Source organism: Microtus oregoni, unplaced genomic scaffold (genome assembly GCF_018167655.1).
Source record: "Microtus oregoni isolate MIOR12 unplaced genomic scaffold, Mior012 000033F_ref0000390, whole genome shotgun sequence".
Taxonomy (NCBI): domain Eukaryota; kingdom Metazoa; phylum Chordata; class Mammalia; order Rodentia; family Cricetidae; genus Microtus; species Microtus oregoni.
This window is the reverse complement of record NW_024543092.1, coordinates 25,321,514-25,393,602: the sequence shown is the minus strand read 5'-3', so window position 1 is coordinate 25,393,602 and position 72,089 is coordinate 25,321,514. Positions and strand designations below refer to the sequence as shown.

Below are 72,089 nucleotides of genomic sequence, written 5' to 3'. Positions count from 1 at the left end.
ATGTTAATGTCAAAGATAAATCTCAGATCATTGCATCTCACAAGTGATAGGATGATGGGCCCTAAAAGGGAGCCCAGAGTAGCACCATACGTTCCAGTAATGAAGACAAGAGCATGAGCATCATCTTTCTACTTGATGCTGCCATTGGTCATGACTGTATGCAAAACAGTTTTCCCCAAGAATTCAATCAAAACCATGGGATGTAAGTCATAAATTTCTGTTTATTGATTACGTCTGTGTGTTATATTCAGTCACTTCTATAAATGTTAGTACCTTCTACTGAATTCTAATAAGATAATCTGTGTTGTACAAATGGTCACACACGTGTACTTTAGAAATAATAGACACTAAATGGATCATTGTTTGTTCTGGCATTTTTAGTGCGACAAAGTAAATCCAGGGTCTTGTGCATGCTAAGCACATCCTTACAGTAATAGCCCCAGCCCTGCACAGGTAGTCTAAGGTCTTTCATATATGGGTTGAGACTATATAAAGAGGAGCCAGCAACCTCCTCCAGATCCGGCCTGAATCAGTGACCTCCCCCTGGAGCAGGTCTGAGGGAGCAGGCCCAAGCCAAAGACCTCTGCAGAACCAGGCCCAAGCCAGGGACCCCCATGAGAGCAGGCCAGAGCCAGCGACCTTCACAGGACCAAGCCCAAGCCAGCTATCTTCACGGGACCAGACCAGAGCCAGAAAGCTCCACAGGACCAGTCCCAAATCAGCCACCTCTACTGCACAAAACCCGAGCCAGCAATCTCAGCAGGAGAGGATCAGGCAAGCCACATCTGAGGAAGAAGGCCCAAATGGCCTCCAGGATTGCAGAGAGAACACCTCCAAGAACACCAAAAGACCTCCAAGGTGACATGAACCACAGACCTGACTGCACCATGAGGGGCAACCATCTGAGCCTTAGATACACAGGCACCTGGAAGATTGATCAACTACACCAATCAGAGGAAAAGATGGGTAGACAAAGAAAGAACACACTCAACAGCACGAAGGGCAACAAGACACCAATAAAAACTAGTGGTTCTACAACAGCAAGACTTGAAAACACCAATATAGATGAAAAAGAAGAAAATGACCTAAAAAATAACTTTAGGACAATGCTTGAGGCCCTTAAAGAGAAAATAAAAAATGCCCTAAAAGAAACAGAGGAAAAGACAAACAAAAAAATAGGAAGACATCAACAAATCCCTTAAAGAAAACCAAGAAAATGCCATCAGACAGATGAAAGAAACAATTCAAGACTTGAGAACCGAAATAGAGACAATAAAGAAAACACAAACCAAGGGAATTCTGGAAATGGAAAATATGGGAAAACAATCAGGAACCACAAATGCAATCACCAAGAGCAGAATACAAGAGCTGGAAGAGAGAATCTCAAGCCCTGAAGATACAATAGAAGAAATAGATTTATCAGTAAAAGAAAACATTAAGTCTAGCAAAAGCTTGACACAAAATATCCAGGAAATATGGGACGCCATGGAAAGACCAAACCTGAAAATAATAGAGATTAAAAAAACGGAGAAGTCCAACTCAAAAGCACAGAAAATATATTCAACAAAATCATAGAAGAAATTTTTCCCAACCTAAAGAAAGATATCTATGTGATGATGATACATGAAGCTTACAGAACACCAAGTAGACTGAATCAAAAAAAAAAATGTCCCCTTGTCACATAATAATAAAAACAAAAAACACTAAACATACTGAACAAAGAAAGAATATTAGGAGCTCCAAAGGAAAAAGGACAAAGAACATATAAAGGCAGTCCTATCCTAATTACACGTGACTTCTCAATGGAAACAATGAAAGCCAGAAGGTCCTGGTCAAGTGCTATGCAGACATTAAGACACCACAGATGCCAGCTCAGATTACTATACCCAGCAAAACTTTCAGTCACCTTAGACGGACAAAACAAGATACTCTATGACAAAACCAGACTTAACAAATATTTAGCTACAAACCAGACCTAAACAAAGTAATAGAAGAAAAACTCCAACCCAAGGAAGTTGGCAATATACACAAAAACACAGACAATAGATGTTCTCACAGCAGCAAATCCCAAAGAAGGAGAAAATCATACACAATAACATCATCAACAATGAAAACTAAAATAACAGAAACTAGCAATCACTGGTCATTAATATCTTTTAATATAAATGGACTCAACTCACCTATAAAAAGGCACAGGTTAACAGATAAGAAAACAGAATCCATCTTTCTGCTGCATAAAAAAAACACACCTCAAACTCAAAGACACACATTGCCTCAGAGCAAAGGGTTGGAAAAAACATTTCCAATCACTAAGAAACAAGCTGGTGTAGCTATCCTAATATCTAACAAAGTAGATGGTTTCAGCACAGAACTCTACAATATTTTCAAAGAAGGACTAATACCAATACTCCTCAAATTTTTCCACACAATAGAAACACAAGGAACATTGCCATATTCTTTTTACAAGGATTCTGATACCCAAATCACCAAGCATATTACTAAGAAAGAGAATTACAGACCAATCTCACTCATGAACATTGATGCAAAAATGCTCAATAAAATACTGGCAAACTGAATCCAAAAACACATCAGAAAAATCATCAGCCATGACCAAGGAGGCTTCATCCCAGAGATGCAGGGATGGTTCAGCATATGAAAATCTGTCAATATAATCCACCATATAAACAAACTGAAAAAACCCACATGATCATCTCATTAGATGCTGAAAAAGCCTTCAACAAAATACAATATCCCTTCATGATAAAGGTTTTGGAGAGATCAGGAATGCAAGGAACATGCCTAAAAATAATAATGGCAATATACAGCAAGTCAACAGCCAACATCAAACTAAATGGAGAGAAACTCAAAGCTATCCCAATGAAATCAGGAACAAGACAAGGCTGTCCACTCTCTCTCCATATCTATTCAGTATAGAACTAGCTAGAGCAATAAGACAACAAAAGCAGATCAAAGGGATACAAACCATAAAAAAAGAAGTCAAACTCTCACTATTTGCTGATGATATGATAGTTTATATAAGTGGCCCTAAAAATACTACCAAGGAACTTCTACAACTCATACACACCTTCAGTTATATAGCAGAATGCAAGATTAACTCGAAACAATCAGTAGCCCTCCTGTACACAGATGATAAATGGGCTGAGAAAGAAATCAGAGAAACGTTACCCTTCACAGTAACCACAGATAACATAAAATATCGTGGAGTAACTCTAATCAAACAAGTGGAAGACTTGTATGACAAAAACTTTAAGTCGTTGAAAAAAGAAATTAAAGAAGATACCAGAAAATGGAAAGATCTCCCATGATCTTGGGTAGGTAGAATTAACATAGTAAAAATGGCAATCTTATCAAAAGCAATCTACAGATTCAATGCAATGAACATCAAAATCCCTGCAAAATTCTTCACAGACTGATATGGGATTCTCTTCTGTATGTTGTGAATATCAATGATTAATTTAAAAAAACTGCTTTGGGCCTATAGCAGAGCTATAGGGGAACAGAGCTATGAGGGAAAAACTAAACTGAATGCTGGGAGAAAGAAGGGTGGAGTCGGGAGAAGCCAGGTAGCCCCACCAGAGACAGATGCTGGAACTTTATCCAGTAAGCCGCAGCCCCGTGACGATACACAGGTTACTAGAAATAAGTTAAATTAAGATATAAGAGTTAGCCAATAAGAAGCTAGAGCTAATGGGCCAAGCAGTAGTTTAAATAATACAGTCTCTGTGTGATTATTTTTGGGCTGGGCAACAGGGAACCAACAAGTGGCCTTCCTCCAACAGCAGACCTCAAAAGAACAACACTCAACTTCATATGGAAAGGCAAAAATCTCAGGATAGCCAAAACAATCCTGTACAATAAAAGAACTTCTGGAGGCATCATAATTTCTGACTTCAAACTCTACTACAGAGCTACAGTGCTGAAAACAGTCTGGGACTGGTATAAAAACAGACAGAAGGACCGATGGAATTGAACTGAAGACCCTGATATCAATCCACACATCTTCGAACAACTGATTTTTGACAAAGAAGCAAAAAATATCAAATGCGAAAAAAAAAAGAAAGCATATTCAATAAATGGTGCTGACGTAACTGGATATCAACACATAAAAGAATGAAAATAGAACCATATCTATCACCATATTCAAAACTCAAGTCCAAATGGATCAAAGACCTCAACATAAAAACCAACCACACTGGACCTCACAGAAGAGAAAGTGGGAACTTGAACATATCGGCCCAAGAGACCACTTCCTAAATATAACCCCAGCAGCAGCACAGACACTGAGAGAAACAGTCAATAAATGGGACCTCCTGAAACTGAAAAGCTTCTGTAAAGCAAAGCACATGGTTAACAAGACAAAATGGCAGCCTACAGAATGGGAAAAGATCTTCACTAACCCCACATAGAACAGAGGACTGATCTCCAAAATATACAAAGAACTCAAGAAATTGGTAATCAAAAGAACAAATAATCCAATTTAAAAAAAAAATTGGGGTACAGACCTAAACAAAGAACTCTCAACAAATGGATCTAAAATGGTCAAAAGACACTTAAAGAAATGTTCAACATCCTTAGCCATCAGAGAAATGCAAATCAAAACAACTCTGAGATTCCATCTTATGAGTGTGTGTGTATGTGTGTGTGCATGTGTGTGTGTGTTTGTGTATCCTGAAGAATGCCTGGCAGTTTCTTCTGTGAAGCAGGAACCCTGAAGGACCATCCCATCTTTTGGAAAGTTGAGCAGTTACTTCTTTGTGGTTCTTTTGCCTTCTAATTCCTCACTTCCACATGCTTCTTTTCAATAAAACTGAGTTCAGCATTTTCAATCTGTACCGTTTTTGAAGCCCACTCTCCAGGCCAAAGTAAACACAAAATAATAATTTTTTTTTTTTTTTGGTTTTTCGAGACAGGGTTTCTCTGTGGTTTTGGAGCCTGTTCTGGAACTAACTCTTGTAGACCAGGCTGGTCTCGAACTCACAGAGATCCGCCTGCCTCTGCCTCCCAAGTGCTGGGATTAAAGGCGTGCGCCACTACCGCCCGGCCATAATAATTTTTTTAAGATGGGGTCTCATGCAGCCTAGGCTGTCCTCGGACAGGCTGCTTCTGTCCCTCCTGCCTCTGCTGCCTGAGTTCTGAGGTCACAGGTGGTGTGTAGCAGTGTGTTCTTGTTCATTCGTGTATGTGTTAAATGTAGGACTTGGAGCATAATAGGAAGCATTTTACCTACTGAGCTACATCCTCATAATCGCACTCTTGATTGTTAGAATATATGCATAAATAGTAGTGTATATATGGAATATAGATGGATAAAAGGGTACATATTTGGGTAAACTTGGTAAATTCATTACTGTAAGTATAGTAGCCATTTGATATCTGTGTAAGTGATTAGATGTTATAGTTAGAATGTAAATTGAACAATAATTACTGCATCCTTGACAATTTTTTAAAGATACAGTTTCATTAAATCAACAGTAAAGTAGTATACGAATGATGAGAACGGAGGTAATTCACAAAACATAAAGATCTCATTTGTTGGTAGAGTGGTAAGATACAGCGTATTACTGTTTGAGGTAACATATTATCTAACAAAACCATAAAATTATCACAATTTAAGTGAGAGGGTCATAGAAAAGCATGAAGAAATAGGGGCATCAGAAGAATTCATTTTGGAAAAAAGCCATTTAAGGGATTCTTTTGTAACTAATCTTCAAGTTTTTTTACAGAATAATATAAACAATGCAGAGTTCACAGTTGCCTCCCACTGACCTCTCTTACCCTCCTCCCACTCCTATCAACCTCCTTCTTCCCAGACAGTGCTCCTCCCACCCTCAAGCCCCTCCATTTCCCCTCCCTCTCCCTCTCTTCCTCTCCCCCCTCCTCTGACCCCATGCCAGCAGTCACAGTTGCTTTGTGTTCATGATTGCAATGTCATATCCAAATGAGAGTGTCCCACCATGCCCCTCTGCATGTCCTCATGGACCTCCCCAAGTCCTTCCATCCTGCCTCTTACAGCATTCCCTGGGCCTCTAAAAGTAACATAGAAGTTCAGTTTGGAGCAGTTTATGCTTGTCAAACATCAGTAGTCGATTCCCCACTGTGAGTTCTCTAGCCATACAGAGCTAAACATGTATTCCTTCCTATCAATACAGCACAGATCCAGTCAAGAAATTTGGTTGGTTACTCCTAGAACTCTCATGCCGCTATTACACTGATGGATATATCCTGCCAGGCGGTTCAGGGTGATAACATGTAGGGTCTACAGCTGGGTGTGATCATTCATGACTTCTTCCACAATGGCCTGAATATCACCTTCTAGCACTGTGAATGCTAGTCAGCAGGGAGAAAACACCTCTTTTGTGGGGGTGTAGGGTAGGTCTCTGCTACCCTGGTTGAACTGGTTTAGAATCAGTTTGGTGATACTTGAAGTTCATTTGTGGGGCTCTCAGTACTGAGTTGGAGGTGATGGATCTTAGTTTATCCCAGCTTGGTTAAGGGAAAATGTGGCCTCTGACCTCATTATTATGTATTCTGTTTGAGTTGACAGAGACAGACATGGGTAGCCAGGGGTTGTACCTTCTAACCTGAGAAGCAGGCAGATGCTCCAAGAGGACTACCATGCTGGGAATCGGGGAGCAGGGTTGCAACAGCCTGACTTGAAGATGAGACAGGTATACTACACAGATCCAGACACTTTCGTGATTAGGATGCCAAAGGATGGTGGAAACGTGTCGTGATTTGAAGAGCGAGCCAGGATGCTAGGAGTCTGGGTACCAGAAAGCAGGAGATGTGCCTGGAAACAAATCTCTTCTCTGGCCCTAAGATGGCAGCATTAGTGTTCAAAGAGATACCGTGGTCTCTGACTGGGGAGAAAATTCCAGTCCTGAAGCACTGGAAAATGGGATTCATGTGAGGTATGATATTCATATCAGGGTTGGAGTGCTTTGACCCCTGACATGCTAGAGACCATGTTCGGTGCAGGTCCTGAGGTACTGGGGTTAGAGTACCAGCATGCAGAAGACACGATCTAGCTGGAAAGTAAGCTGCACTTGGGCTTTAAGACACTGGTAACTGGGGTGTAGAGACAGATGTGACTTCTGACCTGGGGAGTCAGCTCTACGTGGGTCCTGCCATGATGGGGATTTGGGTGTCAGAAAGTGGCTGATATGGACTCTGACCTGAGAAGTGAGCTCCGTGAGAGTCCTGGCGCTCTAGGGAGTAAGCTTCACAGGAACCCCGAGACTCTAGAGAATAGATATAAGGCCTCTGACCTGAGAAGTGCGCTCCGCTCAGGTCTCAGTATTTTTAAGCTGCAGGTTTCTTTTTTCAAAAAGCAGTAAATTTTGATATAATGAACAATTAGTAATTCCATGGTATTTGTTTTGTTAGCATTTGATTTTGCCTTCTAAATACCTGTAATTTTTAACCTATGAGATGTTGAAATGGGAGTATTACCGATGTCATTTGGGGGGAAAGTTCTAAAACATGAGGTGGATTTTGGAAGTTAATTCTCATGCATTAGTAATATACAGATGGTCCTGGTAATAGAGTCATTTTTCTTGCTGTTAGTGAAGACCATTTTGGACTTCTTACATGATATCATGAGAAACAAGCTTCATTATTGATTTGCCTGACATTAGAGTTAAGAACTAAACATCTTTAAAGAATTTTGATGAGCACAAGGTCAGAGTATTTGAAAATATTTAGGTCATGAAAAGTTATGTCAGCCTTAAATCTCTTAAGTTTCTGAGATATCAACTTTTTATTTAAGGGTCTCGTAGCTATTTTATTCTCTGTTGTAGTTTGCAGTGTTAGGATCAAACCCTGGCTTTACACATGCAAGGTAGGTTTTTTTCTGCTGAGCCACATCCATAGCCCTTAGTTTTTCAAGACTGGGGCTCCTTTTGTATCCCAGGATGGTTTCAAACTCATAGTTTTTCTGCCGCAGTCTCACGAGGGTTCACCACCACGCCTAGCTGTACTTACAAATTTTTGAAACTCCATATTGTCTTAGTCACTTAGAAGACAAATAAATGCAATTTAATTTAATCTATTGTAGGAATGCAGTTGCTATTTTTTTGTTTTTTTATGTTCCAAGCCATCAGAGTTAAGCTTAATTTCACAACAGCAGCTTTGTTGATTTGAGTTTTTCTCAGCAAAGGTCACATTTTCAAACTTCTAATCACTAGAATTTATCTAGGTAAAGCCAATAGAAAACCATAAGCATGCTTAAACCTGGACTATTTCAGTTACATTTTAGTAGAGTGATTTTGAAAAAAAACAAACTTTTAAATTAGGATAATTATCAGGCAGTAGTTCTACAAACATGAGGAATTAAATATTCAGATGTTCCTAAGGTGGGAAAATAAAAAATTATTCCATGTAACTCATTAAGAATAAACCAGCTGACTCTTTCAAAGACAACAGAAAATATTATGCAACAAGTTGTATATGACAAGCAGAACACTTATAGGTAGAACTTTATTATTCGGGGCATAGCATAATTTTTACTTCTGTCAAATATAGTCTGCAAATTTAAATTTATTTTTTGTATTATAAAGAAGGGACACCTTGTTAACATTTACAGCTTCCAGCCTCTCTTGGTCCTACTCCAGGTCCTGCTTTCTTCCTTTCCCTTATATGTGCATAGCTCAACTTTACCTAAGTTGTCATGAAGTCCATGAGAGCTCTGCATACTCAAGCAGTCGGCCAGGTCTTTGTCATCAGCCTTTATTCAAGACAGGGGAAAACCAAAAGGACAGAAGCGTAACACAGCAGTGAAGAAAGAAGTTATAACTTCAAAGTTACGTGCAAGCTGTGATAGAAGATCAGCCTAGCTCCATTTTAGGCGCAGTGACCCTAAATCATTACAGAAAAGATCTTGAACTCAAGGCATTTTAATAAATTCCTACTGCTAACTTATGTTAAACCACCCTGAAGTAAATACTCAGAAAGATCTCCTTTCCCACTTGCCCAGGAAATATCTGGGTTGAAGAAAAATCAGCTTCATCAATAAACATGTCTGTAGGTGACAACATCAAGGAGACAAACTTCTAGACTTCTCCAATCTGCATAAAAACAACCAAGTTAATATCAAATTGGGGTTCTTAGAGTCTGAATTTCCCACACTGAAGTTTTTTTACTGACAAGAAGCTATGATTTGTGCTACCACAAAAAAAAAATGGAGGTATGTAGAGAACTAACTATTAATGTATTCTTATAAATTGTTTAAAGTTACTTTAGGAAAAACATAAAAAAGAGAGCAAATATTCCTGTTAGCCTAAAATAACTATCATTTCACTTAGTACTAAATCAAAATACAGGAGCTTTTCCCTCAGCTTTTCTGACTCTCCGAGTCTTTGTTGCTAGCTGTTCATCACTGGTATGTTTTCTAAATAATAGCTTTAGTAATTTTCTGTTCAACTCTCAGAAAATATTTTTGCACCATTCCCTACCTGTTCCAGGAAACTGGAAGTTCCAGTTTAGGAGAACAGAGTGCTTCCCTTTCCAGGGACATCCATGGCAAAGAGCAGAGCTCATTCCATGATCTCCACAAGAATGCTTCAGCTACCGTCAATACTAAATGTTGATAAACTTCTCAATATATAAAGCATTGAATTTTCACAGTCTAACAAATATGCTGCATTGGTAGCAGAGACATGGAGCTAAAAATAATTAATGTCGCTCATTTTATTAAAATATATCATCTACCCCAGGAAGCAATTCTACACACTTTGTCAGTATATTATTCAAATCTGTAGCAAACAAAATTACCACATTGCATGTATCACCAAGTGAAATAAGCTTTTATACAATACACATCAGCAATAACATGAGCACACTAGACGGGAACGTCACGCCTACGCTCACATTGTTAGGATGTCACCCTCAGAAAACTTCAAGAGGACGTCAGGATTGATGAGATGGCGCGGTGGGTAAAAGCCCTTGCTGTTGAGATGATGACCTGAGTTCAACCCCTGGAGCCCAGCTGGGGGTAGGAGAAGAGAATTGAAGCTGCACATTGTTTTCTGTCTAACTCCCACAAAGGTGCCACAGCGTAGGCATCTTCTCCCAAATAAATAAATAAATGGAAAAATAAGAGACTGTTATATCAGGAAAGTGAAAGCCTCAGAATCATCATTACTGAAGAAATTTTAGTAGTGAAGTCTAAAAGGCGAGACATTTTATATGTGCCCCTAAAGAAAAACATGACAAATTAAACTTTCAAACCAAAGTCTACTTGTCTTCGACATTTGGCAAATGGAAAACATTAAACAAAGTTTTTTTTAAGACCTGATACTTTGCATTTTTTGAGGATATAAGTCATCATAAGAATCAAAACAAGTCCATTTAAATTTTTGTCTTCCATCATCCTTATAGCAACAGAAAAACTAGGCAGGAAAAAAAAACATAATTGCCAAAAATAGATCATTTATTCTTGCCGAAGTTTCAGCATGAAATATCAGTACTGTAGAAAAATAATAACACAAGTTATTCGTGTTGAGGATTTGGTCAAGAATAAGCAGCTGCTAACAATTCAAGCTGCCACCACAATTGAAAATACCAAATTTACCCGATTTTGAATATTCTCATCTACAACAAAACCCACGGAAGGCCAGCTGGCATTGTCTTGGCACAGATTGTATTGTTTTCCCTCCTGCCAAGCCCACAGGTCTCCTTTGCCTCCGTTGGTTGTTTATGCAAGCCAAACAGCCTTCTTCACCGCTCTCACAGATGCCTGTGAGATAGAATTCTTAGGAATATTCCTGCCTAACTTACCTGTACTTAAGTGAAAATAAGCTAAAATTATCCTTAAATTGGGCATTACTTCCTACCCCCTTAATTCTAAAAGTAATACAAAAGAGATTCTCCAGCAGGGAAGGCCTTACTGCACACTACACAGTAGCTCAGCCAGTGGGTGATAGGCATACGAACTGCTACAACTTGCTACATTTAGCTACAACCTTTGTAGCTACAATTGGCAGAGAATGTTAAAGACAAAGCCTGAGCTCATCTTTTTGAAGAAAAAGAAAGAAATTCAACAGTGTGATTTTGAGGAAGGTCATAATTCCTCTAGATCTCACTGGGATCAATCTCCTTCTCCTTTTAGGAACAGACCTAAGTTACATCTGCCAGCTCCCCTTGCAATTAAATACGGCCATGGGCTAGGTTCTAATCAACAGAATGCCAGCAAAAGTGATGTGTGCTTTGCATGCTCATACCATGAAAACCTTGAGTGTATGCACTTCTGTGTTCTCTCTTCTGCCTGCTAGAATGGAGATGACTCTCGGGAAGACTTTAACAGGCCTCATTGCTGGACAAAACCTGTCTTCTAACAAAGTCTCAGCACCCTCTCTTTTTTTCCAAAGTTACCAAGAGCTGCATAGACAACTCTAGCTCTGCCATTGTTAGTACCTCCTTAGAAGAATCCTGAGACATCTGGATCACAGGAGCATTATCATGCCTGTATGACTTCCTGACTCTTCTGGGACATTTTATTAATGTTTGCATGAAGTACTACACTGTACCTGTAGTGTCTGGTTGTTTGAGGAGTTCCTGCAGGAAGAAGTCTATATGCTGAGTCAGAACTCTGTAGGATGAAACCTAACCTCATTCCACAGCTATTAACTTCAAATTATCAACTTTTCTCTTTGTGAGTATGTGTACATGAGGGTGTGTGTGTGTGCGTGTGTGTGTGTGTGTGTGTGTGTGATGGGGGCTGTACTTATGCCACACCATGCATGAGGAAATAAGAGGACCACTTTGTGAATTCAGTTCTCTCTTCCAACTTTTTGTGTTGTGAAGATTGAATTAATTTGCCAATTTTGTGCAGCCAGAACCTTGATCCTCTGAGCCATCTCACTAGCCCGTGACTTTTGTAATCAACTAACACACCATTTCATAATATTTTACTTTGTCCCTTAAGCTTCGACTAGGGATGACTTTAAAGAAAACTTTTGGAGAGAAATTCTTTGAATGTGGTTCTTCACATCTAAATCCCATTTCAAGGCCAAATTTGCTTTCTTCCTGCACACTATGACCTCAGTTACTGAAATGGTTCTGTGTCTGAAGAACCCTGTCTGCTAGGCTCCTTTTCTGCCCGTGTGTCTGGAATTGCCCAAGGGAGTGTTCCTTCTGAGTCCAGTTGCCTTCTCTTTAGCTAATGATTTTAATGCTGTTTGTTACTCTGTTTCGTCTGGTTTTGATTTTAGCCTATTTGTTAAGAGTATGATAAGAATATGAACTACTTCTACTCCAGAGTGGAGACACACCATATCAGGTGCCTGCACCATAAATAGGAATAGGTCACAACACAGTATATATTATTTCCCATGAGTTACCTTCCTTTGGAAGAGAAACAATGCTTCATAGTAACATGATAGAGAAAAGATTTTCTGGTTATTCAGAATATTTGAAGTAGAAAAATGTGATGATAACTCTAGATCTATAACTTTTAAAACTAGAAGTTTCAAAGAGGAAGTGTTTTTCCCTGTTGTGAGAAGGAATTTAATTTAGTTTAAAAAAAACAGCCATAACTGCCTATGTTACTTCTTCTGAAGGTCCCATCTCCAAAAGGACATAGAATATCCTTTGCCTTATGCTTTCTCCTAACCCTACTAATTAATTTGTGTTTGATTTTTATTTATTTATGGGTAGTAGTAGCATGATGTGTGTGTGCATCCGTGTGTGTGTGCATGTGTGCGTGCATGTGTGTGAATGTGTGTGACACAGCACTTTTCTGTAATCAGAGGACAGCTTCAGAACTCTTTCCACCAGGGGTTCTGAGGTATAAACTTGGGTTGTCAGGCTAGCGAGGTGTGTCAAGGGTTTTTATCTACCGGACCATCTTGTTAGCCAATCCTAGATTTTTGTTTATTGTTTTTGTTGTTGTTGACATCTTAAAATTAGTTCTTTCCATTTTTGAGATTATGTCATTTTCCCTTCCCTTTTGTCCCTCTAAATCTTCCTATGCCCTCTTTCAAATTCATTTCTTTTTCATAATTGTTACACGCATATATGTATATACATACAAATAAAGCCTGCTCAGACTGTATAATACTATTTGTAGGTATGTTTTCAGGGTTGACCATACGATATTCAGAACAATTGGTGTCCTTTTCCCTGGAGACTCTCTCCCTCACTCCCAGCGTTCCTTAGTTACCTGTAGTTCTTCATGTAGACTTGAGGTTGTAGTAATATGAGCGGCGGGGCTGCGTCCCCAGCACCCCGGCCGCCTGCTAGCTTATAACCTGAAATAATTACACGGACACTGTATTCTTTTAAACACTGCTTGGCCCATTAGCTCTAGCCCTTACTGGCTAATTCTGATATCCCGATCAACCCATTTCTAATAAACTGTGTAGCTCCGGTCTTACCGGGAAAGATTCAGCATGTCAGACCTGGCGGCTTGCTTCATTGCATGTGTCTTCCCGGGAGAGCGGAGCATGGTGTCTCCTCCAGAGAGCAGAGCTGTCGAGTCTGAGCTCACTTCCCCTTCCTCCCAGCATTCTGTTCTGTTTACTCCTCCCACCTATGTTTTAACCTATGAGGCCAAGCAGTTTCTTTATTACTTAACCAATGACCTTCCTCCATCATTTCCCCTTTTTCTATATCATATCCCCCTTTAAATGTAAAAGAACGTTTATAAACCATATTTGGAAACATGGGCACAGTTTTTTCTCTCCAAACTGCTTCCTGCTAAATGGGGGCATTGTTAATTAGGTCTTTCATGGTATAACCTGCGTGCTAGTTTCATCTCAGTTGGCAATTGAGTGAAGCAATTTTCTGAGGGTGTTCACAGCAACCTTTCAGGTGGACGTGGTAATATTGGTATGGAAGTAATCCACAGAGTCTCATCGTCTGTGAAAACAAAAGAAGAATCTCTTTTCCAAAGTATCATATCCTTAGATCCAAATTCAAAATATCTATGTTGGATTAATTCAGCAGCATTTATAAACAAATATCTTTTAGCAGCTCTTGCTCCTTCCTCAGCATTCAAACAATTCATACAGAGCATAATAGCATACAGTATCAAAATTCTCTGTGTATTTTCCATCTTTGTGTGCTTTATTTTAACTTTTATTTTGTTTATTTTTACTTTTATTTTTTGCTTTTTGAGACAGGTTCTCTGTATCTTTGACCTGGAATATCTCTGTAGACCAGGCTGTCCTTGAACTCTCAGAGACCCGCCTGTCTCTGCCTCCCAGGCATTGGGATTAAAGGTGTACACTACTACACCTTGAACTCACAGAGATCTGTTTGCCTCTGCCTTCTAGGCACTGGGATTAAAGGCGTGTGCTACCACACCTTGAAGTCACAGAGGTCAATCTCCCTCTGCCTCCCAAGTGTTGGGATTAAAGGTGTGTACTACCACACCCAACTACCCTCTTTCTTCCTTTTTTTTTATTTTTAAGAACTTTTAGCTTGCATATATTTTTAACACACAGTAAACTTCTTTGTCTTTGAATCTCTTTTTACTATATATCTCTCTTTTTCTGACCACATGAGTCTTTAATTTACCAAGCAATCTCAGTAGGACTAAAGCCGTGGCTTTGCTGGCTAGATGTAGCCCATTCCTTAGCTTTCCAGCCTCATGGCTGAGGTACTGGCTGTAGCCATGTTTACTGCCACAACTCTATGGCATTTCAAAGTCCCTGCCAGCAAATAAGTTGCAGCATTATGTCCACAGACAACACACAAGTCCTCTTTCTGTAGTCGGCCCTCTTGCCTCAAACAGTCAGAGTTTGCCCTGGCAGGATGGCCCAGAAAGCCGGCATTTTAAAACAGCACAACTTTTTTCCTGCTACAGCTGAAAACAAACAAGCATTCAGTCGACTTTTCATCAACACCATTTAAATGTTTCATGGCAGGACCTCTTAAGAGTTGCAGGGTTTTGCAGCTGAAGCTGAGTCAGGAAGCCTCTCTTAGATGAGGCGCTTGCTTGCCCCTAGCAAACAGAGCAGACCCAAAAAATTGCTGCTACCACGTCGGGCGCCATTTTGTAGTAATTGGAGCGGCAGGGCTGCGTCCCCGGCACCCCGGCCGCCTGGCTAGCTTATGCCCCGAAATAACAACACACAAATTGTATTCCTTTAAACACTGCTTGGCCCATTATATCTAGCCTCTTCTCGGCTAACTCTCGCACCTGGACTAGCCCATTTCTAATAATCTGTGTACCCCACGAGGTGGCTTACCAGGGAGATTCTAGCCTTTGTCCATCCTGGGTCAGAGCTTCATCACGTGTATCTCAGAGAGCAGAGCTATCCCATCTACCCGGGAGAGGGGAACATGGTGTCTCTGAGCTCACTTCCTCTTCCTCCCAGCATTCTGTTCCGTTTACTCCTCCCACCTATGTTTTAACCTATCAGGGCCAAGCAGTTTCTTTATTGCTTAACCAATGAAATCAACAGATTGATATATGACACTCCCACATTATTCCTCATCCACTTTAATGCATGTATTGTTGTCATCCTATAAACAAAGACATGTTGATCATGTTTAGACAGTCCTGTTGGTGAGACTTCACAGTTGTGGCTTCTGGCGTCACTAGAAGACTCAATTTCACAGAGATTCCCTTATCCTTCCACTCCTGCGATCTTTTTGAACCCTCTTCAGAGAGGTTCCCTGAACCTTAGGTGTGGGAGTTGTTTTATAGATGGATCCATCAGTTTGGACTGGGCTCCATAACTCTGCATTTTGGTTGGTTGTGATTTTTGTGTCATGGTCTCCATCCAATACAAAGAGGTTTCCTCAATGAGAGCTGTGGACTACACTGTCTCTGGATATAAAAACAAATATTTAGAATGTAGTTAGGCATTAGGCTGCTTTAGCAAAGAAGTGGTTGTAGGTTCTCCTCCAAGATCCATGACTTCATATCCCTGAGTAGTTGGCTAGACTTCCAGTTGACTGATTCTTAAGTCCAAATTAGAAAGCTGGTCTCCACCTTGATATGCAAGCCATGACTGCACCCTTAGTAGCAAGCTGATTGTTGTGGGTCATAGGTGTCATGGCTGAGTAGGACTGTTAGTTGCCTTCCTCTTTGGAACCTTACATGCACCTTCCAGTGCAGCACTTCTTCTATCACATGGCACCTTCTAGTAACTCAAGGAGGAGGTACTCAGGTCATTTCCAGCTCAGGGGTCTCCGAATCCTAGCCATTCTTGGTGTCCGGTTGAGTCTAAATTCATTGTCCATCAACACTACATATAGAATTTTGATCAAAGCAATGCAAACTTCGTGAGTTTCAGCCTTTCGCTATAAACATATTTTTACTGCCACAAATTGTCTAGCGGATCAAATACAATAATGTGTTTAGAATAGTCTAACACATGATCTATGAGGTGGTACCTACTTAATGAGGCATTATGCCATTCCCTTCCCTTTTCTGATTTTCATCTTTCTACGGATAACTGAAAGTGAGTCAGACCTAAGCATGATCAGGAAAATAGACCATACCCATCTAAATATAAAAATACTAAACTTATATAAATTATGAAACAGGACACAGGGCCTACTGTATGAATAACTAGACCTCTTCTTTTTATAAAAGTGTTTTTGTTGTAAAGTCAAGTCCCACATTAATGAGTTTGCCTTTCTTTCAGGATAGGGAAGCAGAGACTCATGCCTAGAAGATTCTCTGTCCATCAAAGAACGCTAGAATTTCTGCATCCGTTTGTCAGTCAAAGCAAAACCCAGGGAAGTTGAAAACAAACTGTACCACAAGTGCTTTCTCTGTATTGACAACTAAGTAAATACTGCAATGGCACAAGGAGGTAATTTTGTCAAATAATATGGATGTGAACACCATTATAAGCAATCTCTTACCATTTCATGTTTTTCTCTTTTTTCAACCATCTCTAGGTTCCTTGGCCCAGTACTCGTAAACTCCAACTTGAATCCATCAAAATAAACCAAAGCACCTGTTTAGATCAGAAACAAAGTATTTGGGATCTTTTAGCAGTTAAGGTACTTTAACGTAAAAGAAATTATGTACACCTTTAGGTAAAGGAGTTAGTCACAAACTTTTGTATATTTTCATTAGTCATAGATATGTTGAGGTGGTTCTCTACAGCACGCTATATCTGTGCATGCTTGCATGAGTATTTCTCTCTATGGCATGCTGTATCTGTGCATGTTTGCATGAGTATATCGCTCTATGGCATGCTGCATCTGCACAGGCTTGCATGAATATTTCTCTCTAAAGTGGAATCGTCTAATCATAATACATTTTTTAAAACCTCAAAGACTTTGCCTTGTATTATCCCAGCTCTAGTAAGCCAAGCAGTGCTAAGGGAATGCATGCCTTACCTGCTTATGATGGTTCATGCCCTTTGGCCACCCACTCTAATGTGTAGTGACCTGAAATGTGTGAAATAAACAAAAGCTAAATAGCTAGATTCTTTTAAATCTAAGAAACTGTGTCTTTTTCAATTTAGTTCATAGCAGTAAATACCCTTTGAGTTCTCATGCACGAGACTGAGTGCTAGAGGCTATAATTAATTCATCAGGTTAAGCATGGTGTTAGTGAATTCAAGTTCAGAAAATTAAGCTCCAGAATGATTCAATTAATACAGCTCTATTATCTTATCACACCATGCTTATCTAATCCTAGAACTTGAAAATTAAAGATAACCATTCCTCAGAGGAAAGGAGAGCTAAGCAAGAATACAGACCCATGAGAGAATTCCATCACATTCTACCCAAACCCCACATCTGATAGAAAAACTCAGGTTTTGAATTAAGCACCTATAATTCTGAGTTTCTTAAGGCTTCATCAGCTTTAAAGTATTTTTTTTTGTTTCATTAACACATTTTTTACAGTGGCCCTCATGACAAAACCTCCAGGACTTCTTTCCTAACCTTTCAAAGGCAGCTGGCATTCCAGTTCTGTGTCTCACTCGCTCCTGTTCTAATGCTTTATAAACCCCACTTGTCGCAGCGCCTCCACTGATGAATGCCACATATAAATAATATTTATTATCTTTCTGTTGTTTCAGCTCTAGGATCAAACTCTAGACTTCATACGTGCTAGACAAGTGTTATATCACTGAGCCTCACCTCAGCAAAAAAAAAAAAAAATTAAAAATTCCCATTGGAATTTTAACACCAACTAGATATCTTGGAATGTGGAACAAATGTTTTGAGCCATATTGAACAACCTCAAGCTTTTCTACAACTATTCTTCAGGAAGGAAGAACTCGTCATACTGTGAGATGGGTCTGAAAGTAAGGTGCATGCCTCCGACCCTGATGACCGGAGTTCGATTCTGTGGAGCCTCGCGGTGAAAGCAGAGGACCGCCTTCCAGGTGTCCTCTGGCCACCAGGAGTTAACAGTGACACACATGCCTATACAGACACACACACTCACACACACACACTCACACACACACTCACACACACTCACACACACACACTCACACACACACTCACACACACACACTCACACACACACTCACACACACACACTCACACACACTCACACACACACTCACACACACACTCACACACACACACACTCACACACACACTTCAATACAGACACACACACTCACACACACACTCACACACACACTCACACACACACTCACACTCACACACACTCACACACACACACTCACACTCACACACACACACACTCACACACACACTCACACACACACTCACACACTCACACTCACACACTCACACACACACTCACACACACACTCACACACACACACACTTCAATACAGACACACACACTCACACACACACACTCACACACACACTCACACACACACACTCACACACACACACTCACACACACACTCACACACTTCAATACAGACACACACACTCACACTCACACACACACGCCTATACACACTCACACACTCACACACACACACTCACACACACTCACACACACACGCCTATACAGACACACACACTCACACACACACACACTTCAATAAGTGTTCTTAAAGAAAGAATGACTATTCTTTCTTTAAGAACACTTTCTTTCTTTAAGAACTATTCTTAAACACTTTCTTTCTTTAAGAACTATTCTTTCTTTAAGAGCTGGACAACTGAGCTCTGAGTATTTAGTGACTTCTTCCTCCAGTTCTCTGCTAAGCCTACAGATACATCTTTACAAAATCAAAACTACAGAGGGGGATTCTAAAGTCGTCTTCTTTCTCTAACATTGCCTTAAATAGAAGTGTTTAAAGGTTATGTTTTGATTTTCATTTGCAACACTGGAAATAAAGTTGAAGATTCTGCAGGGGCTGCCAATCCTAAGCACAGATTGACACCTACTAGGGAAAGGGTACAGTTGATCCTCTTCATCTAGGGATTCCATATTTATGATCTGCCTACTTACTAAAACCCCCATGCATTTGTTGTGCTTCCCATGTGTGGAGAAGGAAGACGTCTGAGATAGTGTTGTGCCTTTGCAAGCTGACCAGGCACTGGTTGGCAGGTGAAACTCTATCTTCTCATTTCTGCTTACTTTTGTGAGTTACAACAATTAGCTTTTCCTTTGATCTACTCAATGCCATTTTTTTTCTTCAAATTTAATGACTTTTTTCCCTTGTGACTTTGCTGTTTGAAATGTCCTTCAAGTGAAGAGCTGAAGAACAGTCTGTCATTCCTAAACACAGGAAGGCTGCGATGTGTCCTACAGAGAAAATACATGTGTTGAATAAGCTTAATTCGAACCTGAGTTGTAATGCTGACATCCAGCTCCTCAGTGTTAATCCATCAACAATATGTGTTAAGTAAGGTGTAATTAAACAGAAACACACAAATGACAAGGTTATGTGTTGATTGGCTGATGAAAATGTTCTGACAGTACAGGAGGACAGGACCCTGTATTTTCCCTGGTTGGATATTCATTAGCTTAGTATTTATAGTAACTTATAAAAGACAACTACTATTAATAATGAGGATTAACTATAAAACTTGTGGGCAGATGACGTGGTAATGAGAACAGACCCTTAAGGTGCTCTTGATCATGACCCCATTGCTGCTGTAAGTTAACGTTAAACACCCACCACACAAATACACACACACACACACACACACACACTCAGCCAATTGCACTTCTTACATTTCTTTCCACATAGTTGAACTCACTTTTGTAACCACTTGTGATAAGGTTGCCCAACTCTTATGATCGACTCCAATCCCTATAGAATCCTGGGTCTTGCTTTAGAATTTCTGCAAATTCCCAAACATTATATGATTTCCTCAGTCTCTTCTGGCTCACTCTGCAGCTTCTGATGATGTCATTCAGTTTATGGACTTTCTTACTCTTCTATTCCACTAAAACCATGCAAACTGGGGATACAGGTGACTCCACCTGCTTGAAATTGGGGCCTGATATGATCCTCCTCATACAAAAGATGGTGGGAAGGAATTGCCAGTGGAGACTTTGACTTTTATAATAGCTGAAAACCTAAGAAGGTAGAGATAAAACACAACCCTGGCACTAGAAGCTAAGCCAAGCCCTATAATGGGCCTTCAGCGTTCCCATGCCCCTCAGACCATACTCTAAAGGCTGGTTGCTGACTGGAGGTCCAGAGAACTTAGGTAGAAGCAATTATGGAACACCTCAAACAGCCTGCAACATGATAAAATGCAGTCATACAAAGAAAGTTACCACACATTTTCTCTCACAAGCAGTCTCTGGATTTTAAGAAAAGCAAATAAGGAGAAGGGGGACCCTAAGGGAGCAGAAAGAGACCCATAGAAGATGGGATGGGACAAAATGACATTGTCAAGTAAATATAAACAGTGCATTATAGCCATGGTAGATCTTATTAATGTATCTCCTCCTCTTTTCTTTGCTTACCTGTGAATAACAACTACCTTCACTATATCCTGTGAATTTGCTTATTCTTCCCATTTCCTCCTCTCTGAAACGGGAGCTATAACAGAGAAGAGGATTGTGTCTCACGCATGTCAGATCCACGGAGCCTCTGTCTTAATCTGCGGAATGTAGCAGATACTTACACTAACTCTGGAGCAGTTAACAGAGGGAGAACTCAAGAACAACACATAGAGGTCCAAACTAGGCACTTGTTACATTACAGACATGTTGGCACCTCAAATGTCCTCATACAAAAAGTACGCACAAGAGTGTGTCATCCATAACTGCTGGTAAAATTAAATCATGCTTGCAACAAGTCTATATATGGCTGCCAGAGAAAATTCTCAATATTTTTTAGAATTTTTTCCTACCCCATTCCTGAAGTAATAAGGGCGACGGTGAGGCTGCGTCCCCAACACCCCAGCCGCCTTCCCCGGCTAGCTTATGCCCCAAAATAATTACACAGACACTGTATTCTTTTAAGCACTGGTTGGCCCTTTAGCTCTAGCACTTACAGGCTAATTCTCACATCCCGATCAACCCATCTCTAATAATCTGTGAGAACCGGTCTTACTGGGAAGATTCTAGCCTAGTCCATCCTGGGTCGGAGCTTCATGCCAGGAGCGGGGCATGGCGTCTCTCTCAGGCGTCTGCTCCAGAGGAAAGCTGTCGAGACTCTGACCTCACTTCCTCTTCCTCCCAGTGTTCTGTCCTGTTTTCTCCTCCCACCTATCCTCTAACCAATAAAATGGGCCAGGGCAGTGCCTTTATTAGCCAATGACCTTCCTCCATCATTTCCCCTTTTTCGGTTTAAACAAAAAAAAGGCTTTAACATAGCAAAATTACATATAACAAAACAGTTATCAAGTAAAAGTTACAATAATCTTTATCATAACTAAGGAAAACTATAACTATAACTAACTATTCTTAACTCCATCAAAGACTCCAGAAAGATATATTACCTAAGTAAACAAGAACTAAGAAACTTCAAACTCTAGAAATGACAAAGACATCTCGCTGTCTGGACAGTCATCCAAAGTTCTTTTGTACCGTTGGGGCATCCATCTTCAGCCTTCAGGCCCATAGTATCCAGCAGACATATTCATCAAGCAGGAAATTCCAAAGGCAGTCACTATCTGCTTGTCCTGAAGAATGTCTCGCAGACTCTCTCATGAATCAGGAACCCAGAAAGATCATCTCACATTTAGGCAAGTTCAGTAGTCCTCTCTCTGCGGGTTCTCTGTTAACAGTTTATGCAATAGTCCAGGCAAGAACAGTTTCTTGCACAAATGGCTATCAAACTCCATAAGGATCCTCTTCGATGCCCATCTTCCTCTTGAAGTAGATTGGTGCTGCCAGGAGCAGAGTGTCTCATTGTCATGAAAAGTCCTAAGTTATTAAAATATTTTAAATGCCATATTCTGCAGCCTTTGAGAGATATGAAGAATGCCTATCTGAAATATATCTCTATATGTCTAGAAAATCTAACTAACATGACTACAAGCTTTACTATTATCGATGATTATCCATCAACAACCTATACTTCTTAATTATACAGTACATATTTAAATGAACTACACTATCACAATACCTTAATCAAAATCAGAAACACTTATACATATAACAAAATTGACCTTAAATCTCTATCAATAAAGCAAAATCTATACTAATGTAAATTATTCATATCTATATCATATCCCCCTTTAAATGTAAAAGGACGTTTATAAACCATATTTGGGAACATGGACGCAGTTTTTTCTCTCCAAACTGCTTCCTGCTGAATGGGGGCGTCGTTAATTAGGTCTTTCATGGCATAACCTGTGTGCTAATTTCATCTCAGTTGGCAGTTGAGCAAAGCAATTTTTTGAAGGCGTGCACAGGAACCATTCAGGAGGACGTGGTCCATCATACCAAATCAGAGTAGAAGAAATGAACAGCGTCTCATCCTCTGTGAAAACAAAATAAGAAACTCCTTTCCAAAGTATCATATCCTTAGATCCAAATTCATAGTATCTATGTTGGATTAGTTCAGCAGTATTTATAAATAAATATCTTTTAGCATCTGTTTCTCCTTCCTCAGCATTTAAGCAATTCAAAGAGAGCATAATAACATACAGTATCAAAAGTCTCTGTGTATTTTCCATCTTTGTACGCTTTATTTTAACCTCTATTTTGTTTATTTTTACTTTCAACTCTTTGCTTTTTGAGACAGGTTCTCTGTATCTTTGACCTGAAGTAACTCTGTAGACCAGGCTGTCTTTGAACTCTCAGAGATCAGCCTGTCTCTGCCTCCCAGGCATTCGGGATTAAAGGTGTAAACTACTACACCTTGAACTCACAGAGATCTGTTTGTCTCTGCCTTCTAGGCACTGGGATTAAAGGCGTGTGCTACTACACACAACAACTCTCTTCCTTTTTTTGTTTTTTACTTTAAGAACTTCAACTTTTAGTCTGCATATATTTTTAACACACTTTAAACCATTCAGAAATTTTCTCTGTCTTTGAATCTCTCTTTACTGTATATCTCTCTTTTTCTGACCACATGAATCTTTAATTTACCAAGCGATCTCAGTAGGACTAAAGGCGTGGCTTTGCCAGCTAGATCCAGTCCATTCCTTAGCTTTCCAACCTCATGGCTGAGGTACTGGCTGTAGCCATGTTTACTGCTATAACTCTATGGCATTTCAAGGTCCCTGCCAGCAAGCGAGCTTCAGCAGCCTGTGCTCGCAAACCGCACAAACCGCCTGCATAAAAGAGTCAGAGTTTGTCCTGGCAGGACAGCTCAGAAAGCCGGCATTTTTAAACGGCGCAGCTTTTTTCCTGCTACGGCTGAAAACCGAAAAGCATGCGTTCAGCTTTTCGTCAACACCGTTTAAGTGTTTCGTGGCAGGACCTCTTAATGAGCTGCAGGCTTTGCAGCTAAAGCTGAGTCAGGAAGCCTCTCTTAGATGAGGCGCTTGCTTGCCTCTAGTAAGCAGAGTAGAACCGAGAAATTGCTGCTACCAAGAAACCAGGCACAATGCTTTCATTTTGTTCTAGAATTACTTCCCAAGCTGTCTCAGGCTTAATGTGGAAGCAGCTGTCCACGTGGGCGCCATATGAAGTAATAAGGGCGACGGTGAGGCTGCGTCCCCAACACCCCAGCCGCCTTCCCCGGCTAGCTTATGCCCCAAAATAATTACACAGACACTGTATTCTTTTAAGCACTGGTTGGCCCTTTAGCTCTAGCACTTACAGGCTAATTCTCACATCCCGATCAACCCATCTCTAATAATCTGTGAGAACCGGTCTTACTGGGAAGATTCTAGCCTAGTCCATCCTGGGTCGGAGCTTCATGCCGGGAGCGGGGCATGGCGTCTCTCTCAGGCGTCTGCTCCAGAGGAAAGCTGTCGAGACTCTGACCTCACTTCCTCTTCCTCCCAGTGTTCTGTCCTGTTTTCTCCTCCCACCTATCCTCTAACCAATAAAATGGGCCAGGGCAGTGCCTTTATTAGCCAATGACCTTCCTCCATCACATTCCCTATAAACATTATATCAGTTGCATGTAACTATGTAACAGGCAATACAAATACATTATAAAAATGTTCTTACAAGCAACAAGGAAGACAAAAATTGAGTAAATTATAGAAATCCAAAAACAACAAATTTTGGCAAAGCACTAACTAGAGTGAAAAAAAAATAGAAAATTAAATGTAGCAGAAGATTAAAGCATGGGGGGCACCGGTGATGACTTCCACTGTAGATCGGGAAATAAGCACAGGCCGTGTTATTCATGTTAAAAATTCTCCTCCAGATTCCAGCAGTGTAAGTAATGACGGTAGCAACAGGTAAACTATAATCTAACAACTGTGAAGTTGTTAATTAGCCAGGCTTTTTGCTCTGTGAGGACTTCATCAGCAATTCCTGCAAGTAATCACCCAAATGAGTTGTAAGCACTGAGCTCATTCCTAAGCCATTTAATGATAACACTCGGCAGGGGGCAACAGCACAAAGAGAAATTGCTAAAGCCCAAAGTGAGCTAGAAATTGCCTTAGTACGAGGATGACCACACTCTCGCTACTTCCTTACAGTCCCAGGCTTTCATGTGAAATGTCCACTGAACCCTTTGATGAGGTCTGAGGACTGGAAATACCAGGAATTGATGTAAATGTCAAAGTGAAGTGGGGTGGGCAGGGACATCTACTCCGGACATAGATACTACAGAAACGTTTTAGCCACTAATCTCTTTCTCAGTGGCAAAGAAGTCCAGCTCTATGGCAACACATTTCCACTGCTGTGAGGACAATGCTGACAAAGCTCACTGTAGTTTAGCTGTAGTGTTAACTACAGCCAACACAACCTATTGTACACAGACTTAGACAGAGAGTGTAAGCCTCTTTTGCTGTGAAAGCCTTGATAGATGGATTTTTTTCTGAGTAACTTACTTTATAACTGTATATACTTAAGCACTTTTAATTTTCTTAGTTGAAAAAAATTAAAATTTCTTTTTATTAGCATATATTAAATATAGAAAATAAATGATTTCATGTTTTTATACATACATATAATATACTTTGGTCATACACTCATACTATTACATATTCTTTTCTACAGTTAGATAGAATTTTTTCTCAAATAAATTACTTATATGATTCTTCAGTGAAAAATGTTTTTCATTTATAAATATAAATAATATTTATTAAATCCTTAAATAATAATAAATTTGAACAAGTATAGTGGTGTAAATGAAGGCAGACAGAAATTATAATAATATATTCATCTTTAATTAGGGAAAGACTCAAAGAATCCGTGGTTCCAGCGGAGAACAAGAAAGCAGAAGGGGCGGAGGGAGAGCACACCAGCAACATTTATTAGTAAAAAATATCCTCAGGTGACCTCGCCCTACAAGCAAGGTGATTGGCTGGGGCTACCCCTACAAACAAGAAAACTCCCTATGTCCAACTTCTGAAGCAAATGATGAACATGCTTGGGTTTTTTCTACTTTCTTCTTCAGAAAGGGGCTAGCCTGATATAATGGCTCATGCCTTTAATCCCAACATTTGGGAGGCAGAAGCAGGTGGATCTCTGTAAGTTCAAGGCCAGCCTGATCTACACAGTGAATTCCAGGACAGCCAGAGCTACACAACAGGAAGTGCACATGAACTACATGCAGGAGGATACCCAGACAGGAAATGCATGTGAGCTGCATGCAGGAGGATACCTAGACAGGAAATGCACGTGGACTGCATGCAGGAGGATACCCAGACAGGAAATGCACATGAACTGCATGCAGGAGGATACCCAGACGGAAATGAACTGTAAAATCAGAACACAAATTTTGTAATTTTAACTTTCATTGAAGTTCTGTCTACAAAGATTATTATTGCAAATCTCCTCAAGAATGCTAGCCACAAGGCACTGTATACGGAAGCAAAATTGGAGTGACAGGCCAGCAAATGTGCTTTGGGAGAGGAGAGAGAAAAGAGCATGATGTATGTGACTAACTGAGACTTATGCTAAATTTTTAATGATCTCTTTCTCATAGATTTTAGGTATAGAACATAGGTGATGTGGGATTCCCCTCTGTATGCTGTGAATACCATTGGTTAATAAAGAAACTGCTTTGGGTCTATAGCAGAGCTATAGGGAAACAGAGCTAGGCAAGGAAAACTAAAGTGAATGCTGGGAGGAAGAAGGCGGAGTCAGAGGGAGAAGCCATGGAGCCACTGCTGTAGACAGACGTGTTGAAACTTTGCTGGTAAGTCACGACCTCGTGGTGATGTGCAGATTAATGGAGATGGGTTAAATTAAGATGTAAGAGTTAGCAAATAAGAAGCTAGAGCTAATGGGCCAAGCAGCGATTTAAATAATATGGTTTCTGTGTGATTATTTCAGGAATCTGAGCTGCCAAGCGGCTAGGAAACAAGCGGCCTCCCTACAAGAAATCTATTTCCCTATTTGTGCAAAATTTTAATGTTTGAATGCTGGTTTCATTGTATGTGTACCTTCAAGTGTGTTTTGTTCCAAAGTACATTTGTACCTTTTTGTGAACATACTATTTTTTAAAGATTTATTTATTTATTATGTATACAACATTCTGCCTCGATGAATGCCCGCACATCAGAGGAGGGCGCCAGACCTCAGTACAGATGGTTGTGAGCCACCACGTGGTTGCTGGGAATTGAACTCAGGACCTTTAGAAGAGCAGCCAGTGCTCTTAACCTCTGAGCCATCTCTCCAGCCCCTTGTGAACATACTTTAATCTAAAGCAAGAATAAACTATCAAAGTGGGAAGAGTTGAGTTCTGTATGAAAAATATTTTTCAGTAAAATCCCCAGAATAATCATTCCGACAGGCTATTTGCATATGAAAAGGTGACATATATTTCATGTGCCAAATATATTCTTGATGATATAGCACTCATTCACTTTCTCTATATTATTCCAGAACAATTGCTTAAATTATTTTATTAATAAAAATATATCTGAAGCTAGGGAATAGGTATATAATTTTGATTTTTATTTCCCCAAAGGCTTTTTATTGCTTTTCATTTCTCATCTTGAATTCCATCTACAACTATATCAATACACTCAGAAGGCCTGGGTACAATTCCCAGCACAGAATGATAAAACATATTCAAAATAATAAACTAAGAAGTATTGATTTACCCTACATAAACACATTTTATTCTAATAAATAATCGGAATTTTGATGATGACCAGGATCTTCAAAATAACATTTAATTAGCTGTTTGTAAAGAAGAAATAAAAAGTAAGGAAGCAGATAAGGCTAATTGCAGATGTTCACCTTTGCCTCTAACTCTGTGGCAAACCAACTGTGTTTCCACCACCACCCCCTCAACATACCCCCATCCTCAGTGGACCACAGAGATTTTTCTCTTCCTCCCTTCCTGCCCCCACTCATCTGCTCATCATAGCCCCTATACTAACAGGCATTCCCTGGAAACACATGGGTCAGGAAAGAAGGTGTTTCCACAATCCTTTGGGAATAAGTATTCTTACACCACTGAAAGTAGAAGAGAGGCAACGACATCAGTGGACATACACCAGAATATATCCAGAGAGCCTCAACGCGAGGTCTAGTTTGTATTCTCATTTTATACTCTAAAACCACAAAGTAGGTCAGGCCAGTAAGCAAGAGTTTACAGAAGCCTGCATGTAACAGGGCACCTGGCCATCGTCTCAACTATTCTCCAGGTCATTCTGTTCCAGGCAGCAAGGAAAGTCATGATTGACTACTCGGCAGTACAAGCAATTCTTTCAGTAAGTCACTAAGGAAGTCAACGAAGCAATAATCTAGTAGTAGGTCTTTTCTACACCTTATTCTACTTCACAAGTAGGATAACTGCAGATCTTAGCTTTTCCCTCTTCTCCAAATCCAACGCCCCAGCCTCATGTCCAGCTCTGCAGGAGACCACAGCTGTGGCTTTCCATTTCTCTCTGCCCCCATCACCAGTGGATCATGCAGATGTTCTCCAGCCTTGCTCCCCACTCAGCCCATTACCCAAGCCTCCAACTCCAGCAGGCATTCCCTCAGGACCCACCAGCCTCACCTATCAGAGAAGCTTCAGATCCTCACATTCCCTTCTCTCCTCCAAAGCCAGTGCCACAGTCTCACCCCCAGCTCTGTAGCAGACCCCCTGCTGTGCCTCTTCTCACTCTCTGCTCCATTCCCATGGAACTAAACTGATCCCCCAGTGGAACACAACTTTCCTCCCTCAGCCCAATCCTACTGGCCTATCCACATTCCTAAGAATCAGCTCCCAATACCCAGAAACACATTTTACAGGGATCCCCCAGTGGCCACACCTAGCAGAATCCCAGGAGCATTCACTACCAGTCCACATAGCCACCACACTCCCCTAAGAATCAGAAAAAGCAATAGAAGTTGGGGAACAAAACAGCCACTCAACAAAGACAAGGCCATATATCAGCACCTGAAATTACAATTTTACCAACTCAGATGCCTAAACAACAGCTTAAAATCACAGTCAATAATAACCAGGACAGTGTGTCCTGACTAGAGCCCAACAACCCTACTACAGTAGACCCCGGGAAATGCAACATAGCTGAAGCATAAGGCAAAGGCCCTAACATAGTCTTTATGAATATGATAGAAGTCCCTAGAGAGGAGATGAATAAATCCCTAAAAGAAATCCATGAAAGCACAAACACACAGTGAAAGGAAATGAAGAAAACGGGTCAGGATCTGAAAGTAGAAATAGAAATAAAAAAGAAAAGAAAACCCAAACTGAGGAAAATTTGAAAATGAAAAGTTTAGGAACTCGTGCATTTACCTCAGAGGCAAGCCTCGTCAACAGAATAAAAGAGATAGAAGAGAGAATCTCAGACACTGAAAACAAGATAGAAGAAATGAATACCTCAATCAAAGATAAGGTTGAATCTAAAAATATATTCTGGCACAAAACATGGAAACCTGGGACACTATGAAAAGACCCAATTTAAGAATAATAGGGAATAGAGGAAGAAGAAGAAACCTAGTTCAAAGACTGGGGAAATATCTTCAGTGAAATCATAGAAGAAAGATTCCCAATGTAAAGAAGGTAGTGCCTATCAAGGTACATGAAGCACACAGAACACCTAATAGAAAAGACCAAAAAAGAAATTCCCGTGACACATAATAAATAAAACACTAAACATGAAGAATAAGAAAAAAATTAAAAGCTGCAAGGGAAAAGAACCAAATAACATTTACAGGAAGACCTATTAGAATTACATCTGACTTTTCAATGAAGACTCTAAAAGCCAGAAGGGCCTAGATAGATGTTCTACTGACTCTAAAAGACCATCAAATGAAGCATCGTCACCAGAAATAGGTTACTTCTGGTTGAGTTGTTGACCAAAGGTGTCCCATGGGAACCCTCAAACCAACCAGGCCATTACTAAGGCTCTAGGCTGCTCTCCACAAACTCCCATCAAAACCCTGGTGTTGAAAATAAGACCTACACAACTCACTGAACGTGAAGTTCAGTTGGTGCCTACCAAGAGTTTTCACGCTGGCTGGCTTATCTTATTGGTACTGGAAGGTACTTTGCACACTGTTAAAGGAGAAACATGAATACCAATTCAGCTACAAACCCTTCCATTTGAAACAGTATCCTGTCAGCAAGATTCACTAGTGCAATAGTACCACAGAGCGGTTGTGAGAGTAGCCAACATCTATCTGATTAGATTTATGATCCATTCTGTAGTGAGAGCAGTGGGCTGGCCTGCTTTTCGTCCTGTTGGAACCCATGCCCTACACTGCTTGGATGACTGAGAACCTACAACTAGACACCCCAGGCACCTAGGGAAAGAAACAAATAATACTGTTCTACAAAAAGAATGTCACAATAAAATGACTCCTCACGACTTCTGCTCTACTTATAGATCTGTGCTTGCTCAGCCATCATCAGAGAAGCCTCCTCCTGCAGGAAATGGGAACAAATACAGAGAGCCACAGTTAGACAATATGCAGAGAGTATGAGACCTTGGAATCCTCAGCCCCAAAATAGGGATGTCTCCATCAAATCCCTATCACTATGGCTCAGGGAACTCTGCAGAAGAGGAGGTAGAAAGAGTGTAAGAGCCAGAGAGAATGAAGGATACCAAGGAAACAAGGCCTTCTATACACAACAGGCATATACTCACAGAGACTGGGGCAGTACAGGCCTACATGGGTCTGCACCAGATTGGGTCCTAGAACTGAGAAGTGGCCACATGTACCAAGGTTTTTCTTTAGGGCCACCCAGCAGGCCCCAAATCATGACGCTAACACTTATTAATTATGAATCCTCAGCCTAGCTTAGGCTCGTTTCTGGCTAGCTCTTTTAATTTAAATTAACCTAAATTCTCTTTATCTACATTTTCCCTTGGGCTTTTTACTTTCTTTCTTTCTTTCTTTCTTCCTTTCTCTATCTTACGTTCCTGCTGTCTCCATGTCTGACTGGCTGGTGGCTGGCTGGCTTCTGGGCCCTGGAGTGTCCCTCTTTCTCCTTGTTCTCTTCTACTTTCTCTCTCGAGCCTAGATTTCTTCTCCTATTAATTTTCTTTGCCTGCCAGCTTCACCTGTCCCTCTCTGCCTAGTTATTGGCCGTTCAGCTCTTCATTAGACCAAGCAGGTGCCTTAGGCAGGCGAGGTGAAACAAATGCAATACATCTTTACATAATTGGACAAACGCAGCAAAAGAAATGTCACACAGCTTCATACAGTCAAAGCAATATTCCTCAGCTTGAACAAATGTCTACATAGTTAAAATATCATTCCCCAAGAGACATAAGCCCAGTTCCTAACCCCAATTATTCCAGTTGATAACCACTTGCAAATAAAAATTTAGCTTCTCCAAGGGAGTCTTCAAGGGAAATAAACACTCTTAAGTGTAGACCCTATGCCCAGATATAGATAGCTAATAGAAAAATGAACTCAAGGGCGTCTTTGGAAGTTCCTTGTCTCATAATGTCATGTCAGAGCCTTTTCTCTCTTTTAATATTACCTTTTTTCATTTTATATTTATTCATTTACTAATGTTTTACCCTATAGGTCCTTTGCATATGTTTTATGGCTTCCAGTTTTCTGTTTTTATAGGATTCCTGAATGTCCAAAGAGTGTGTTTCTGAGTCTATATCTGTTTGTTGTATCTTTTCTTGGGCTCTTTTCCTTCTGTTTGTCTGTTTTGTCCTATTCCAATGTGTTTTCTTTTGTTCTATCTTGCATTTCACTTTATCTTATTATTATCCCTTAGATGCCTGTTTGTTTCTAATGAGAAACAGAAAGGATGTGAATCCCAATAGGAGGAGAAGGGAAAAGAAACGGGGAGGAGCAGAGGAAGGGGAAACCTTAATCAGAATACATTATATGAAAAAAAATCTATTTTCCATAAAAGAGAAGTACCCAGCACTCTGCTATGAATCAGCTAAGAATTCATACAGTGATAATAGAATCACAGTCATTTTTTAATGCAGGAAAGCAGTGTGCATTTATACATCTCTAAATTATAGCATAAAGATGCTAGCTTTATACCTGTCAAATCAAAGGCCAAAGGATGGATGATTGCAAAGCTCCAAAAATTCTGTCAATTACCTGTTATTTTCAGAACAAAGAGTAGCAGTGAATATTGTAACAAGAAAGGTCACAGTTTTCTTCCATTCAATTTAAAATGTATCGCATCATTTTTAATCCTCCTGATTAGAAATATTCTCTAATATGAATATTAGAGGAAAGAAAGAGAGAAAAGAATAAAACTTCAAGTTATATTTTTGTTGAGATGGTTAATGATTTGATTGCATGCATATTGGCTTGTTTACAATGTATCGCTGTGTTACAAAGGCTGGCTTTGAACTTTCAACCCCCCTGCTTTTTAAGTGCAGAGGCTACAGGTATGTATTACCATAGTCCCAGCTTGGCATTTTTAAGACAGCAAAGGCAGGATTTTTAAGACATAAAAAGTCTGAACCCCCCCCCCAAACAGACATAGAAGTTATACATTGGAAAGTGAGAATTGATTGACATCAGATTTTACAGCTAAAGAAAGCATCTTAAAATGCCATAAGAAGCACAAAAAAAAGTCAAAATATATATGCTGTAAATGGAGACTGCTTTTCTGTTTCCCAGCCCCAGACCCAAATAATCACCCAAAACTATATTAATTATAACACTGTTTGGCCAACAGCTCAGGCATATTTCTAGTTAGCTCTTATATCTTAAATTAACCCATTTCTATTAATTTATGTATCACAAGGCTGTAACTTGCTAGTGTGGCATGTTAACTCCTTCAGCAGCTACATGGTGTCTCCTCGATTCTGCCTATTCCCTCTCTCTATCTCTGTTAGAATTTCCTGCCTGGCTATGTTCTGCCCTGCCATGGGCCAAAGTTGCTTTTTTTATTAACCAATGATAATAAAACATATTCACAGAATATAGAGGGGAAGCCTACCTCAATAGGCAAAGACTCAGGTAAATTTTAGAAAGGAAAATTGTTTGGTTTGGTTTGGTTTTGTCTCTTTGAGATAAATTCTCTTTAACTATATAATTTGCTTCACAAGTACTGGGATTATTTGGCCTATGCTATCACACCTGGGTCCAGAAGCATAAATTTTAAACACTGAGTCCAACAATACTTTGACTTCATGATGTCATCTACTCAGATTCCATGATACTGACCAGCTATCAAAGCCATGGCTAGAAATCCATTCTCTTAGATGTTCAGATACTATGAACATTCTGATTATTTTTTTGTTACCCTTTAGAACAACTCTGGAAGACAATTAGAATTCTGCCAGCTGGTAGGGAAGATGACTGTGGCAGTGTAAATGTATTTGGCCCCAATAAGCTCCTAGGGAGTGGCACTATTAGAAGTGTGGATTTGTTGGAGTGGGTATGGCCTTGTTAGAGGAAGTGTGTCACTGTGGAGTGGGAGTTGAGGTTTCCTAGGCACAGGATGCTGTTCAGCGTCTCGGTCGATTTCTTGTTTCCTGGGAAATGTAGGACTCTCAGCTCTTACTCCAGCACCACAACTGCCTGCACACGGCCATGCTTCGCACCATGATGATAATGGATTGACCCTCTGTAACTGTAAGCAAGGCATCACAATTAAATGTTTTCATTTATAAGAGTAGCCACGGTCATGGTGTCTCTTCACAGCAATAGAAACCCTAACTAAGACAATGACCAAAGTCTATTGAGTCATAAATAAACTTAGTTGGAAATTACTGCCAGGTGTTATTACAACTTTCTTGTCTCAGATACTGGAATCAAATGAAACTAAAATTAAATTATTAGTTAGATGTATTCCAGCACTTTAGAGTCTAAGTCAGGAGGGTGATTACCAGTTCAAGACCAGTCTGGCCTCCTACTGTTAACCCCAAAAATGGAAGTGGAAAGACCACTGACCCAAATCATCTTGGCCAAATTAATTAAACCAAGCTTTTCTATTGGCATACACCAGCTGCCTTCCCCTAAGGCAGGGTTTGAGAGGTCAACATTGCATGAGAAAAGGACAAGGCTTTTATAGCTCAGCCATAGGGGATTTCCACATGAGGGATTTGGTGGGCAAAATAGGCAGGGTTACAGAAGCAGAACATAAGCACAGCAAGTTAGTCTTAACAACCTCCTGAAACAAAGACATGATCGCAAGGTATTCATAACAACAGGCAGTCATAACAAGGTAGCCATAACAATGCTTTTGAAGCAAAGGTGGGGTTGTAAAATGGTTATTGGCTTGCTGAAGCATGTATCAGATCCTTTCTCTCACAGGGAACAAGTATGAAGGCTGTGGAATCCCTTCCAGAAAAGTTATGGTTCCTCATCTCTCCAGACAGTCCCACTCCTTAAGGGTCCTGAAGAAAGGAAAATTTCTGTTTCAAGTAGAAGCCCTCCCAATCATACATTGTTCACATTCTTCAGGAATGGACAGTTCCAGCTGGGACACCTAAAGAGCACACTGACCGTTCAATAGCAAGGACACAGGTCTCTGGCAGGCCTTTCCTGCTCCCAAGCTGTGTCCTCTTTTGAACCAAGCTCTCCTCCTAAACTCAGGCAGATTTCTTTGTAAAAGTCTTGTTAGCATGCATTATTTTTCACCCTGTTCATTATCAGCTTGGTTCTGGCACTAAATACTACCTGAGGCTTCTATGTGGCTGAAAGAGCTTGTAAGGATAAACTAGAAGAAGAAAAGGGGGAATACTTAATATTTTTATATCTGTAATAATTTGAACACTGATTTCTCTGCTTTTAATATAATTTATCAAGTTGGACTTAAAATATACTTGTAATTTTTCTAGTGTTGGTCTATACATTTCACCTGCATATTAAAATATACTCAATACTTTTCCTAATCTAAACTTTTGAAGAGTATAATAGGCTTTTGGAATAAAGGGTATCCAATTTTCCATTTCACATAGATTTCATGCACTTTAAAGACTGGTAGTAGCATATTCCATTTTGTCTTTTTTTCAATGTTCTTGCCATTATGAATATAGGTGAATGTTGGTATAAAGATTTTGTCTTTAAACATAGTTATAAAGTCTACTAATGGGTCTAAATTGTTTCATATCTGGTCAACTTCACCATTATTTACTTTCCTGCAAAGGTTCTTTATCAGCTTCTTGGAGTTCATTTGTCATAGAAAAAATGCAATATGTGAATGCCTTTGGGACACATTTTCCTCAAGAGTTATAAGATCTAAAATATCATGCACGCGCAAGTCTAATTAAAGTCTGCAATTGTAATCTACAAACACAATAGAAAAAGCTTCTAATAGTTCTATTATTTTCCAATGAGCTGGATGGCTAACCAACACATCAAGTATTCCTAATAGGAAAAGAACCCAAAAATATTTTCTTATGATATTTCAAAGAAATTATTGTCGGTTTTCTCTTTATTCACATATTCCCTCATGAATAATGACTTTATTAGCTGAATATTCATCCACTTACCTGTTTCATTATGTACCTCTGTAGGAATGTGTTACCATGTTTCCTCATGAAGAATGTGTTAGCATGGTAGAATTTCCCTTGAAAATCAGGGAACTAGAAGGAGGAGAAAGAGAAGATTAGATTACTAATAGAATTTTATTATTTATTTGCTTATTTATTTTTCTGTTGGGGAAATCAAGCTTGGGGCTTCATACATGCTAGGCAAGTTTATTCCCACAGAGTTGCTCTCAACACATCTTTCCTTTGCTTGTTATCTCTGTGACTAGAAGTTTCATAGTTCACAGTTACAATTTCCCAGAATTCCATACTTTAACCATAATAAAAGGTGCCTCAAGAAAGCTGTTTCAGCTCCTGTACAGTAGGGTAAAAAAAAACAAAGTAAATTTTTGCCATCTTAAATCTAAAGGAAGGTCTACCTTGTTCCTTCCATTTGAACAGTGAACCTATAAAACAAAAATATTATAAACTTCAATAAGATTTAATAAAACATTTATTAAATCATACTTCAAGTAGCATTTTATCCATTATTTATAAATATTATATGCCTTACTAGTCATATTAGTAGAAATGCTCCTATTTGGCATAGCCTAATTTGATAGCAGTAACTATTCTCAAATATTATGAGTAAACAACTGAATTTCTGCGTTGGGCATCAGTCTGAAAATGGGTCAAAGATTTTCAACAAAACATGTAAGCAGCGAAAAGCAAGAAAGATAGCTAGAGAGAGAGCTTAGAAGGTGAGGGCTTGCTATGTACATATGGGGACCTGAAGTAAATTCTCGCGACACACATTTAGAAGGTCAATCGTGGTGGCGTGCACTTGTAACCACAAAGTTCCATAGCAAGACACACAGACCTCTCCAATTCAACCAGATTATGCAGGATTGTGTAGCACAATTATTAAGTTCCTCAACAAGTGAGAGATCCTGGCTCATTAAAATAAAAAGAGGAAGACGTAGAAAAAAGCAGCAGAAAAGAAGCAGACAGACTTGATGTCAACTTCTTCGTTGGAACAGTAAGCAGCTCCATGCTTTCCACAGGATGAAAGCTGAGCCCATTTACAGGGCTGGGAGAGATAGCTATACACACAGGAAGTTATAGCTATTTTTTTGTGGTTTGACTAGGAACAGGGTGCGCTGTTTTCCATCCTCAGGCATATTGTTTCTGCAGGTGAAGCCAATGGGTCAGACTGGTGCCAAGCAATTCTTTATTGTCAAGGGGTTATTGCTCAGTACAGCCTTTCTCAAGTCATCATGACCTGAGGCTATTGCCCAACGGATGACATCTGAAGAACAACACCTGAGTTTGGCCTCTGGCCTCCACACATGGGTACACACATGTACAAGTGCACACACACATACGACATACATATGAAAAGAAATACAAGAAAAGCAAAAAGGTCCATGTGTTTCATTTTTACAAGTATTTTCAGAGTCTGTCAGGGTCTGGCCTCAACAGGGTTTTCACGTTCCAGGGTGGGGGCATGTGGGCTAGAAATATTAGGGAGAAGGAACAGAGATATAAAAGGACAGAGACACAGAATAGAGTCCCAAGGGCAATTCAGTGCATACTTTATATACCCCACTCCAAAAGGGGAGGGGAACGCAAAAGATTTCTTTACCAAGATACAAGAACAAACAGAGCAATCACCTCTTCAGTACCTGAAGCATGCTGAGGTAAGTATTCTGCTGTTTGCACAGGGCAGGCAGCAAGCACACCCTAGACCAAGCATCCTGTAGGCAGTCACGTCCTGGCTCAAATTTCTTATTGTAACCTTGAAGGAGCAAGAATAGGCGGAACTCTCTGACCTTTGGTCATGGCAGAATGAATACATACACATGGGCTCCGACAATGTATACCACATGTTTGCCAGTGCCTACAAGACCAGAAAAGGGCATCGGATCCCCAGGAGCTGGGAGGTTGTGAGCCTCCTGACATGGGTACTGAGAATAGAATTAGGGTTCTCTGGAAGAGCAGGAAACAATTTTAACTACTGAGCCATGTCTCCAGCTTATATGTTTCTTGATAATAGAGAACATCAAAAGTAAGTAAGCTATGGCATGTACAACTGGAGGGCTGGATGCATTAGCAGAACTTATTATAATTTCAATTTCTGTCACCTTTAAATGGATATTCCTAAAACTAGATCAGTAAAAGTTTCTTAACATCCACTAGAATAAATAAACCAATAAATAAATTTTATGGAAAAATGACTCTTATTCTGTGTGTGTGGGGGGGGGGTGTGGATTTTGAGAATCCAACCCAGGTCCTTATGCTTACAAACCAAACATAGAAGTGAAATGTATTATCTCCTCAGTATTCTTTATACTCCTGTCTTCAATTTATTTGAGTTTATTTAAGGGGGTAGGAGGAGTCAGAATGAGTTGAGAGTGTAAGGATCATATAACTTGATGCAAGAAAAAGAATTTGGGGGAAGAAAAACACAAGTCATATCCTTTTATTAACAAAACATCCAGGGTCTAATTTAAACAGATAAATATTTTAGTCTACAGGAATGAGTCAGTGGTTCTATTGAAGTTGATACTGTTGTACAATATAATTGATTATAGATAATAACAATTGTGGGAGCCCACAGAAGTGAATTTATTCCACCTTGACTAAAGGGAGGTCGAAGAGTTCAGACCTGTTTTTGCTCCTTCAAGGTTATCTGACAGAAAGTTTAACCCAAGGTGTGGCTACTAACGGGACATTTTGACTTAGGGTGTGGTTACTTAGTGTTTGGATATTAAGAAGGTGATTACTTGGTTTGTTCCTTGCATGGCGGTAAAGATGTCTTTTGTCTTCCCCTCCTCTTTGGATTGGGATATATAAAGCCTATGAGAAGTAAATGTGGGCAAATCTCAGTACTTACAGGACGCCCCCCTCAACTCTATCAGTTGTCTCTTGTATATTTCTTTTCTTTTTTTTTTTTTTTTTTTTTTTGGCAGGGGGGTGGGGATAGAGACAGCGTTTCTCTGTAACTTTGGAGCCTGTCCTGGAACTAGCTCTTGTAGACCAGGCTGCCCTCAAACTCACAGAGATCTGCCTGCCTCTGCCTCTGGAGTGCTGGGATTAAAGGCATGCGCCACCACCAACTGGCATATATTTCTTTTTTAATCCTCATGCTTCCCTCCAAGTGCCAATGAATAAACCAGGCCAACTCCAAAAGAACTTTTAAAAATCCCTGAGAATAGATGGTAAGTGCTCTCACCCTCTCCAAAAAAATTCCCTTAGCCTATCAGGAATATATTGATTTAGGCATTCTACAGTATATACCTATTTCAAAGCACTGTGTTATTGTGGCAAATAAATGCAATCTGTAAGTTAAAATTTTTACATAGTAGCAACAGAATTCTGAAAGCTCACAACAGTTCTCATTACAATTATCAAAAAAATGGTTATTTTCTAACAAAAGGAGCACTTAAACACAAAGTAATGATGAAATGGAAGTGTTAACTACCCTGATTGGGTCAGTACATGTTGCATCCCTGTACTGAAATATCATACTTTAACCCATAAATATGTACACATATTTACATAACGGAATATGTAACCAAAGATGGAAATGTCAACTATCCTGATTTAATTATTTAACAATGTATATGTGTATCCGGTTGGTATGGTTCATCCCCAGAAATCTGAACAACTAAAAGAAATTCCCTGTAATAGCTATCTTTTAAAAGTAAGTATTGCTATCAAAAAAAAAGGCAAGGTTTTAAGTTTTATTGTTAAAACAGCAGACGAGAAGTGTAGCCTCAAAATAGCACGTTGTAGTGAAATGTCAGTCCTTTCTGCATTAATTTCAAAGATTCTACCAGGAAGCAAGACACAGTTGACCACAGAGGGAACTAAAGCTCAGAGTTCCAAAACTTGGTGAAAACTATCCCGAGACTAAGGAAAAGTTAAGTGTATGGTTGAAAGAAATGTCTGCTGGAGTAATCCACAAAACGACTAGGCACCCAGTTTGCATTGATGTGTATCAAAGGGAGATGGTGATGGCTTGTGTTTGTGTAAATACGTGCAATCCAAAGGTACCTGGCTTGTATTTGTGTAAATACGTGCAATCCAAAGGTAGCATGTGGGGGATTGAAGGACTGGGGCGGCACTCAAGTCTCCTGTGCTGGCCCCCTGGATTTTCTTTTAACTCTTTTCATCATTACTCAATGTAGCAGTTTGTCTTTGTGTTGGTAGAAGGGAAAGGAAAAACACAGGAAACCAGGCTTTCATTTCTAAATTAAAGCTCTGCTGTGCTGATTGCTCAAATAGCTTTTCAGAGGCAAAACAAGTGGGAACACTAAAATTCCTTGTTTCTACAGACTACGAACTGGGCCCACCACCACTGCCATCACTTTTTTGTAATTCTCAGTAGTAAACAGAGCAGGTTTCAGTGTATTTTACAGATACTTTAAATCAGTGGTTTTCAGCTTGTGAGCCAAGACTCCTCAGGGGCAAAGGACCCTTTTGGAGGGGTGACCTAAGACCATCAGAAAACACAGATACTTACATTATGATTCATAAGAGTAGCAAAATTACACTTATGAAGTAGCAACGGAAATAATTTTATGGATGTGGGGGTCAACACAACGTGAGGAACTGTATTAAAAGGTCGCAGCATTGGGAAGCTTGAGAATCGCCGCCTTAAATGGTCTCAGGGCTTTGTCTTGTTTGTTGTTTTCCAGTTTCATTGCCATTTAGAGAAGATCATGGAAGATGAAAAAAATACAGGCAAAGGATGCAATGAGAGACCAATTGCCATGTAATTTCTGAACCTGGAGGAGTTGAGTCCTCAGCCTTCCACATTTTTCTGGACAGGAATCCAGGTTGGGATGTTAAACCCGCTGAAGTCCCGCCCTTTTTACACTACCCTATGCTGCCTCTACCGTTGGATGGGGAAACTGCAGGTAAAGGCGAGAAGGCGGTGGGCTGGGGAGGGGTAAGGTCCTGGTTAACTACCTGAGTTCAACTACTTGAAATTTTGTTTTAACTGAAAAGAAAAAAGAAAAAAACAAAAAATATCAGCACTCTTGTTCTAAAATGAGAGAGCTAAATAGCTACCGCTGAGTACCTACGAAACTCAAGAACCACTCTCGAAAACATAGCTCGGTCTCCCCTCCCCCATCTCGTTCCTCTGATGAAGGGCCCGTCACCCTAAAACATCCTAAGCGGGCTCTTTTACAAAAGACGCTCTCATCTGGGTCTCAGGGGTTCCTTTCTACCTTTTCTCTCTCTGGTCGTGAGGCCAAGCCACACTGGTACCTCATGTGGACAGGACGACAACCCTCTTACGCTCGCATACGTCCGGGGGACCATCTCTGCCACCCCCTTCTTAGCTACACACAGTGGGAAGACCCTCGAGGATAGTTGGGGGTAGGACGTGCCTTTGGAGGCGCTGGTGCACAGCTAATAGAAACCAAGGAGGAAATCGAGAGTGTGTCTGCTGCCCTCGTGGCGGCGCGAGTGCGGACACCGCTCGCGTCTGCCGCTGCCCTGTCCGGGTGACAACTGGCCGAGTCCCCCACCCGGGACCGTGATGCTGCGGGCGGTGGGTAAAGGCAGCGCTGCGGGCACGGAGGGCGGCGCAGAGGGCGGCGCTGGCGGCGTGAAAGGCGCCTTTGTGCAAGCCCGGGTGTAGGACCCGGGGAGAGCAGAGAGCTGACCGAGACCTGGAGTGGGGGGACAGAGGCGTCCCGCACTCAGCCGTCGGATCTCCAGCAGGACAGTCGGGTAGCGCGGTGGAGATGGTCTGAGGCGGTGACCAGGGGCCGGGAGTGGGAAGAAAGCAGTTTCGAGGAAGTTGGGGGAGAGGGACTTGTCTCCCCGCCCTCTCCCCCTAGGTGGCAGAGGCCCCGCTGGCTAGCAGGGTGCAACCACTGGCCCCGGAGCTCACTCCGGAACCGGCATCTGGAGAGCGGCCCCCGGGTGGAGCCGCCCGCCTGCCGCCCACCTGGGGCAGAGCGGCGGGAGGGCGCGGCGAGGCCTCCCTTCTGCGCCCCGGCCGCGTGGCTTGCGGCTTATTTTCCCAGCTGGCAAGCGTCGCGCTGCAGACAAGGGAATGCCTGTGGTGAGTTGTTTATTTTGTTGAAGTTTGCGGTGGGCCAGGAGGACGTGGGGGGCGAGAAGCAGGCAGCGGCGGGGACTGTTTTGTTTAGGTCTCGGTCCACCTGTGTGGTATAAATCTGCCAGGCTCGGGGCGGTGGGGCCCAGGGTGAGAAAGCCCTGGCGTTCCAAAACCTCTTGACCACGTTTCATTCGCATTGCCTGGAACTGACTACAGTCAATGCAGGCTGCCCCCCACCCCCAGCCTTCTATGGACACTTCCCAAGGGACAGTCGTCGCCCCTGTCGCCCCTGACCCGGGGACAGCTGGCCACTGAAGTTTCCCCAGCTTCCCACTCCCACTCCTTGAGGGCAATGGAGCTGAGGATTTGGTGTGAAAGGAGCCCAAGAAGAGAGAGAAAATTTGTCCTGGGGTTTTTTGGTGTGAAGTTCGTTCAGGGGTGTCGGATCATCCTGTTTGTACAAACTGGGATCCTGGGTTGGCCAATTTCCCAGATTAGGCTGGTGAAGGGCTAGTGGGCTGGCTCCTAAGGGAGCCTATAGGAACCCCTGGGGCTGATGTTAGTCACAGCCTCAGCTTCGTTTGCCTGGAAGAAAAGCCTAAATACATTAGTGAGAGGGTAAAGCTTTTAAGGCCTTCTTGGGAGTGAGTGGCTGGCTAATGAGAGGTTAATTTTGTTTCGAAGGGAAGGCAGCGCTGGTTTCCTGAGATAAATGGACAGGAAGCGCATTACCTCCAAGCACTGGCAAGCGGCTCCCAAATGCTTTTTGCACCTGCTGCTTCTCTAGCCCTGCGAGCCAGAGGCGAGCCGCACTGGAGTCTGTAGGGATCAAGGGGCCTCGGCTGTAAGCCCGGGTTATGAACCTCCTGCGCTCTGCTCTCTGCGGTCTCTGTCTCCTGGGGCTCAGCGCTTACACGGAGCTCTCGGGCTCTTCTCTTACACCTAGGTCCTGTGTGTTCCGGAGCTCGGGGGCATCCTGATCTCGCTGAGCCCCTTCCAGGTGCGGAAGGGTTAAGAATGATGTAAGTACCAGCCAGAAGCTACACGCCTCTGGGCTCCTGGACTCTGGGCTATTCCAGCCTGATTTTCAAACACTGTGGAGCAATGAGCAGCAGGGGAACCCTTACTCCAGAAAGGGTAGCACAAATCTCTTACTGCAGGCTTCTCGGTCCTGGGTGAGCTGTTAGGCAGAGATCCTCATGTTAGGTTTCTGGATATGGAGATAAAGTACCTGGGGAACAGTTAAGACTCCATGTAAAGGTCCAGGAAATGAAACTTCATCATGTTTAGAATCTATTAACGTTTCTGGCATCAGTTTTAATTTTACGTATTTGCATGTCCATGGCGTGGTATACTTGGCTGGGTCTTCTGGATGTACAGTTCTGGTCTCATCATTCCTTCGGGGGGGGGGGGGACGAGAGAAAAAGAATTGAAGTGGTAAGACACAGGGTGGATTTTTGGGTTGCTCGAATTGCCAATCACCTCGGTTTTTCCCCCTAATTAAAGTGTAAAACTTTTAGAATCATCAAAATTTTGTTCTAGCTTCCTCCCTGGGTTTTTCTTTGCACAGTCGCAAATTCTGCTTAAACTTGCCGCACACAAGCTTGAAAAGTGACTGCCCTATAAACGATCATTCAACATGCCCTTGATTTCTAAGCTGATTTCAAATCTTGCTAACAGTCCAGATTCACTCCCCCCCCCCCCAGTGTGTCGAGGGACCTAATGTCATAAAAATAGGAACCACCTTGTGGGTTAATTGTAATTAATTGTAATATATATATACATATATATTCTCTAGCAGCTGAACACTTACGCAGTAATAAAAAGTGAATTGTTAGGCATACAAGTCTTAAGCTTGTCAAATTTTACAACAGAGGAGCAATAAAACACCTTAGAGATGACTATTTTCCTCTGAACAGCTTTTTTCTTTAATCAGGATTCTCAGCAACTCGAGGGTGCCCTCTACTGATAAGACTATCTAAAGTCCCACGTGTTTCAGAGGAAAGTCATCAGCAGGAAGACCCAAACCAAATTGAATGTATTGATCTTTAACTTTTTGGTTTTATGAAGTTTGATAGTAACATAAGTTACCTTTGTAGGATATAATTAAATATTGGGGTAAGAAAACTCTACATTTCGCTGTTAGCAGTTAAGGACTTTAAAAAAAATCTTTATGTGTAAGAATGTTTTTTTTTTTTTTTGCCTGTATGTATGTCTATGCACCCTGTGTGTGTCTGATGGCTATGAGGGTGAAGAGAATTCAGATCCCCTGGAGCTAAAGTTACAGGCTGCTGTGAGCTGCCAGTAGGCACTGGAAGAGCTGCCAGTGCTCTTAACCAGCGAACCATCTCTCCAGCCCCAAGCTAAAAGGACTTTTAAGAAGAGTATCATGTGCTTACTCTTTCAAAGACATTTATTAGTATTTTCTGAACTGCATTTCGTGGATTATATGTACTAACTGCAAGATGATAAAAAAAATTGCTCTGATAGCATTTAGTATGCACCATTAGGTAAAATTGTCAGATATATTCCAGCCCCCCCCCCATGAAAAGTCATTTCTCCAGGCAACGCTGAAGCTATTATTAAGCATATTAAAGATAGACATAAGGCTTGGATTATATCTTGGGTAGTGAAAGGTGTGTTTAGCACTTGAGTCATCTGGGCACGTAATAAGTAATGAAAAATTATAGTAAAAACAGATAGGTCTCTTTCATTAGGGACCTAGTGGTTTGAAGAATTCACACTGTGTCTAATGAGTGAGATGGTGAGACCTAAAGCCTTGCCCCCCAATTATCCTGGTCCATTGATTAGCACATTGTAACATGTGGAATATTAATGTGACTGTGGTTGATAGGAGATTTCTAATTAGAGATTCTGAGTAATGCGGCAGGTAAAGTTGCAAACTGTAATTTAGATTGCAGTAAGTGCATTTTAAATGGCAATCCTCAACCGTTTGGGGAATGGCAGAGGCAAGCGGAGGGTAAAGTGGTTCCTAGCCCTGACGCCATTCTCCAGAGGAGATACCACTTCACACTAACTGATAACAAATTGGTGCCTGTCCTCAACTCCACAAGCCCCTTCCTAACCCTTGGCGATTGTTTGTGGGGTTTTGCCCTTGGTTTTGGAGGACAACTCAAGTAGAAACAGACCTACCATTGGCTTAATTTAATAGACTTGATATTTGTGGAAAAGCCACTGAGCAACAAGAAATCATGGCGATAATTGCACTGCATAAAAACTCACCACTCTCATTAATCTAATTACCTTGTAACCGAACACGTTGAAGTTTGCCCAATCCCTGACTCCCGCTCTCAGCTTTGAAGTGGGGGAGGGGGGACGTCAAAGAAACCAAAACACCAGCGCCTCACGCAGCTGCCGGCGAATTCCACCGGGAGCTCGCAGGTACCTACTCATTTCGTCCATCTGCTGCGGACTTCGGGCGTCATTTGAGTATCTAAGGCGGCTCGGCTGGACTCTGGTTTTACCTAGAGACCCCGACAAGTTTGCTAAGAAGTTCAGCAGATGTGATTGGCTGAGGGGAGGAGGGGGAGACCTGCTTGCTACCCAGAGCTCAGGGAAAGTGCTGGCTTCCTGCAAGCGGCTGGAGCCAGCAGGGCCGGGAAGAGGAGGAGAAGGGGGAGGTCATTAAAAACCAACAACGAACAACAACAAAAAAAAAAAAAAAAAACTAGGAGGAAGCTGAACCTGAGCTCATTAATTCAAGGAGAGGTTAAAGGCCGGTTCTCCTGGAACGCGGGCCAAGCGAAAGTCGCTGTCGCCCTTTTCTATTGGGTACCAGAAAGCCGTGATCAGGGGGAAAGGGGGTGGAGGAGAAAAAGCCCAAGGAAGCCGGCAGCAGGAGGCTGCGCCCTAACGAAGCTGCCCCACCCGCCGGCGGCGGACGCGGAACTTGAGTGAGACGCACAGGGCGGTGCGGGGGCGGGAGGCACGCTTGCAGCCAATGGGAAGGGGAGGTGGAGCGCGGCCGGGGGGCGGGACCTGCGCGGATTGGTGGAAACTCGAGGGGGCGGGGCGAGAGTGAGGGACCGAGATTGATTGACCGCGCAGGCCACGGGTGCGGAGCTCTCCGGGCCGCTGGCTGCCACGGCTGGTGAGGTCCGGGCGATCCACGCGCGCCGAGCCCACGCCAGCCGGGGGCCCGGCCGCCCGCGCGCCCGCGCCTGCTTCCGGCGTTCGCTCACGGTCTTTGTATCTTTCCTCCCGCCCCGCTCTGCCTGCCGCGTCCGACCGCCGCGATGCGTCCGCGCCCCGTGGCCACCTCCCTCCGCCCGCGACGCCCGGTTCCTTGCGGCGGCCGTGGCTGCTCTCGGACGCTGGCCTGAAAGGAAGAAGAGGAGGAAGCGAGGCGCGCCCCCCGGCCCATGCCGCAGCCAGAGGCCCGGCCCAGCCACCGCGCCGCCGCCCTCGCCGGAGCGCACGAGACCTGCATGGACGGGCATGGGCGTGAGAGCAGCACCTTCCTGCGCCGCCGCCCCCGCCGCCGCCGGGGCTGAGCAGCGCCGCCGCCCCGGGCTCTGGCCGCCGTCGCCCCCGCCGCTGCTGCTGCTGCTGCTGCTCAGCCTTGGGCTACTCCACGCAGGTAGGCGCGGGCCGGGTGGGGAACGGGCCGCGCGGGCTTTGTTCTGGGTCCCCGGGACGCCACGGCCCAGGCGGGGCGAGCACGGCGTTCCCTGGCTCGGTTTCACGGCTCTGCTTGGCGCCGGGTCCTGCCCGACCGCCTCCGGCCCCCGCCAGCGACAGCCGCTGAGCGGATCCCAGCGTGCAGGGGCCGCGTGCGGGATCAGCGCTCCGGGGCTTTATTGCTCTCCGCGGGGGTGTTTACTGGAGCCCGCTGCGGATCGGGTTTCCGCTGCCTTAACCGCCTGCGAGCGGAGAACAGAGCCTTGTGCGGCGCTCCTCTGCTGCTGTGGGTGGTGGCGAGGCTGGGAATCGCACCCCGTGCAAAGATTTTTTTTTTTCACCCGAGTTTGGGGTGGATTCCGAAGGAACTTAAGTTATCCGGGATTTCTTTCTGTTTTGCCAAAGCTGCTCTCGGCACAGTTTGGCAGACTGAAGAGGTGCTATGGGGCTAGCCTCGTATTTTCGGTTCCTAGCGGGCTTGACAGATGTGTGTATCAGTGCGGAGGTCGGCAGGGCCTCTGCCGACGACGCAGCACTGAGGAATGTACTCTTCGGGTAATAAACCTGAACCTTGTGATATGGGATGCCTGTTTTTGTTTTCTTAACAAATAAGTACAATTTCTTTTTTAGACTTTCCCTCTAATACAAAAAAAAAATCAAAAGAATCATTGTCCTTCTGCTTGAAAACCAGAGCATTGGATAGATTTCCCCCTGTGTTTATGATGACACTCACACGCTCTGATCTGGAGAGTTCTAGTTTAATGTCACTCAGCTGTACTGAGAACTTTTTACTTGTTAAGGCATACCAACCATGCTAAAATAGCCGGGAGGTCTTTTTATGGAATGGAGTAAAATGATATTGAAGAGACAGCCTTTCGAGGTGGCGTAACGGCTGCTTTTTAACACTGTCGCTTGGGGAAATGGACTGGTCGTACTAAAAATGTAATAGCCAGTTGTGGGATAATTAAGGCTTTAAATTAGTAGCTTTCAAACCTTAGAAAAATGTCTGCATGTGGTTTCATGGAAACTTTTTGCTAATGCGCCAGTATTCAGGAGTGTTGGAGGAAAAAATACCCATTGTGTGTCAAATCGTGAAAGGGAAGTTGAAATGCTATGTTGAGCTCAGTTCTCTTTGGCAGCTTGGATATGGTTGCTCTAGGGCCATGGCAGGATTGGAGAGTAAGTAGTTCCTGGAGATTTCCTTCCTGGCCTGTATAAGCATAAGAAACTGGAGTTTGGAACACGAGGTCCCTTTCAGAATCTCAGTGTATGCTCACACTTAGCTTGAATCCAAAGGGCTTGCACGGCTCTCGTTTCTGTGAAGAGATCTCTTTGAAGACGGGTGTTGTTGAAAAGCTGGGGTTCTTTTCCAGACCAGGGAGCCTAGCAAGTGCTGCCCGCAGATGGACCGCCATATGCTTTATGTCTGGGCCCATATCATTTGCCTCGGTGCCCCATATGGCTCTATAATTTGCTCGATTCGGCTTCATATCTCATTTCCTTTATTATAAACTGGTGGCTGGGCTGCAGATTCACAGCCCTGGCGTGAAGGAAGCTGTCTTGCGTGGTGAGTCTTTTATGTCAGATTCATTAAAAAATGGTGAAAGCTTTAGACCACGAACCCTTGAGCACTTACAGTAACTGGCACAGAAATACACGTCACACCAGTTGTAGGTGATCTGACCCCAAAGTAGAAAATTTTTCATTGTTAAGTGCACCTTTTGAATTCTGCCCTTGGGAAATGGCATTTGTTTATTCTCATATGTGTTTTATTTTATTGTGTTTTAAGACCTTTGCAGTTCCTGAGTGGATATCCAGTAAGGGAATTCTTGCTTACTCACACACTTCATGGCCTCCTTGGCCACATCCTGGAGTGTGTTGCTGTTCTGCTTTGTCTTGGCATTTTGACAAGAGGCTCACTTTACAGCTTCTCACGGGCAAAGTGTGCTCTGTCATTATTAATTCATGAAACTTCGATATTTCTGGGTGTATGCTGCAAATGAGTCATTCTACGGGAGCCTGCAATGGCGCTGAGAATGCTAACCTCAAAGCATTTTCTCTTCAGTCATCTCCCTCCCCCTGATCATATCTACAGCCACGGGTTGTTAGAACCCTAATCCAAAGCAAAAGAGCAGCTGTCAGCGCCTGCCTACCACTAAAAGGGGAGCCCTTAAGAGTCAGGGAATAAATGCTGCATCTTCTCCCTCTTCCACGCTCGCATGGTGCATCTCTGTGCTTTTCTTACTTTTGATATTTTATGGCTGTTTGAAATAATTATAAGTAACTGTATACTCGGATAGATTTTATAGACCATAAAAAGAACAAATAGGCCCCACAAGTTTAGCGGAAAGTTCTAGTACGGTCATTATTTGTAGTCCAAGAGGTAGGTGTTGGTTACTGAGTGATCTTGACCCTGCTCTTCTTGTTTTGTGCCTGCTGTGCATCTGATTGTAGAAGAATAGTGGTATAACTGTCACCCCATTGTTGTTGTGGGGTTTTTATTCCCAGCTTTCAGTGATTACTGTGCTAGTCAGGAATTGAAGAGAATGGCCTTAACTAGCGCTAGCTAGTTGTGCAATCCCACCAGGACAAGGCAAGGTCTTGAGTACACCTTCCCTTGAAAATGGCTTGAAGGCTTCTGGGAGAGTGAATTTGCTTGATTATTGTTGTTGATTTGTCTTGTTCAGTAAAAGTAGTTGAAAGTAAATAAATCTGCTTGGGAGAAAGGAGTCTTATAAATTGAGCTTCCTTGGTTAGCGTTGCACTGAACAAGTCTTAAATTAATCAAATACATGAAGATGTTTTTTTTTTTAAAGTGGTCTGGTGGTTGCTATAAGTCCATGGCTCCAAAGTAGTAAAATAATTATAATCTCCTTTATTCTGGTAAAAGTGAAAATGAAGATTCAGCTGATCCTTTTTTTTCCCCAGGTCTTTGGAATCTCACAAAGATGTCAGATTGCTATCTCCCACACTTTCTCCCATCTAAAGCCAGAAACAGTTTACCATTTCATTAAAATTTAAAAATATCCATTCTGAGTCACCTTCCTAAATCAATATAGGGATTACTACATGATGTCTTTTATCAGATGGAGTTTTAGGTGTCGATATCCTAAAGTTTACTCTATCCGCATATTGAAATAGTTATATATTTTAAAATAACCCACTGATTTTAATTAGCCATGGTGGCATACACCTGCAGTCCAACATTCTGGAAGCTGATGCATAAGGATTGCAAGTTCAAGGTCAACCTGGGCTACAGGTCAATGAGACCTACCTTGTTTCAGGAAAAAAAAAAAATGTAGGACCTAGAGAGATGGCTCATCAGTTAAGAGCACTGTCTGCTCTTCCAGGAGATCCCAGTTTGATTCCCAGCACCTACATAATGGCTCAATCATCTGTAACTCTAGTTCCAAGAGATCCAACATCATTATCTGGCCTCTGAGGGCACCAGACATGCCTGCAGACAGAACCCTCATACACATAATATAACAAACACACACAAAAACTAGCCAAAAATCAATGAATGGTCCAGCGATGTTGATGGTTTTCCCCCTCTAGAATACACAATGTGTGATATTTTATGCCTGAAGAAAAACCACAAAGCTTGCTATAACAACTTCCTCGTTTTTCAGAAGAGGAAGCTGCTAAGAAGTGAGATCCAGTAAGACTTCTTCTGTAGGTCAAGCACCTATAAGGAATTTCAAGTGTATGCCACAGTTCATTTTATTCAACTTGAGATACACGAGCCATGTTTCAGTAAATCTAGTCTCGCTTTTTGATACAATATGAAATCGATGGATACACATGACTGGCAGTGTTGTTTTGTCTCTTTGTCTTGTGCTTGAGGGGTTTCATGAATTGTTATGAGAGACAAGTGACAAAGTGATTTGGAAGTTTCGTTAACACAGGACATTTATCCTTGCGTTTTCACTTCAGCTTTTTCTTCAACTTAAGAGGGAAAGTGAGGTGTGTGTTCACACACACGCTAGGAATTCTTGACTTTATAGGTCTCTGATTCATGTTTTGAAATGTATTTGTGTTGCATACTTTTTTAGTTTTTTGTGTATGTGTGCTTTGTGGTTTACTTGAGATCTGTGTGACAGACGTGTTAAGAGAAGTAAAATTGGATCTTGGTCAAGTGAATCACTTTTTGTAGCCGAGTACTTAACGTTTTACAGAAGCTAGGGCGTTGAGACTGCATGTAGTTTGTTCGTAATGTACCTCAGGAAAGAGAATGACTTACTACTTGGGTTTTTTCCCCCCTTGATTTTCATACCCTGTAGCTCTACAAGAATCAGGTAGAGATACTTTAAACATACTATAATTTAGAATTTTAGCCCTTTTCTGTTGTATAAGCTTTAATCATAGCCATGTGCATAAGTGTATCTCTCCCAGTGCTTTCCAAAGCAAATTACTCACACAGCTTTAAAAATCAAAACAGAGGAATCTTGGTCAAAAATCTATAAATAAATAGCAAACAAGAAACAATATTTCATTTGCAGTTCTAACCTAGAGACATTCCTAGACTAGACTCATGCTCAGTCACCAAACCCCAAGCTTTAAAGTTTTCAGTTAACCGTATCCAGTTTTTCTCCCGGTGGCTTAATTTGAGAGACATGGTAACTTAGTACAACCTTAAAAAGAAGTCTGAGGTAGACTAGACAGTTCCCAGGGGAGAATAGCATCTTCTCATGATACCCGGAAGTGAAGAAGCTTTTACATGCTTGGTCTTCTTTCCGGCAGGTGATTGCCAGCAGCCAACTCAGTGTCGAATCCAGAAATGTACCACGGATTTCGTGTCCCTCACTTCACACCTGAACTCTGCCGCCGATGGCTTTGACTCCGAGTTTTGCAAGGCCCTCCGCGCCTATGCTGGCTGCACCCAGCGAACCTCAAAAGCCTGCCGCGGCAACCTGGTGTACCACTCTGCTGTGTTAGGTATCAGCGACCTCATGAGCCAGCGGAACTGTTCCAAGGATGGGCCCACATCCTCTACCAACCCGGAAGTGACCCATGACCCTTGTAACTACCACAGCCACGGAGGAGTCAGAGAACACCGGGGAGGGGACCAGAGCCCTCCCAATTACCTTTTCTGCGGCTTGTTTGGAGACCCTCACCTCAGAACTTTCAAGGACCACTTTCAGACATGCAAAGTGGAAGGGGCCTGGCCCCTCATAGACAATAACTACCTTTCAGTTCAAGTGACAAATGTGCCTGTGGTCCCCGGATCCAGTGCCACGGCCACCAACAAGGTGAGTATGCTCCTTGGTCCCTCTTTCTACACCCCCTTCATGTTTGGTCCTTCAGACAGCTTGTGGAGTACGTTATACAGGCTTGTTTAGAGGGACCATTTGTATATGTTCTTGGGAAGTTATTAACAGGATTGGTAAAAGTTTGAGATTATTTAATAAGGAATTTTTCTGGCATACAAAATGTGGGTCTAAACTTAAATAGGCAACGATATGAAGAATAAAACGTAATCAGTGAAATCAAGTTCTCCAGCGAGAAACGGCAGGCCTGTTTAGTGAGGAAAATGTGTGCCTTCTCTGGCGCTGTCTTGTGAGTGCTCGAGTGTGGGACTCTTCTTGGAGTGATCCACGGTCAGATTAATCACATAAGTGAAGTGGGTATTCTGTAAAGAAAGCTGTGAAGCCCAGGGCAGCAGCCCATCGGGAAATAAACGTACTTTATTGGAGATTTAGAAACTATAGTAAATGTAATGGCTGCAATCCAAGCTTCCCAGTGGCAAACCCACAACGGTGCTTTAGTTAGTAACCTTTTGGTAACCAAGGAAGTTAGGGATTGGCTATTGCCGAGCAGTGCGATATAACACCTGTGTAATCTCACACCCTTGTGTTAACAGTCTAAGCCAGAAGCTAAGAGGAAGGTTGGCAAAACTAAGGTATTCTTACCCAGGTCCAGTGTCTGCTCTATGCTAGTTTATTTTGAAGAAACCGATCGTATGTAGAGACCTTTGATGCCAACTATAAGGCAGGCACCCGTGTTTTAGTACAAGATAGGAGAGTGCGGGTTTCCAAATACCAGTCATTGCTAAGTAACTTAACTTAGTAAATAAAGGAGTTTCCCCTGGTGTCCCAGCTAAACTGCCCCTTTTCCTTCTTCCCCAGCCACAAACCCACAGTCTCATCTTGTTTTAATTTCCTGTATTTATTAATCTGTTACTTCGTTGTCATAGACTAAATATAATTGACAAGAATCAGGCTTTGAAGTCCTTTGCCTGCTCATTTGGTTCCCTCCCTTGCCTCCAAATGTGGAGCGTATTTTTAGTGAGGTTAAATTATTTTACTTGGCATTTTGTGAAGGGAACTTTACAACACCTCGGGAGATATCTGGAGACACCCAGGAGTGTCACAAATCTAAAAATAGAAGCCATTGCTCTTGACAAAGAAGACTGTTACACTGAAGCAGACATTTTAGGGGATCTCCGAAATGTTTTTACTTCAACCCAGTAAAATCTCAGGCTTGCCTTTTGCCTCGGCAAATTCTACATCTTGGAATAAACTTTTCTTTCCCTGGCTCTTAGGCGTTTATAAATAACTTTTCTTATGTAGATCTCATAGTGTGCATTTGGTAAAAGTTAGGTTATAAAGATACATATTGATGGCCTGTGAGATGGCTCAGCAGTTTAACAGCACCTACTGCTCCTGTAGAGGCCCTGGGTTCGGGTACCAGCACCATCCTGGCTACTCAACCATCTGTGACTCCAGTTCCTTGATCTGATGCCCCCTTCTGGGTTCTAAAGGCACTTAAGTGTGTGTGTGTGTGTGTGTGTGTGTGTGTGTGTGCGCGCGCGCGCGTGTGCGTGCACGTGTGTGTGTAGACCATTGCCAAAAATCCAGGATTACAACAGTCATCAGACACCTCAAACTTGGGATAACTGAAGATTCCATGAGGATTCGATGAGCCATTACATTGTGAATGGGAAAGTTATCCATTGTTCAGAGAGTTGAGGATTTGGAAGACTCTTGGTCAAATTAAAGTATTAATAGTATATACACTATTTTAAATATATATATAGTAATATATACTATATGTAATTACATATATGGAACAATTTACAGCACACTTAAGATTAGAAGGTTAGTTAAAAAGAAGAAAACACAGGTGTGTTTTCTCCATCTGATAGGAGACAAAGATTTTGTTCTTTCAAAATGGAGGAAAAAGTGGTCCTCAGAGAAGAATTAAGAGGACAGCAGGCATGTGTGGTGTCTCAATTGCACATTTGTGTTTTGCCTCACCTACTGGCCACGCCACTCAGCAAGTTCCTTTGTGGTCCTGCCTCCCAGCAGCTGCCGTACTCTATTACCTGTGTGTGTTTCCAGGGTATCCAGGCTGTTTTTGACGGCCTGTCTCAAGACCTGTAGGATATGTGTTGCTGAAATCCGCAAAGGCCTAACATTGCTACAAAATCTTACCTTTAAGGACTTAAAGCATTGAAGAAAAGGTAGTGATAAAAATAAAAACAGTTGATGGGTATGGTGGACACACCTTTAGTCCAAGCACTCTGGCGGTAGAGGCAGCCCGATCTCTGAATTCAGGGACAGCTAGGACTGTTATACAAAAGAGGAAAAAACTTTTGGGAAGGTTTTCTCCGTATGCATCCCACTGGACGTTAATCAACCACCTCACATTTTTATCTCTGTGACAAATACCTGAGCAGAAGCAGTGGAAAGGAGGGAAGGGTTATTTGGGTTTCAGTCCTAGCTTGACAAGGTTCATTGCTTTGAGCCTGGGGCAAGACAGGATACCAGAATGGTGGGAGCATGTCAGAGAGGCTACTTACCTAGGGCTGGCCAGAAAGAGGCAAAGACAAGAGAGTGTAAGAGGGGAGACTAGGGACGAGGTGTCTGTCTGGGGAGGCGACCTACTCCCTCCCTAGGTCCCACGTGCTTTCCCCTCCTCCCCAAATGCTGTCCTATTAGGAATCCGTCTAGTCTTTTGGAGGCATACTTCACTTTCTTACTGAGAATTTCTGGAAAAACCTGGGCCAACCTCAAGTACCCCAGCATTGTACGTTGCCGATAGCGGAACTTGCTCGCGTGGTGAAGCGTTTCTAAAGACCTGTGTGCTGCGTCACTGTGTTTAAACACTGACGGATGTGGAAGGCCAGCTGTGAGACAGAAACACCCGCGCATTTCACGGCCCTCACTCCTGAAGAGAAATGCTGGGTTCTGGGTCTTTTACTCGGGTCACTAAGAGAGCTGGGTCCTGGAAGCCTGAGCCAGGCTCCTGCGAGCTTCACTTAGTGAGGTCTCCATTCCAAAAGTACTTCCTGCCTGTCACCAAAGGGTACCTAGACTGAGTAAAATAAGATGAAGTCACTGGACTCAAGGGGCGTTTATTAACTAAACTTTTTTTCCACGTGTAAGCAGTGAGTGAGTTAGGACAGATGAGCCTGGAGTGTGATTTATCTCCCTATCCACTGTCCTCTCCACACACGGGCCCTCCCCTTCACATGGGAAAGAAGGACTTGTTTTTCTACATGGTCATGGTGTGCACAGGTATGCTTTCTCGGAGCCTCCATGTTTTTGCTCAGACCCTTCGCCAGCCGATCTCTTCCTCTCTGGAAGAGTCTGTACTGGGAGGCCAGCTTGCCTGGTAGATGTGTTACTGAAGGTGAGAAGCCAGGGCAAGTTTTTCATCTCCCCCCTGGGGCCGCAAGAGTTTCTGGCACACCTACACACCTCACCCATCTCAGATGCAATCTTCCCCACCTTTGGCTGCGAGAGGCAGATGCAGGCATGCAGACACTGAGAAAGTGAAATGAGGGGAACTTCATTAGAGCTGGCAGTGTTGGGGCACAGTGCACTAAGGCAGCTTTCCTACCGTGGAGGAGGCAGTCACACCCTGTCCGCGCCGGAGAATCATGTTGCAATGGTATCCTGTACCTCACACGCGCCAAAGAAGCCAGGTTACCTGTCTATGGCTGCTTGTGCTTCTGCTTCCACATGTCCTTTGGCACTTTCAGACTCAGCCCATGCATTTAATGGGCTGTGTCTCTGTTTTTAAAGAAAGGTCATTAGCGAGGATGTTTAAATGCATGGTCACAAAAGGTGGCTAAAGAGTAAAGTGTTGATCCTTTCCCTTGACATGTTCCCGGTAGCATGCATTAAAGTCGCTGAGACCGTAGTAAGGATTAGTGGAAGGCTTGCCTAACACGAGTAAAGTAACTGAGTTACCGCCTCAGACCCACAAAACAATGAGATTGAAAGTAGAGTTTTTAAAACATTAGTCTCCTGCTAGCTGGTGGAACACGGAAGCCAGGCCTTACCACCTGGGTTAGTTCCTGGAACTCACGTGGTAAGGGAGAATCGACTCTACGGATTGTTCTTTGATCCCACACACATACAAACACACAATGCATAGATAAAATGTAATTTGAAAAAATGAAAAGTAAGTCATTCTCAAGTACATTCTCACTAATTTTTCAAAATGCTTTCAGTTTAAAAACAATGGCTGCGTTTTTAATGATGATTTTTACAAGTACCCTCTTGTTTTGTGTTCCCTTTAATTTTTATGTAAAATCGTGCTTTTTTTCTTATTGCTTTGGCTTTCCTATACAATACTTAACTAGCATGAAAACAAAATAGAAGTAGGGAAAATTGGGAACCACACATCCTGGTCCCCTCCTTGAACCACATGGCTTGTATGGTGAGGTGATAGTGGCTCCCAGCTCCTGTTACCCTGTGGGCAGCACCCAGACCTCCCCAGAGTGTAATAGGATGTCTAGCCCCTCGGGGTTATTTTTGTATATCATCTTATAATCCATAATATCTCTAAATTTCAAATTCTGTAACTGCTTTCTTGGAGTTCCTGAGAGGCTCCACCAAAGCTGGAGACGGCTTGGTTAATGTCTTCCTTGAACTGTGTATTTTGATAAAATCAACCAGTCCTTGTAAGTCCTGGAGTACTGGAGCATGTTGTGGTCACTTTTTTCTGATGGCCCTCAGACACTGTACAGCAACAGTGAACATGTAATCCACTCTGGTCATTATCTGTTGCTTATAGAATTGGAGCATGCTGGGTGGTGGTGATGCACGCCTTTAATTTTAACCCAGCACTCGGGAGGCAGAGGCAGGTGGAGTTCCAGGCTGGCCTGGCCTACACAGTGAGTTCCAGGACAGGCTTCAAAACTCCAGAGAAACCCTGTCTCGAAAAACAAAAAAAAAAATAAAAAAGAATTGAAGCCAGACATGTCTACATCGCAGAGTTTCTAGGTGCACCTCTGCAGCGAGGTTTGGAAATCTGTCCTCTCTTGACCTCATGCCTAGTACATTTTTTTCTTACAGACAAGTTTTTACAGCGCTTTGTTTTAGCAGATGGGTGCCTGTAAGCTATACAGTAGTGATCTTTTATTTTTATCAATGAAGATTTTCTTCCTTCCCTTTGGGTGAATTGTGTTTGGATGTGTGGACCCTTTTCCTGCACGTGGTGGTGTGGGACCTGTTGTCTAAAAAAGCATCTAACCCTTATTCTGAGATTTGCTTTCATTGGGAGATACATATATATAGTTCCAACCATTTCTTTGAGATTTGAGCCTTGTGATCCTTCTTGCCTACAAAGATGCTACAGAGTTCTAAGACTGGTCGGTATTGGGTCATAGTAGGAACAGATAGGAAAGAAGTTTATAGTTATAGCTCCCTTGGTATAATAATTCTGATTAAATGTCATCAATTTGGTGCTGCTACATTTAAAAAAAAAAAAAACATGTGGGAGTTGTTGGGATGAATGTAGCCTCTGCAACTAGTTACCTACCTGGTAGTCCAGTGGTGGGAAAGCGTGGGATTTCCGTGCATCTTCAGAGCTTCTTGGTAAAATGCATTGATTCCCAGAGACATTAGTTAGCAGGATGAGACAGGTGTCAGGAAGCCATACAGAGAGGACAGCTGCCCTGGAAGCCTGTCACAGGCTCCCTCACCCAAGGCTTGTTCCTCCAGCCTTGCTTGCTCCACGATTTGACTTCCCACCTCCCACGGTCAGTGTGCCCTCGCCTGCATCTGTATTTCCACAACCACCAGTCGTAATTTATTTTTCAGGGTCCCATCCCATTTTTAAACCCTTGTTAAGTCATGTGTTACACATTTTGGTCATTCCTGAATTTATTTCAGAAATAGCACAGAAATGTTAAGAGACTGGGTTTTACAAAACACTGCTGTGCTTCTGGGTGGGACTGGGTGTGTTGTCTTTTTCAATTTCCTGTAAGGCTGTTGTTTGTACTGGATTATAAAGTGTTAGGCCCAGGAACTGCTGTAGGGTAGTTTCAGTAAATTGCCTGGAGGTAAAGATTTCCAGGCTGTGTTGAGGGAGAGGAGGAAAGGGGGGTCTTCACTGGTGATCGATCCACACTGTGAAGGAGCATTCTGTAACATGGACGGGCTCCTCGGTTATTCTTCATGCCTGCTTTTCAAATACAGTATCCCTTTGTTTTTTTCCCACATGTGTTAAAACACCCTGGGTAAAAAATTCTTTACCATCTTCTAATCTTCCTGACACTGCCAACTCCCTGAGTCCCAGATGTCCTTGGAAGGAGGAGGCCTTCCAAAAATTCCCTTTGGTAAGTGAAATTAACCCGTGGCTTGTCCACGCCAGGCAGGATTCCTTGAGTGGTGTAGGCCTCTGCTGCTTCAAAACAAATCCACTCTCCTCCATAGTTTAAGGCAGCGAGCGGCAGGAAGCCAAGAATCAGAGACACAGCTGAGAGTCAGAACTTGTTTCCTGTCATGTTTCCAACTCTTTCTTTCTCTCTCTCTCTCTCTCTCTCTCTCTCTCTCTCCCCTGTTCAGTTTTATTTTGAGGGGCAGTGGTGAGAAGGAAATGTTGGGTGGTTGGGGCTCTTTTTGTTGTTGTTGTTGTTGTTGTCAGCTTCAATTAACGCTAGCCAAACCCTTTCTGCCTCTGTGGAATGTGGCCTGAGAGAATTACCTACAGCACACAACAGTGAAAAATGCTCCCTTTCCCATTTCATCTTTATTTGTTTTGACTGCAGTAAAACTTGCTCTTCCAGTGTTTGGATTTTGTGTTCTTGTGGGTGGGGTAACTTAACAAAATGCTCAGCCTGTCCGTGAGTGTGAGGGACAAGAACTAACACACCTAAGCTGGAGTGAACCTGTGATCCGTTGGATCCTAGATAGGAGAACTCAAGGGAAACCCTCTTGCTAGGGAATGGAGCTCTTTCTGCTCCACTTAGCTGATGATGTCAATACTTGGGCTGGGGGTAGGGGGAGGGGTGGTTCAGCTAATTCTAGTCTGGGAGGCTTTCTTCATGTTAGCATGCAATATCTGCACTGTGGATGGAATGGATACCACAACATTTAAACATAAATTTCTTTTCTCCCATGCAAGTACTCCTGAAATGGATTCAGGGTTCAATCTGAACCTATAGACACTTGGCAGGTACTAACATTTTCCCCTTTTCCTGCCCAGGCAAAAGGGTATTTTTGGCCAGTTACTGGTTTTTAAAACACATGGTCGCCAATTCTAACCATCTCGATCCTTTTCTTTTTTATATCTTTGGGAACTTGAAATTGAATCTAGAGCTGGCAAGGACTGTGTGTATTGTGAAGAAGTTGAAGCTTTCTCTCCCTTTCCTAATGCTGAAAAGTAACCAGGGAGGCCATGGTTTCCTGTTCTCCATCAGTCTGCAAACAACAGTGGTTCACCTTCTCATCTGAAAGCCTGGTGATATTGGCCTCCTCACAGCACAAAGTCTGAGCCTGAACCGAGGGAAACTTTAAAGTTTGGGAAGTTGCTGAAGTGTACAGGCCGAAGGGCTTGCCCCCTCATGCTCAGCATGGCGTTCCGCTGGGGTGCAGAAGGAAGTTGGCTGGCTTCCCCGTCTCTGTGCCTGTGTATGCTTCCCGTCTTCCTTTTTTTAATTATATAGAAACTGGTTTTTGAAAGTTGGCATTTGTGTGCCTGTCCCCCTCATGTGCTATCCCTGGGCCAGACTGCTTTCATTCTCTGAGCTTTTCCAGCCTTGGGCCTGGTGCTTCTCTGGACCACCCTAGCAGCCTTCAGCTGTGGGTGTCCTTCCCCTCTGGTTTGGCTTCTTAATTCTCTCTCTGCTGCCAAGTACCCCTGCAGCAGCCAAAACAGCCCCTGTTCTTGCTTGTGTTCATTACCTAGGGCAATTCTGAAGACTTAGGCATGAGCCATTCCAGTTCTCTGCATCCTGTGAGTGCTCTGAACACAGAACTCTGTAGAAAAGGACTGGGGGTAGAGAAGCATACATATTTGATAACTGCTTAGAAGGCAGTATATTTCTCAGTCTCATCTAAATGCTAAAAGGAGTCCAGGGTAAGATTTTTAATATGCTGCTCACCTTGTAAGTGTGCTGTCTTAACTGTAGTTATTGTCCTAGTCCAATAAAAGCAGTTCGCACCTTGCACTTCTGCAGTTCGCACCTTGCACTTCTGCAGTTCACACCTTGCACTTCTGCAGTTCACACACTTTCTGAGAGTATAGTATTCTATGTGAGCTGAATAGTAATTGTACAATTGCTTCCCAGCCTACTGAGTTTACAGCTTCCTAACAGATCACCTCCCCGACACTTTGGGGGAAGTCGTCAGTGACAGCGTATACCCCAGCCCAGCATGTAGCATGCTACATATAAAATCATGTCTGGGCTTTGCATGAAATTGTTCAGACAAATGTTAATCTAAATGTGTGTGAATTTTCTCCCAGTTTCACAAAAGGGAGAGAGTTACCCTCATTGTTATGTAACTGGAGATCAGTTTCCTCTTTGCCTGTATACAGGAGGCCTACTCCAGCTACAGTCCACAGGTGGCCGTGGAGGTGAAGTAAGCTGTGTTTCAGAGTTTCCTCAGCCGGCTTTTCAACATCTAGAAAAATCAGCCTTCCAGAGTAGAATTTGGGTGTGTTAGGGATGGAAGCAAAGCCAGTGTGGTGAAGCGTGTGCTGTTGGAATGGAGGACTGAGTGTCAGGGCTGTATTCCACCTACATGTGCAGACATGAAAGAGGCTCTGAGCCCAGTCGTGGTGTCCTTGAGGGTCTGCTGTGCTTTCATCATAACTACACCCAGACAGTTTGACAGTGTCGACATAGCAACTGATTATATGAAGTAACATTTATTTTCACTTCCTTGTACATGGGCAGAATTTTAACCAGATACAAATCAAGTTGCCTTCCAAGCCCATTTCTTTGCTTCAGTTTCTCCTCCAGCCCCATGGTTAGCTCTGAAATTCCAGTTCTGTTGAGGATTCATTCCAGAAAGTTCTTTGCACTTGCAGTGCTAAGTGCTCTGACTAGACACTGGTAAACGTCCCAGAGTATATACAGAGCCACGGTGTGGGTGTATACGGAGAGCCGTCTGCAAAGCCGTTGGAGGGTTGGGTTCTAAAACCCATGTGTGGTGTTCACAGGCTGTTGTGCCTTGGGAAGTTATCCTGGTGAGGCAGGGCCTGCATTTTCCTCGTGGACTTATTCAATTTTGTTTATTTCCTTTTCTTGCTGGTGGGAAGGAGAGGCAGGCGGAGTGCCTCTGAATCAATGAGTGGTTCTCAGCTGGTGGGTCACGACCCCTTCAGTGTTCAAATGACCCTTTTGCAGGGGTTGCTAAGACCATGGAAAACACAGATATTTATGTTATGATTCATAACAATAACAAAATTACAGTTATGAAGTAACAACAATAATTTTATGGCTGGGGGTCACCACGACAAGCGGAACTATAATTTACTAAACGGTTTCAGTATTGGGAAGGTTGAGAACCACTGCTCTTAATTTTACAACAAACCTTAAGGTCTTGTTGCCGTTCATATGTGCAAAGGTTGATCTGTCGTAACGGCTTTCTCTTCCTCATAGACCTGTGGGTGGTGAAGATCTCAGGAGTGAGATTAAAAATGAATGAGGAGAGCTGGAGAAGTTTGTCTAAGGCGGGATTGAGAGAGACTACATGGGGGAGGGTTAACAAAAGACATTGATGTTTTAAATGCACAGAAATGCCACCCATCAATAATAAATGGTGTGGCATTGAACAGATGTGCCAAATTGAGTTATTACTGCGTGTGGATCAGTTAGTGGAGGGGAAGCAAACAGCATAGCCGGTGTTTTACAACGCGTAGTGAAAACCTCTGTACAAAAGTAAATGCCCATTTTAGGCCCTTGATGGCTGCTAAATGGAAATTTTTAAAGTTTGGAATTTGCAAAACGTTCCGATGAATTTTTGTATATTTCTGAAGTATGAATTATTATTATGGATGTATGAGTTTGCTTTTCTGGAAAGGTAGACTATCTGAAATGGAGTTCATGCTGTTCACGGCTGAGTGCTCGCTTGTCGAGAGCTTGTGTTGCAATCGTCCTGAGGAATGACATTGCACTTCAAAACTCAAGTCGTGTGCAACTGTTACCCAAAGTTTTTCTACATCTAGGTCCCTGCTCTGTACACTTACATACAGAGGCCCTCTCAGGAACCCTTTCCTGTGCTTTGAGATTGTCTCATCCCCTCTGCATGTAGATTCAACAGGTAGTTCTACACACATCCCCAAGAAAGAACTATTACAGTTTATCAGAGAGGAAGTCAACTTCAAACAATGAGTAAACAAAAATCTGTAAAGTAGAGGAGAATATTTAACAGGTAGAGAACGCCAGTTTCCCATGTGTCTGCATAGCAGAGTGTGTAAGGTGTTAGTGAGTCCTGCATAGTCGAGTGTGTAAGGTGTTACAGTGAGTCCTGCATAGCCGAGTGTGTAAGGTGTTACAGTGAGTCCTGCATAGCCGAGTGTGTAAGGTGTTAGTGAGTCCTGCATAGTCGAGTGTGTAAGGTGTTACAGTGAGTCCTGCATAGCCGAGTGTGTAAGGTGCTACAGTGAGTCCTGCATAGTCGAGTGTGTAAGGTGTTACAGTGAGTCCTGCATAGCCGAGTGTGTAAGGTGTTAGTCCTGCATCACAGAGTGTGTAAGGTGTTACAGTGAGTCCTGCATAGCCGAGTGTGTAAGGTGTTAGTCCTGCATCACAGAGTGTGTAAGGTGTTACAGTGAGTCCTGCATAGCCGAGTGTGTAAGGTGTTAGTGAGTCCTGCATAGCCGAGTGTGTAAGGTGTTACAGTGAGTCCTGCATAGCCGAGTGTGTAAGGTGTTAGTGAGTCCTGCATAGCCGAGTGTGTAAGGTGTTAGTGAGTCCTGCATAGCCGAGTGTGTAAGGTGTTAGTGAGTCCTGCATAGCCGAGTGTGTAAGGTGTTAGTGAGTTCTGCATTGCAGGACTGGAATTGCTGTGCACAATGACAAAAAAAAAAAAAAAAAAAACAGATTAAACGTGAAACTATTTCACTCATCTTAACATTGATCCCCGGGTGTCTTTTTTGGCAACTTGTTTGCAGTTGTACATCTCTGTGGCCACGGCAAAAGTGACTCCTTTTCACTCTTCCTTCTGTGAACAAAATGGTCACAGTTCTTGCATGCAGTGCCAAGTTGGTTAAACTTAAGTTCGTTAGACCAGAAAGACACATTACTGGGTTGTTAAATCTTCTGTTTTTGAATGTGTTTTGGTTGAGAACAAGGATCACAACTGTAAAAAGTATTACACTTATTTTAGCCATCTGCATTGTTAGCCCTCAGTGTTTTCTAACCTTTCTCCCGTGTTTTCAGGTGCAAGATTTACTTGAATTAATCTTTTCACCTCCTAGCAATCCCATCATGTCTTAAAAGGGAACTTGTCAAACTGACTTTAGAGCCACCAAATAAATCTGTTTTATGGTCTCCTTTAGATACCCACCCACCTCGGAACCCCTCACAGTGGAGGGTTCCCTGGTTCTCCTGAAGCCATCTCTCTCTGGTCACCTTCTCTGGGTTGTTAAGAAGGTGTTGAAATGTGAGATGGGCTGGTAGTGAAATCAAATTGTGGCCCGGGGTTTTCACAGCACTTTGGCTTGCAGCTGCAAACAGCGGATATGAACTTAACCAGTCGCTCGCTGCAGGGCAGCTGGCTCAGCTCTGCCTTTGTAACTGGCTGAAGTAAAATGAAATGGCTGGAAAATTCCAGTCAAGTTAACACCAGTGGGAACGTGTGGAATTAAACAGTGTGAGCAAATGCTGGCTGGGTTGGGGAAAACTTCAGACATAAGCTTGAGAGTGGTAGTGAGGTTTGGGGGCCATTTCTGGCTTTTTAACAAGGGTCCATTGTTTTGACTAGTTCTTTTGCAGGAGCTTAGAGGTGCTTGCCATCAGAGTAACTTACAGAGCATGTGGCTTGTCCATCTGCCCTCTGGACCCAAATCACCCAACCCTTTATTCTGTTTTTTCATTTGAAAAAAAAAAGTAACAAAAAAATTAAACTGTTACCACATTAGTGACAGACAATAAGCCAGATCTCAGCTCCTCAGATGGCTCTGGGGAACTGCTCCTTCTTTGGGCTAGAGACCCTCATCCCCTTCCTAGTTCCCTCTCTCGTCACAAGTCCGCTGCAGAAACGGGAGCAGGCTCACTTCTTCAATTGTGTTCATAGCTGTTATAGAGGAAGGATTCTGCAGGGAAGGAAATGGCCCAATAGAAGGAAGGTTTTGTATTATCAGTGCATTTTTTTTTCTCCCTGAACTTTTTGCTTCCTTTGGAAAATTGAGAGCTGACTGAGAAGATGAGGAGTCAGAGGCCCCTGGCGCTGTTTGGGAAAACATCTTCGTTACTAGGTTTGGGGCGTGTTATCTGCCAGTGCTTGAGAGCTTTGCTTGTCAGTAATTCCCTGTCGCAGGATTAGCCAGTGATGCAGAGCATTTGATGAAGAGACTTAAATCTCTCACGAGGCGCATGATTGACATCTGTTGCAGGTGCCCCCACCCAAAGCCTGTTTCATCTCTCAGTGCTTATATTCAGTTTGTAGTGGTGAGTCCTGGGAACTCACCATGGAGATGGTTCAGGGAAGGATCTCTTTAGAGGTGAGACTTAGATATCAGTAATGAAGTCCCTCGGAACTTCTGTATAGCTTAAAAAGAAACCCCTAACCCTTACCCCGGCTATACTATGCCTGGTATGGGAGATAAATAAAAATTATCAAGAAAAGTGGACGGTTTCCCAACAGGGGTGCTCTCTGTGTCGGGAAAGCTTCGCGTTTGGGAGAGTTCCCTGCTCCTGTGGAATGCACTGTTCAGCCCCCAGCGTGTTAACCTGTCTGTCCTCCATTCCACAGATCACTATCATCTTCAAAGCACACCACGAGTGTACGGATCAGAAAGTGTACCAAGCTGTGACAGATGACCTGCCAGCGGCCTTTGTGGATGGCACCACCAGTGGCGGGGATGGCGATATCAAGAGTCTTCACATCGTGGAGAGGGAGAGTGGCCGTTACGTAGAGATGCATGCCCGCTACATAGGCACCACAGTGTTTGTACGGCAGCTGGGTCGCTACCTGACCCTTGCTATCCGAATGCCCGAAGACTTGGCCATGTCCTTTGAGGAGAGCCAGGACCTGCAGCTGTGTGTGAACGGCTGCCCCACCAGTGAATGCATTGATGACGGGCAAGGCCAGGTGTCCGCCATCCTGGGGCACAGCCTGCCGCACACCACCTCAGTGCAGGCCTGGCCTGGCTACACACTGGAGACTGCCAGCACTCAATGCCATGAGAAGATGCCGGTGAAGGACATCTACTTCCAGTCTTGTGTCTTTGACCTGCTCACCACTGGTGATGCCAACTTTACCGCTGCAGCCCACAGTGCCTTGGAGGACGTGGAGGCCCTGCATCCCAGGAAGGAGCGCTGGCACATCTTCCCCAGCAGCAGCTGTGCAGGGGGCACTGACTTGTCTGTTGGTCTTGGACTCACATGCCTGGTCCTTATTGTGTTTTTGTAGGGCTTGTTTGTTTTTGGTTTGGTTTGTTTTGTTTTTTTCTGGGTTTTTTTTTGTCTATAACAAAATTTTAAATATATATTGTCATAATATATTGAGTGAAAGAGTATATATATGTATATACCATGTATATGACAGATGTTTGTCCTGGAACACCAGATTGTACATTATGTGTTTGGCTGTTTTCACATATGTTGGTTGTGTTTTTTGATTGTATCAATTTTATTTTGCAGTTTTGTGAAATGTTTTATAATGTCCCTGCCTAGGGACCTCTTAGAAAGCACTTTATTTTTTATATATTAAATATTTATGTGTGTACCTGGCTAATATGTACAGTGCATATACACAGACACCACAACAGTCCATTTGAAGGTGACCAGTTTGTAGCTACCCTGGGTGTTCCTCCTGCACTTACCATTGCTACTGATTTGCCAAGATGGAGCTGTCTCCCTATCTGAAGTGTCAAATTGAGAGGAAGTTGTTGCCGCCCTTGCAAGTACTTTTGATTCTTAAAACACGGATCTCACTTAAGAGCCCTGTTTCTAGCAGCTCACTTTCTCAGAACGTGGGGATGATATTGCTACAACTGCAGTCCTTCTTACTCTGATGGTGACATTTGAGCACATGTGGCCTGTGAGGTTGACCGTTTGTGAAGAGTCTGGTGATGGCTGTTTCAGGTAGATCCCAGGCATCTTGCTACGCCTGATCTAGTCCCCTATCCCTGTTTAAATTGTAGTTCTCCGTCCTTTAACTCTTTAAGGAAAACCAAATCAAAACTTAGTAGATTTCATGCCTTGCTCTCCCTCTCTGCAGTTTGTAGAAATCATGTTCTTAACTCTCTCCTCCGTGGCTGGTTGGAATCCTAATGGTTCTCTCCGGCTCCCCCCAACGTCTCCTTCACCGCACCTCAGGATTCCAAATTCTGGCTGTTAGTCTTCCTCTGATATAAGGTCCGGGTGTGGGGCCTTGAAATCAGGAAATCTTCCTTGTGTATCGATACACACTTGCCTGTGGATGCTGGTGAGTCCCGATGTTTGAGTAGCCTCTGTCTTTTCAGCTCTGCCATCTTAACACCTGTAGTCACTTAGCGAAATCCCCATATGGTAAAGTCTCTCCTTGCCTCTGCCAGGTACCCCATTGTTGGTACCAACTCTAAAGGGCTGTGAGAGTAGCAGAGTTAACTCCTGAATAGATAGGTTTGTATTATATCTAAATGTGAGTGTTTGGTTCCAAGAAGTAATACAATTTGTGTTCCATTATTTAAGGTTTACATTAATGCAAGCAAAAGATAGGAACTTTAAATACTGGAGTGATTTAGCCATGTCCTGTTGGCTGGTGGCACTGATACACTCAGGCTGGCGGCAGGAAAGGGTATCATGTTGTAAGTTGTATTTCTTAGAGAAGTGATAATCTCCACAGGGTGGGATTGTGTGTTTATCTAGAAGCAGCAAACCCTTACCTTGTGTGAAATTATGAAGGCATCTTTAAAAGCTGAACTCCAGAGAGCTGGAATCTAACCCTGTAAAGAAAAAGAAAAAGAAAAAAAAAAAGGTCTTTTTAAGAAAGCTAGATTAGGACCTTCCAACCCGAAAGCATGGCCACTTTTGTTCATCTGTGGAGTCATGGACCAGAATCCGTCACTAGCTAGTAACTTGTAATTGAGTAGAACAAGGAAGGAGAGATGTCGGCTACTTTTAACCACTATTTTTGTGCAAATAGTATAAAGAAAAAAAAATAGAAGTTTCTACAGTGTCTGGCTTTATAGAGTGTGATTGATAGATACACCTTTATCCTTTTGTAGGGAGAACAAGACCACCACCTCTACTCATAGTTTGGAAAAGGAAGCTTGCTTAGCTGTATTCTTTAGCGGGAAAGGGTGCCCATGAGATGTACTACAACCATAGTATTAGTAATAGAGTGTGGTGTGTGGTTCTCCCTAATAATCAGTGTCTGTATGACCTTGACAGTCCCCACAGATAACTTTTAAAAGTAAAGTATTTCTGTAGAGAAGGGCCAGGTTTTCTTTGGGGTTTCTAAGAACACACTGCTTGCACTTGCTTCGTGAAGTCTTTAGCCAAAAGAATTTCAGACCATGCCAGCATATGAATAGGCAGGCTATAGCTCGCCATGGGTCTCCTGGGAGAGCTTAAAACTTGGGCCAAAACACTGGTTTTTCAGAGCCATGTGGCAACTTTAGAAAAGACTCAAAAAACACTTTCCTTCACTGTGCTTGGAAATCCCCCACATTGTGCCGAGTCTTTCCAGAGAAACCTGTAGATGTGGTTTGTAGGCATATGAGTATCTGTAAAAACAGTGAGTGTGCAGTGTGTAAATACTTTAAATTATTATGCTAGAAAAAAATAAAGTTAACAAACCGTGCTGTCGAATGTTTGTTCTGTGATCATAGTGTCGCCTGCTGGAAGAGCTGAGGAGCCTCTGCAGAAGCCAAGGAGTAAGGGAGTTAAAATCCCCGGAGTTTTCGACAAGATGGACTCCTTGCCCCTGTCTCATTTGACTGCTACTGTAGATTTTTTTTTCCTTTATAACTTTTAAGAAATTACAATAAAGCAGTGTCTGTGAGACTGGCTGCTGGTCCTGAAGTTCTATCTGTAATGAGTAACTTCGCCCCTTGATGCTGCACGCTGAGTCTTCTGAACGTCTCCTGGGAAGATGTGGGAGGTAGGGCTGTTTTTTGTCTTTGAAACCTTGCAACCCTCACTTCCTGGGTGTTTTAAAAGGAGGTGTCGTGGTTATGAAGATGTGGGAGGTAGGGCTGTTTTTTGTCTTTGAAACCTTGCAACCCTCACTTCCTGGGTGTTTTAAAAGGAGGTGTCGTGGTTATAAGTTATTTGTGTTAAAGAAATAGAGGGTAAAAAAGTTTGGAAACGAAAGACTCAGGAAAGTGCCTGCCCTCACTAGGCGGTATCCTAAATGCAGTAAACCTGGGAGTTGTCAGGGTGGAGGGAGACTCACATAGTTCTTGAATAGAGTGCTTGCTGTGTGTAACAGTTCAGAGCACAGAAATGGGAAGTCTCATGTCAGCTGGATCATGCGGGCTACAGTTCCCGGGTGCTGACTAGATGCCATGTGTATAACACAAGAGTTCATACTTCCAATACTCACCTGTTCCATTCCTCCAGCTTTCCAGAGACCACAACTAGAGAAATTCTTAAAAACTCAGAGATATTTCCATTTTCTTAAACAACAAGTGATTTTGAGTTTTCTTAAAATCCAAGAATCCTGTTAGTTGCCTAATTTATTTCATTTTTATAAAAAGTGTATTGATGCTATTTTATAGCCTAGAGTGGGGGCAAGGGTAAGACTTTAGTCTTTGATTCCTACAGACTTAACACTGTTTTTGTAACCAAACATCTATTTCTGTGTGAATCAAGCAACGCCTCTCCACCCCCAAGAAGGTAAACAAAAGTTCTATTTCTACTTCTGTTCTATGTCTTCTAACAGGAAATTAGTTCAATAGTGTTTTTTAATTCGCTGTTCTCCCCACCCCAGAGAACCTCTAGTAAGATGTTTCAAACTGTCAACTAAATAATGCAGCATCCCCTCCACTTTGAATGTGCCGTCACTGTGTTTGGAGTGCTGATGTTTGTGTCTCCTCTCTTGTGAATGGCTTGGAGAAAACAGAGACTGACCAGGACATATTGCACACGGCCAGATCTCACTCTGTTTTCATTAGAATGTTACCAGATCAACTGAGCAAACTGATTCTGTTGACTAAAACATATTAATGTAGATCTATCACACTACCATTAGAAGAAAGTAAACATAGATCAGTATTTCCTAATTGAAGGGGCTTTTCTTTATGGTTCTGAGCCCAGCCCTTTAATGGCTGAGCTATCCCTCCAACCCCTAACTTACTTTTTTTAATGAGTAACACATCAGTGGTCCCTTTTTTCCTTTAATTCAAAAATGAAAACTCCACTCCAAGGTTTAAAAAAAGAAAAAAATCAGTAACCAGATCAAACAGATAAGACTAATCCACAAATGATTGGCAAAGTAAAAATGCACCTGACATAAAAAGCAATCTTTACAACTGGGGCTATTTCAAGGCGTAGGAAGATAGTTCCGTGTTTGCCACACAATCATGAGGACCTGGGTTAAGATCAGATGCAGTGGCTCGTGTTGATGATTCCAGTTCTGGGGATGTGAGGCCAGGAGGAACTCTAAACTGACCAGCCAGCCTCACTGAATGGGTGAGCTCCATGTTAGTGAAGGATGCTGTTGCAAATAAGCCATAGAGGGTGACACCTAGTGTTACCTCTGGTCACTACATGCATGTCCACACACATCTACAGAACACTGCATACACCACACACCAAGAAGAAACTGACGGTACAAGTAAGAATGACCACCATAGACAACATACACTTGAATGTTTGGTCTACAGCTGATGGAACTGCTTAGGAAGAGTTAGGAGGTATGTCACTGGGCTTGGAGGTTTTAAACGCTGAGGACATTCCATTCTCTTGCACTCTCTGCCTCTTGCTTGTGGGTCAGATGTAAGGTCTCAGGCTCTGCTCCAGCACTGTGTCTGCCTATCTGTGCCGTATTCTTTGCCATGATGGTGATGGACTCAACCCTCTGGAACTGTAAGCAAACCCCCATTAAACTCTTCTCTAAGTTGTCTTTGTCATGGTGTCTCTTCACAGTAGTAAGAAAGTAAGAGAAGTCTAGGAACATCAATCAATAATATGACACCACCAAGGGAAATGGTGCCGTTAACATTTCATTGGTTCATGTACTGGCTGGTTTTGTGTGTCAACTTGACACAAGCTAGAGTCATCAGAGAAGGAGCCTCGGTTGAGGAAATGCATGAGCCAGCTGCGAGGCATTTTTCTCTACTAGTGATCAATGGGGAAGGGCCCAGCCCATGGCGGGTGGTACCATCCCTGGGAGGGTGATCCAGGGTTCTATAAGAAAACAGGCTGCACAAGCCAGGAGAAGGAAAGCAGTAAGCACTTCCCCTCCATGGCCTATGTATCAGCTCCTGCCTTCAGGTTCCAGGCCTCCTTGAGCTCCCGTTCTGGCTTCCTCCAATGACAAACTATGATCTGGAAGTGTAAGCCAAGCAAACCCTTTCCTCTCCAACTTGCTTTTAGGTCATGGTGTTTTGTCTCAGCAATTGAAATCCTAACAAGACAATTACAAATATCATAAAGATGGGAGAGGTACTGATTGCCTTGCTCTAAGCAAAAGAAAAACCAAGCCTGTGTCTCGTGAATATTACTTTCTTGATGGGAATAGAACACTAAAAAGGTCAGTATAGTACAAATACAAGATCTTTAGCTCCCATCAAATTGGAAATTTAAATGACATTTGGAGTTCAGGAAAGAGGTTAAAGATTACCTGGGAAGAGATAGGAAAAGCTTGCAGATCAAAATTGCAGATATGGATGCTTTCTGGTTACTGTGAGCCACAGGGCCAAAGACTTTTATCTAGTCTATTCAGGAGGCAGCATGCCAAGGGTTAAGTTTCAATCCACTTCCTTTACTCATTGTGCCTCCTGAGGCATTCTAAACCATGTCTAGACTTCCATTTTTTCATCTTTATAATAAGAATCCTAACATCACACTTCAAACATTCTTGATGAGGAGTAAATTTACTACTTTATCTAAATTCCTTAGCATAACACCCATACACTGTTGACAGAGATTTCTGTCCTGCCAGGTCCCAGAGCTGCTCGGTCCCAAAGAAACACAGAATGGTCTACATTAATTATAATTATAATTGGTCTATTAGCTCAGGCTTCTTAATAATTAACTCTTACATCTTACATTAACCTATAATTTTTGTCTGTGTTAGCCACATGGCTTGGTATTTTTTAATCAGTGAGGCATTTTCATCCTGCATCTTTTGCATCTGGGTGATGATTGCAGACTGAGCCTTTCCTCTTCACAGAATTCTACTATTCTGGTCGCCCCCACCTATACTTCCTGCCTGGCTACTGGTTAATCATCACTTTATTAAACCAATACAAGTGACAAATCTTTACAGGGTATAAGACCATTGTCCCACAGCAATTCACTGCTTAAAATTGTACCTGAGATGGACCATTTGTGTTTTCACCTTAGGGAACTGGCAGGCCACTGAGTTATCCATAGAACTACATTTAGTTTTTAAGTCTTTATTAAGTTCCTACAGCACATCCCCCTTTTGTTTAAATAAGAGGATGCTAAGCCTAATACAAAATTATATACAATATGAACAAATATCAAGTATAAAATTAGAATTACAAGCAATATAAACAATATCAAGCAAGAAATGTGATAAATGTTTCAATAATTATCCTATCCTAAGGAGTCTACGTACTGTATTATAAATAATTTGGCCAAGTCATGAGAGGAAAGTAACTATGACTATCTAGTTTTCAACCCCATCAAAGACCATAGAAGGAAAATAATATTACTTGATTAAGCAGGAAGTGCAATCAAGCAACTTCCAAAATGTACAACAAATGACAGAGACAACTGGCTACCTGGGCAATCACCCAAAGTCTCATTTCCAACATTGGAACAACCAACTATGGCTAAAACCTATAGTAACTGACCATTTTCAGAGGCAGGAAATTTTTCAGAACTGTCTTACCCTGTCTTGGCAAGATTTGACACTCTTTTTTCTTGTATCCTGCTTGTCCTGTCTGGACATCATGCATTTTGTCAGTGGTCGATGCATGGGCAGTTCCTTGTCCAACAGCAAGTTTTGCCAAGAAGAAAACAAGCTCCAAGTGGAGTGTCTTCAGTGCTCAACATTCTCTCGGGAATAGAATCAGTGCTGCCAGGAGCAAGCATGTCTCACATCAACAGAACCCTAAGATATTTAAATGCCATATTCTACAGCTCTTTGAAGTAGTTGAAGATTACCTATCTATGCAGAATATAATCTCTATGTATCTAAAGAACCTGATTAGTCTAACTATAATTATAACAAACATGGGTGACTATTGACCTATAATTCTTAATACCTATATTACTTAAAGACTAAGACTTCATATTAGAATATTAAACAAAAGCCGGGCAGTGGTGGCACACGCCTTTAATCCCAGCACTTGGGAGGCAGAGGCAGGCGGATCTTTGTGAGTTCGAGACCAGCCTGGTGTACAAGAGCTAGTTCCAGGACAAGCTCCAAAACCACAGAGAAACCCTGTCTCAAAAAACCAAAAAAATAAAATAAATAAAATAGAATATTAAACAATCTTTAAACAACTGTGCAACAAATAAGAACAATGACCTCAAAGTGTATCAATATACAAAATG

The 72,089-nt window shown here is 42.4% G+C and overlaps 1 protein-coding gene and 1 long non-coding RNA gene across 3 annotated transcripts; one reads left to right on the top strand and one right to left on the bottom strand.

Moving 5' to 3' along the window:
* Nucleotides 1-15,705: 15,705 nt before the first annotated feature.
* LOC121466374 lies at nt 15,706-35,327 on the bottom strand. Its single transcript, XR_005976764.1, has 4 exons — nt 35,302-35,327; nt 31,889-31,948; nt 16,843-16,937; nt 15,706-15,796 (listed from the first exon to the last, which is right to left on the bottom strand). It is a non-coding gene; the product is annotated as an uncharacterized LOC121466374 (long non-coding RNA).
* Nucleotides 35,328-40,729: 5,402 nt separating this feature from the next.
* Rgmb (repulsive guidance molecule BMP co-receptor b) lies at nt 40,730-67,400 on the top strand. Of its 2 annotated transcripts, XM_041680046.1 has the most exons (5): nt 40,730-41,362; nt 42,306-42,381; nt 45,706-45,959; nt 50,744-51,252; nt 64,162-67,400. In XM_041680046.1, exons 2-5 carry the CDS (start codon nt 42,377-42,379, stop codon nt 64,819-64,821), a joined length of 1,428 nt encoding a protein of 475 aa, XP_041535980.1. In that variant the 5' UTR covers nt 40,730-41,362; nt 42,306-42,376; the 3' UTR covers nt 64,822-67,400. The 2 variants fall into 2 exon arrangements, with proteins under 2 accessions (XP_041535980.1, XP_041535981.1); XM_041680047.1 differs by lacking the exons at nt 40,730-41,362; nt 42,306-42,381 and having other exon boundaries at nt 45,420-45,959.
* Nucleotides 67,401-72,089: the final 4,689 nt, after the last annotated feature.

Coding starts and splice junctions, on each gene's coding strand:
- Rgmb (XM_041680046.1), top strand. Junction 45,960..50,743: donor CCTTGGGCTACTCCACGCAG/GTAGGCGCGGGC, acceptor TCTTTCCGGCAG/GTGATTGCCAGCAGCCAACT. Junction 51,253..64,161: donor GTGCCACGGCCACCAACAAG/GTGAGTATGCTC, acceptor TCCATTCCACAG/ATCACTATCATCTTCAAAGC.